The 72,089-nt window shown below is 32.7% G+C and overlaps 3 protein-coding genes and 1 long non-coding RNA gene across 10 annotated transcripts; 1 reads left to right on the top strand and 3 right to left on the bottom strand.

Annotated features, from left to right (window-relative positions):
- The first annotated feature begins 2,946 nt into the window (after window positions 1–2,946).
- LOC115982872 lies at window positions 2,947–9,153 on the top strand. 7 transcript variants are annotated; one of them, XR_004089762.1, is made up of 5 exons: window positions 2,947–3,048; window positions 3,910–4,572; window positions 4,717–4,827; window positions 5,003–5,149; window positions 8,688–9,153. It is a non-coding gene; the product is annotated as an uncharacterized LOC115982872 (long non-coding RNA). The 7 variants fall into 7 exon arrangements; XR_004089769.1 differs by having other exon boundaries at window positions 2,954–3,048; window positions 3,960–4,572; XR_004089772.1 differs by having other exon boundaries at window positions 2,957–4,153; window positions 4,413–4,572.
- An 8,637-nt stretch (window positions 9,154–17,790) lies between these two features.
- LOC115982890 (P-loop NTPase domain-containing protein LPA1 homolog 1-like) lies at window positions 17,791–25,716 on the bottom strand. Its single transcript, XM_031105639.1, has 7 exons — window positions 24,975–25,716; window positions 23,326–23,657; window positions 20,418–20,499; window positions 19,815–20,240; window positions 19,004–19,705; window positions 18,667–18,777; window positions 17,791–18,352 (listed from the first exon to the last, which is right to left on the bottom strand). The coding sequence occupies exons 1-7, from the start codon at window positions 25,116–25,118 to the stop codon at window positions 18,014–18,016; spliced, it is 2,136 nt and encodes a 711-aa protein (XP_030961499.1). The 5' UTR covers window positions 25,119–25,716; the 3' UTR covers window positions 17,791–18,013.
- Window positions 25,717–44,571: 18,855 nt separating this feature from the next.
- Window positions 44,572–48,941, bottom strand: LOC115982897 (ruBisCO large subunit-binding protein subunit alpha). Its single transcript, XM_031105651.1, has 8 exons — window positions 48,684–48,941; window positions 48,328–48,511; window positions 47,587–47,708; window positions 47,264–47,471; window positions 46,995–47,140; window positions 46,585–46,891; window positions 45,724–46,175; window positions 44,572–45,117 (listed from the first exon to the last, which is right to left on the bottom strand). Exons 1-8 carry the CDS (start codon window positions 48,735–48,737, stop codon window positions 44,830–44,832), a joined length of 1,761 nt encoding a protein of 586 aa, XP_030961511.1. The 5' UTR covers window positions 48,738–48,941; the 3' UTR covers window positions 44,572–44,829.
- An 11,492-nt stretch (window positions 48,942–60,433) lies between these two features.
- Window positions 60,434–63,392, bottom strand: LOC115982905 (L10-interacting MYB domain-containing protein-like). The gene is made up of 3 exons (XM_031105662.1): window positions 63,214–63,392; window positions 61,324–61,665; window positions 60,434–61,241 (listed from the first exon to the last, which is right to left on the bottom strand). Exons 2-3 carry the CDS (start codon window positions 61,663–61,665, stop codon window positions 60,684–60,686), a joined length of 900 nt encoding a protein of 299 aa, XP_030961522.1. The 5' UTR covers window positions 63,214–63,392; the 3' UTR covers window positions 60,434–60,683.
- Window positions 63,393–72,089: the final 8,697 nt, after the last annotated feature.

Here is a 72,089-nt window from a genome sequence, read left to right on the forward strand (position 1 = left end):
CATCCATGATTTTGATTTCTATTGTGGATTTCATAGCTACCAGACGCAACTATGGAGATTGGTTCTTAAATTTTATTGGACAACCCTTATTCAATGCTCTAGAAACAATGCTTCATTCTCTTACTTGAATAGTAGCTGCTATCAAGAATTTAATAAGTGGAATTAACTCACTATTATGTGAGATGAGAGAGTATTGCTTTTGAAATATGAAATAACTGGTCAGTAACTTGTGCAATACATGAAAAAATTCAAAAGAAATTATTATTTCTCCTTTAAAAAAATATGTTTCTCTTTTTAAATTTTTGTCTAAATATGAGATTTTGGTACTTGTTGTAATTATTATTAGGTATTTATTATATTTGTGTTTATATATGAAATTACCTATTCTACCATTTAAAGAAAAATATGATGTGATGATCAATCATACTTGTTAAGGTTGATTGCTTAGGGTTTCATATTCAAGCAGCTCATTGCTCATGATCAATCAAGCTAAGCTAAGAGAGAAAAGTGACAATCCTTCCAATCAAGTAAACTACCAACTAATTAAACTTGAGTAGCTTACTTGACGAAGACCCAAAAACTCCTCCCAATTTTTTATGCTTTTGTGAAATAAGATGAAGACTGTATTTCCGCACTTTGTCAAACACTTTCTTCAAATTCACGACCTTCTTCAACCCAAGACAATCAATTGAAAAATATTAATTGGAATAATGATGTGTAAAATTGTGAACTTCAAATACTTGTATGGCACAATATTATAAGACCAACATTTGGATTTTTATTGTGAATTTTCTAGCTACTAGACATAACTTTGGAGATTGGTTCTTAAAGTTATTACACAATCCTTATTCAATACTCTCGGAACAATGCTTCATTCTTTCACATAAATAGTAGGTCCTATTAAGTCTTTAATTAGTGGAACTTCCTATTATGTGAGATGACGAGGCTTTGCTTTTGGAATATAGAACAACAAATTACTAACCCGTTCAATGCATGGAAAATTTCAACAAACTATGATTTTTTTTTTCTTTTTAATTTTTTGTCTAAATATGAAATTTGGTAATTATTGTAATTATCAATAGGCATTTATTATATATATATATATATATATATATATTTTTTTTTTAATAAATGAAACTACCTATTCAACCATTTAAAGAAAAATATGATGTAGTAACATTCTAATGGAATGTATAAATATAGAATAAAATTTAAAATCAATAAAAAAAACATTGATTAGAATAATGATGTGTAAAATTGTGAACTTCAAAAAGTTGTATGACGCAGTATTATGAGATCAATTAAAAGTCAAATCTTTTTTGTTTTATGTAGATTAATAGTTGGTAACCTATGCAATTAATGCATAGGAAAGTTTTTATTTTATTTTTATTTTATACAAGATAAAATTTCTATTATAACTTAATCTAAGTGTATATGTGTGTGAAATTTCCTCCTAGAGACTTGAATCCCAGCCCTTGCCCCCCACACCCCACAAGTATTTATGGCACGTTTGGTAGACTGTAATAAACATTGTAATGTAATAGATATTTCTATGATATAATTATTCGGTTGTTTGGTTATGTTTTTATTACAATGAATAGTTATTCCTTATGAATAGCTATTTTTCAAAATAAGGAATAACTACTCCTTATCAAAAGTACTGAATATCTATTCATTTATCTTATGTAATAATTAAAAAAAAAATTCCTAAAAAGTCATTAGTTGCCACATCTTTAAAAAGAAAGAAAATAAATTTTCCTTGTTGTTAATTATTAGCTCTATTTTGAACACCATAAAATAAGTGTATTTTAGGAAATTTGACTTAAAAATGATTTAATTACACATTATTTTTATATTCTACTAAATTATGGATGTATATTCAGGATTCTATTCCTAAATGGTCACCAAACTAATGAATAGTAATACTTATTACATTCCTACTTAATGTATTCCTTGTAATACTTATTTCTATTCCCATGTAATAATCATTACAGTGTACCAAATGTGTTCTTATACTTGTAGAGTGACCACCACATCAAGGATGTGAGGTGGTATTGCATAGGAAAGTTTAACATAATATAATTTTTTTTCTTACTTTTATTTTATTTTTTCTAAATATGAAATTTGATAATTATGATAGTATTGATAAACATTTATTATAAATGTATTTGTACATGGAATTATATATTCTCACATTAGGCCTTTATTTTGATTGTGATTATATATGAAACTATGAATTATAACATTTAAAGAAAATATATATGATATGTCAAGATTCTAAAAAGGGTTTAAATATAGAATAAAATATAATATAATAAATATATATATTTATTAAAATAATGATGTGTAAAATCATAAAGCTGAAAAAGTTTATGTGACATAATATTATGAAGTCAACAAAAAATAAAATGTCTTAATCGCCGTCTTATTTTACTCCACTTCACCGTCTTAATCACTACAATCATACATAGTTCATATTATCAATATGCGCACTTAGGAAAATGATTCTACTCTAATAGGTTTGGAGAATCATTGATTTGTCCAAGGGATGAGGTGGATGATGAAGTGGAGCAACAAAATAAAATGCAAAAAACATGATAAGCATAGGAACATGAGGACAAAGCTCTCTCCATCACACCAAAAATTTTTTTTTTTTTCCAAATAAATAGAATCCGTTTCAGGTAAAAATATTAATTTAAAAGAAATAAATTTTTTTTAAAAAAACTTAAATATAATGCGAGATATCAAAATAAAATCTTGAATGTGAATTGACCCATGTCTGTTTTGAAAGCAAGTTAAGCAAATTGAGAGATGCATTTGGCTGATTAGCCCCACCAACCAACCAGTGCCCAAGGTAAAAAAACTAGGGTTTTTGAGAAGATGGTGACGTGTAACTGCGCACATATTGGGGCAGTACTGCACAGCTAAGCATCAACCAATCATATTATAAAGATGGCAAATACTTAAGACAGCCAATCAAAACCTCGCTTCTGCCATGTTTATATATCTCTCTCTCCAATGGTTCCTGCCTTCACTGCTTACAACCTTGTGAGTTCTCTTTCTAAGCTCTTGACTCTCTTTTCTTGTCCCCAAGAGATAGATCTCAAACGTGTGCACAGCCCCTTTGTTTTAGCTCTCAGTTTCCTGCTCAGTTTTGTTGTTTATTGCTTATTTGTTTTCTCTATATTGCTGTACTCAGTGTTTTCCTTTTGGTTACTTCATCTGGGTGTTTTTTTTTTCTCTGTTAATTTTGTATTTTTTTTTTGTTTTGTTGATGCTCGATCGAGTCTTCTTTTCTGTGACAAAATCCGACTTGGATTCTCTTTTACGCTGTTTTCTGATGCCGGAATCTAATCGGAGAAATTTGGCCCACATATCAAAAACTATGAATTTTGAAAGTATTGTGTCTATTAGCTACATAGATGGCTCAGTTTGATTTTTCCATGACTTGCAAATAGTACTGCAAGAAAAAGAAAAAGAAAAGCTTTGATGGGTTCAAAAAAAAAAAAAAAATTAAGAATAGGGTTTTGTTTTGTTCCAACAAGTCCTTATTATTCGAAAATAAGTTTTGTTCCTATGGTCGTGTACTCGTGTTGGACTCGGTAGATTCTTCTCGGGTGCCCCTTTAATGTAATCAAAAATCTTAAAATCACTTTATGTTCCAACCACTGGTAACTGGCCACGTCAGATAATGCCCGTGACCTTTGGGCCAAAGTTATACATGAAATGATCTGATGAGACTTGAGAGTCATAAATTTTTCCGAGTCCTTTTTTTGTGTGTGTTTTTTCTTTTGTTGACGAAGGTCGTCCTATGGAAATGTTTGGTTGTAGTACTTTCTTCTTTGCTTTCCTTTTATATGTATAGAAACATACATAGGTACATATATACTGTTATTGATTAATTAGTAGGCTTTGTACAAGGATGATCATAGATTGACAGTCGTTGTTTGCGGGTGTAGCATCATCAAGATTCACATGCAAATGCACGGTGGGTGATGCAATTAAAATTTTTTAATTAAAATCTCTCTGCCAAAATTCTTTGAAAGTGAGAATCTTGATGATGCTGCATCGGCAATAAACGACTCTACAAAAGAGGATTCTCTCGCAATACTCAACACTGCCACTTCTGCACCTGAACAGTTGAACCCACCAGGTGATCCTTTCTTTCTTTTAACTACTTTTTTTTTTTGGCTAAGTGTGTTTCTATTAAGTACTTTCTGTTGTTTTCTGTTGCTGTCAGGTGGGCTTTCTTTCTAGTTTCTGGGAGTTTTTTCCCCCCTTTTAAATTAAAGCAATCAATCAATGGATTTACTGTATTTTTAAATGTTTATTCTCTTTTGCACACTGCATATATAGAAGAAAGAATAGAACCTTGCTGTTCAAGGACCTTTTGTTTTGCTGACCTTTTGCAGATCTGTGATTATTCTTCTGAGCAAAATTTCCTAGCTAGGATGAAAATGGTATCTTTTCAGGGAGTGTTTCCTGTTGAAGATGGGACTTTGCCTCTAAATGGAAAGAGAAAGAGAATCTGACTTGATGATTCTGCATGAACCTTCAGAATATTTTCAAAAGGTGAATTTTCGCTATCTATTTTGTTTTTTTTTTTTTTGATTTTGTGTGGTTTTTTTGTTGGTTTTAGACCCAAACATGGACTGGTTCCACAGATCCTTGAATTTCTATATTTCATTAAAATGAACATTTATGGCTCATGTACAGAAAGGCAAAGAAAAGTTAAGTGGAGCCGTGGAGGGAACTGTACCAATCTCATGAGTTTGCTAAGAATGGATTGGAAAATTATTTTTGTGCAGAAGCTGAGAAGAACTTAAGGTTGGTAAAAAAGAACCTTCCACGCTTGCTTCTTTCATGGGATTTTTGATGATCTCAAGTTTTGGTTTTTCCTTCCCACTGGCTTTTGTCTTCACTACATGATTTAGACTACATATTGATTATTTTATTATATATGGACATTCTTCTAAGTGGTTTTGTCTGTGGAATTAAGTAGATGATTGATGACTGGAACTAGTTTTTGGATATGCAATGAAAAATCACGGCCACGGGAAGTTATTGTTTGTCACTGCCATTGTTGGCTTTCTCCTCTCATCACTCTTGTTGGTGGACCAGGCATCCTGCAACTTGGACCCTTTGTCATGTACAACCTCTCTCTCTCTTTCCTGTCGCTTACACTTTCTGATTCAGTCCACCTATTTACCACCTTTACAATAATGATACCAAAAAAATGTTTCTCAAAAAAGTATCTTTATTTTCTGTTTCTTCATTGTAATTTCTAGAGTGTGGAGATCTGTGTGCCTCTATCACTGTCCAAGCCCTGAGTAACTTGTTATATGGGGCTTCAGTAGGGTACATTTCCATGCTAACTTTATTGACTCTAAGCAAGGCAGTGAAGTATTAGGCCCAATGATCAAACAGTTTATAATGATATTTTTAGCTTAAAAGAAATTTAGAAACAGAATCGAGTGGTGGTTAACTTGCTATGGTTTCTTCTGCTTCTACCTTTGTTCAAAAATAAAACAAAAAAATTATAGTGGTTGGTTTTTGGTATGTGTTTAATGACTCACACCAGGATTAGACCATGAAAAATTCTTAGCAGGGCACAGTAATGGATGGCAGCACTATGTCTCTCTAGCATGCAAAACTTTTAGGGTTTTGGATTTCACAATGCTGACAAGTTACTTTTTGATGTATTTTTTGACTAGTTACTTGTTGTCATGTAGAGGATTATTAGTATTTCTTCTTATTATTCAGTCGATGTTTAGACTATATGTTATGTCATGTTAACACTCAGTAGCTAATCTAACTATAAGAATATTCAATGTTTTCCGGAGACTTACTGCATGCTATTCTAGCATTGCAAGTATTATTCACTTCTTATAAACTCATGAGAGTTGAGTTTATTTTGTGAGAAACTAGCTAGTGTTTTAATCGAAGAGAACCTCAAACCACTATCTACTCAAAGATCTATGAACACATTATGGTTTTAGGAGAAGAATATGAAACGCATTACAAATGCAAAATTACTAATCAGATGTACCAGAAAGCCAAACTAACAACAATTTCTTCAACATTTCTTTTATAAATGTTAGGATATTTGTAGGATAAAGTTACTACTCTGATAAACCTGTCATTAACAGGCGGTCCCCAAATAGCACATTTCTTTCCTGATAAATTGCATATAAAAAAAAAAAAAAAATCATCTCAAGAAGATTTTTTTTTTGGACAAAAACCATCTCATTCTAATCTTATTAGTTAGGGGTGGCAAAATTGGACACGATTTGCGAAACCGACACGATACAACATGAAATTAGCAGGTTATGGGTTGAGACTTAACGAGTTCGTGTTATATTCGGGTTGATATTGCTGACCCGTTTAATAAACGGGTTGAGTTAGTGTTGAACACATAAAACCCATTTGACCCATCTAACCCGTTTAATTAAATGACATTTTATCAATATACTTTTCAAACTCTAGGTATATAATCTTATTAGTTGTTATGGTTTTTTTCTTTGACATATTGTGATTGATTATTTGTGACATTGGGATGTACTTTAGTTTTGAATGATTAGTTGTAATGTAGTTACTCATTAGTTCTAAATTTTATATTAAAAATATTTATTTGTTTGTTTTTTTCATAATTTTTTTTTTCATTTTTATAAAATTTGATAAACAGGTCGACACGACTGATCCGTTTAATAAATGGGTCGTGTTAGGGTTCAGGAATCTTGACCTGTTTAATAAACATGTCGAGTTAGTGTTGACCTATATAGTCGAATACTCATGAGTTGACATGACACGAATCTGACACGCGAACACGAATTGCCACCCCTACTCATTAGCCACGAGTTTAAAAATCAAATAATAAAAATAAACATTCTGTTGAACTTGACTCCTTGGTAGGATTAAATATTCATGATTTTAAAGGATCAGAAAAAACCTCTATTAGGGAGTGTAACATATAATTTATTTATATTCATTAATTCTTTTTATTTTTTTTGGCAAATAGGGTATTTATATTTAACTTCCTAATGTTTAAAAATTGTATCTAGTTTGTATGGCAACCATACGTTTAGTTGTGTATAAAAGAAATTGGTAACCAAAGTTTTAAAAACAAAAAGAAAATCTCTCTCTCTCTCTCTCTCTCTCTCTCTCTCTCTCTCTCTCTCTCTCTCTCTATTACTTGTACAAATCATGATTCATTGTTAATTTGAACGAATAGGCAACTATAACTTCTATATTCCTTCTTTGTTTTTGAGCCACAACTTAGAAAGCTAGAAGATTGTTACTTTTTCCAACTCTGCAATCAATTACTTCCAAATCAATGTCTTAAATTTAATGGGCCTTCATCTACCATCTTGTTGCTATCACTCCTTACATTTCATAGAGCCCACTTTTCTTGTTGTTATTTTGTGGGTATACAACAATTTAAGATATTATTCTTAAATCTAGAAGCTTGAAGAAAGTTTTAGAATAAATTATTGTTCTAACTTGTTTAAATTTTGTAGTCTTAGAGGTCAATGAACTATAACTCAATTGGCACTTTCTTCTCTCATAATAATAGGTTGGAGGATAAGGTTCGAGGGTTCAAGATTCACTATGTAATCGTGTGTAGACCAATCAAAAAAAATTTGTAGTCTAGGATTAAATTTCATCAAACACCTCCAATTGTAGGGGTGAGAAAATGAATCAGGATTGTTTAAAAATCAAGGAAAATGACTGAATGCAATCCTAGAGATAAGTTACTCGAAAAGCAAGTACTTATGGAAGAGCAAGCTAATTGCCTCTGTATGCGGTAAATCACTATCTTTTCTCATTTTGCCTCCCCACCTAAACATATGTAGATATTAGGGCTAGGGAACTTTTTTTTTTTTTTAATACTAGATTATAATTGTCGTGGGCCATTATATATATGTGCGTGTGTGTCTATATATATATATATATATATTGCCTCCCCATGATATACTTCATTGTGTTTGTTGAGATTCTAATCTATACCAATGCTGAAAATGAAGGAGTTCGTACATTCGCCTGGCAGTACTAATTATTACTTGAAATGTACACTTATTCTCCCAATGATATAAGACTCACTCAACTGGTACCATAAGATGCTTTGTACTGAAAGTGAAATTCAGTGATTTTTCCTATCAAGGGCCATGTAGATGTCAGTTTGATAAGTAGCAAAATGAGCCACATATCTGAGCTGCTCATGCTAAGAACCAATTTATTCACTTAGGCTTAATATCAAGTTTTCTACTTTTCTTTGTAATAGTAAAATGAATACGTATATCAGAGTTTCCATATTTACAAAATGTCCACCTTTTTTTTTTTTTTGGTGAAAAATTATGATTTTCTCAGCTAATATACTTGGGTAGATCTTCTCAGCTAATTATGATTTTCTCAGCTAATTTACAAAATGTCCACCTTTATTCACTGAATCTCTTTCTGTTCTTGTATTACTGTAAACTTGGGTAGATCTTCTCAGCTAATATACATATATTTAGGCACATTCCTGTTTCTTCCTTTTACTTTACATGTTAGAAGACTTAGAAGTACTGATTAGTAGATGATTCTTTTCTTGTTTTGTTCTTGGATTAGTAGAAGATTCTGAGGAACTGAATTATACATGCAAATTAATTTTTTTGTTTCACAAACTAAAACTGTTTATTTTCAAATAGTTTCAGAGAGGACGAGTCCAAAAGCACTATCGGTCCCCATGCGTACTTTGTGGTCCCATTGGTGTCACCCCAGTGGGGTGTACATGTGGCAGACATGCAAGTGAAGGACAATCTTGGGTCGCTTGCACAAAGATTTCATTGGACAACAAAATCGCACCAACTTTTCAGGATGCAGTAATTGTTTGATTCTGAAATTAAACCTAAAATTATGGGGTAAAAATGTGCTATACAAGTTCGACCATGGTGATCAGTAACACAGACGGACAAACCAGCTCGGCTCTCCTGCCATGGAAATTAAACCAAGGCTCATTTTTTGTGAGGTGGTGGATTCCAGCTAATGGAATTGTCATACTGTCCATTCTAGGCTTTTCAAGTCATGATTGTCATCAGTCAACAACAACCACGTAACATGTTTCTTTTTGCTAAAAACAATAACATGTTTATAAAAGTTAAAAGATTTTACACATACATTTGTAAATTATTTTAGCAAATTTTTTATAAAAAATTTTTAAAAAATAATTTACCCATATGACCGTTTTTTCAATTTTTCATATATTTTTTTTAAAATAAATGATTAATGCATGGCCTAAATTAACCTGACCCAAAGTTAAAAGCATTGTTCAATGTTTGTCTCATATATTCTCTCTCTCCCTCTCTCTCTCATAATTGTTAGACTGATGATCAAAGCACTGACAAATGTAATTGTCAAACCAATGCAAAGGTGTTAAAAGGAATTCATAAAATGAACTAATGGAAAGCTGACTCAAGAGTGACGATCAGCTTTTGGACATCTGAATCAAATTGCCATCGAATAGTCAATCAGCTAGACAAGCTTTTTTCATAAATATCAATATAGCTTCAATTGAAAAACTTTTTAAGCATCGTGAGTGCTACTGGTGCCAGTGGTGTAGAAGGTCTGTGAATCCATAAATGCTTAAATTCTTCTCTATCAGACATAAGAGTTGTTTGGACCGAACAAGGATGGAAATATTTCAAGAGGGTGGTGATCACATGTAGAGGGATTGAGTAGCATTACTGACCACACATCCTCTTTTATATTTATTAACTAGTTCCCAACTCATGCAATGCATGGGTTTATGATTTATCTGAGTAGTTTTTGCTATGGAACATGTGAGTTCAAGTTTATAGAACATGTTTTAGAGCCTATTAAGGTTTTTTTTTTTTTTTTTTTTTTAAATAAATTATGTGTGTGTGTGTAGAATAGCTCTATATAGTTGCTAGTTGAAACACTTAGACATGTTATATGGTTCAAGATAATACAAAGTTAGAACATTTGTATTTGTAGCTTACTCATAAACAAATAATTAGAAAGCCGGTATTACATTTTGAACATAAGTTGATAATACATGTTCATCTTGTAAAATAACACAAAACAAATAATTAGAAAACAAATAATCCTTTGCTAAGTAGATAAATTGAAACTTTCTCATGTCTTAATCCTCGTGTGTAGTATATTGCAACCTGTTGAGGTAATTTCCCTTTGAATTCTCCCTTGAGGTTTAGGTGCTTCTATTTGAACCATTCACTTTCCTCTTTGATTGCTCATCATCCAAATAAAAAACTTCAAATGATCCTCCACCCAAGATGGAAATTCCTACATACACGTTCTTTGGGTCTAGCACTAAGACTCACACAAACATACACATAAATACGAACATAAATATTCATACTAAATGATATACTTTTAAGATCTTAGTGATATCAAGTTAGGATCTAAGACACAAAAATCCATCTCCAAAATATGCATGCAAATTTGGATATAAGACACACACACACACGCACCCATACATGTATATATTTTCAAACTATATAATATGCTTCTAAGATTTTACCAATATCAAATTGGATCTAAGACTTAGAAATCCATCTGCAAAATATGCTTGCAAATGCTACAAGCATGTAATGAAGCCTCAATATTTACTTTTCCTTTATTACCTATGTGATGTTCAAAACAACAAATTATATGGCATTCAACCCAAGTATTAGAAATCATAAAGTAAAACTAACCATGCCCAAAATTTTGGAATTGAATTAAAAATAGAACTTTCACCACTAAAAACAAAATACATAACCATCAACAGTATAAATAAAAATACAATTACATCTTCAAAGAAGAACTTGGCTTTTGTGGCCAACTGTGCCATAAGAACAACAGCTGCATTGGCAGCATTATTCTCATTATTAAAAAGATCAAGATACCAAAAATAGTAATGATAAACTAAAATTTTATTCTGCACAGATAAGGTATACTCAAAATTTTCCCCAAACAATTTGATTGAAGAATTGAATTCAACTAATTAGGAAATTTCAAAATGTCCTTTCAACTTCATCAAAGTAATGACTAATGCAAAAACAAATTAAGCACTGCAAGATTCACCATTAGTTACACTTAAAAAAAAAATGAAAATCTTCAAGAAAAAGTAAGCCTAGATTCATATTTATTTCATTATTTTAGGTCACTTGGTTTGATGGTCATAGTGCTAACCTTACTATAAAAGATAGCAAAAAAGAACAAAAAAACTGAAGTCATATGGACTTACCCCTCCATGTGCAAGAGCAATGGCCACGATAGTTGTAGCTTCCATGACCCATGATAAAGGAATCCACATAAAACCCAAAATTTTTAGTATTTTGTTTTTTGAAGCAAGATAGAAGAGTAGAAGAACCAATCAACGAGGGAGATTGAGCAAGCAATAATGAAAAAATAAAAAGAAGGGATGAATATGAAAATTTAACATTGTTTTCCAAACCTTTTCCTCCTCAAGTTTGTTGCATCCAAACAAATCCAATCTTTCTTGAACTGCATCAAATCAAAGGTCAAATCCTTTATTATACAAATAAGATGCTCATGGGGTAAATTTTCCAACATTAAGCAACTTATAATTTAGCACCAACAAATAAGATTAAGTAATAGAAATTCCTTTGTATTTCCATCTTTTTCATTCTTCTTGATTCTAGTTAAATCAAAGTATCCACATGACGCTGCTTGAATTAAACATGAAAGATCTAATTTCTTCTAATCGAATATACTTCCACAAAAAGAAAATGAAAAAAAAAAAAAAAATTTGGTTGTTTGTGGCATAACAAAATATATTCTACTAAAGTATCAATTTGAGTCACTAAACTTCTTCATCTAACTATGAAGCTAATAACATTTGGCTTTATTTTCTTTATATTTGCAACTATGAATTTTCACAAAAAAATAGAGAATATTGAATGGCTTTCATAATTGGGACATTCATTAAGGTAAAGTTGGCATGCCATAAGATGATAAAAGAGTATAGTGATTTAAAGAACATCAGGAGGAAGAGCCTTTTCAACCATCTTGGATTTCCTTTAGATTCAACCCTACACCAAATTGTTAGAAGAGAATTTGCATTGTCAGATAGTTCATTACATCTCACTCACCGTTTTCTCTTAAGTTCACTAATCCACAAACAAATTAAGAAGTGCTACTTATCTCATGTGCAAATAGCTAAGTCATTCTCATTGTATTTAAGTGTTCCTATCATCAATCCTTTTCTGTTGGTGTCTACTCCGGTACCTTCCCAATATGCTAAGCCCCCCACCTCATCCATTTTATATAGTTCCTGGTGGGACTCTAGATGCAATCTATAGATTATTATTGCTGAAGCAAAAGGTATAGCTGGGCCAGGAAATGTTTAATGGCCCATTATTGGACCAGTTATTTTGATAATATACTTTGTGTGTGATATAGTATTAGTGTCACTTTTGGGTCATTTAATTAAGTTTTTGTGTTTTTCACATTTTTAGATGACCAAAGTATAGCACTTCTTGAGGAATTTGCAAAGGACCCCGAGCCTATTGTCTCACAAAGTTGTGAAGTTTCTTTAAGCATGCTTGAGTTTGAAAGATCAGGAAAATCATTTGAGGTGTACTCTCTAAATTTGAAATATATTTAAAACATTGGTTTGTTTTCAAAAGTGATTGACAATTATTATCTGTGCAGTACCTTTTCATGCAAGCTCTCCTTGTGCATTAAATTATTCCAAATTTTGACAAAGTTGTCGTTGCATCTATGCACATATTTGAAGAATGAGTTTGCAATATGAAAAAGAAAGAGCTAATGATGAGCAAGCCTGAAGTTGGGAAGTAAATAAGTAAGGAAAGAAGTAGGAAAGTCAGAGAATTACACAATCTTGGCTTCTGTTGCATTATTCTACTAATTTATGACCATGCTCAGTGAATTGATCTGAGTTCATAAGTGTATCACTACTCTACCTGGGATTCTTTGTAAGAGTATGCACTACTTCATAGATGTTCAACATCCACTCATCAAAGGCCACCTAATTTTTAGCTAGAGTCACAACTTTTTTTGAAGAGTTGTATCTTTTCGTTAGGGTTGCAACATATATATCACCAAACAACACTAATGTATTGTAAAGCAAACCATCATTTCAATGGTGGAATAAATTACATGAAGGTGCATCAAGTTATAATGTGATGACCCTCATATACTCATATCTTCCACTAGTGTACAACATAACACAAGTAATTTGTTTTAGTTGGATGATACCAGCATGATTCCAATATTTACCATATGTTAGCTCTCATATGTTATAACACACAGATCGGTGTTAATAAAAACTTGACTATATGTGTGCACGCTTTGTCACTTAAAATTTATTGCATTCCTATCATGCACTAATAGTTACAAGTAGTACAGTCTAAATGACTTCCGATTTACTCTCAAATAAGCAAACAACATCAGTGACTATTGGTTCTAGAATGGAGTTGTGGTCGGAAACATAGTCCACAGTCCACACCTTATGCCATCATTGACTGCTTCAATACTACATACTTATATGTGTTGACATGCATCAAATGTTATGTCCAGCTAGTACTTATTTCCAAGCCATTTACACTGAAGATTTTCCTCAAATGACTTTTAACAGTGCCATCTTCTCACACTTACTAACCTAGATATCACTCAATTTCAACAAGATATGTATTCAATGGAATTTTCATTCATGGGAGTCATGAGTATTTGTCTCCTCGTAAATGTCTTTCACTTCAAACTCCCATTCTTGCTATATGCACTTTGAATTCATCTAGAGTGTTAGTCCATTGGTCAAAGGATCAACCACTATCTTGGTCAATGGGAAAAAACCAACTTTGATTTCACTCATGTTCACTATATACAGTGATACATCAATGTGCATGCCTTAGAATTATTAGTTCTAGCATTTTATTAACAAGACAATATTTGGACTTCTTTTTGCAAAGCACATATAGATTGTTCTGCTAAGTATATCTTAGTTTAAATTATTTATAAAACCCTATTATCTTGACCAAATATCATATTGCATCAATGTAAGTTATATAGTTTATATACATACCATTGTTGTAGGCTATATATTCAGCTTTCATAGAATATTTCATAACACAACTTTGTTTAATTGTTACTAATTAACCAAGAAACTATCATTCCACTGAAAAAGAAAACCTACCATTTCTTGCAAAAATCTACGTCAGTGTAACCTGTTCTCTCTAGATTTACTTAATCTAAAGCATAATTTCATGCTTTAGGTGCTTTGCAGGCATCTAAAATCCGCTTCACTGCTGCAAATATACCTTTCCATGATGAGATTGAAATTTACTGACTTATCCAACTGCATGACAAATATCATATATGATATGGTCATTATATACATGTGACTACCAACAGTTAGGGGACCTTAAAAAAAAAAAAACTCATTTTCTGGACATATCTTTTTTATTATAATTCATCATGTTAAATCTCTTGAGCAGCTTGTCCAGGTATTTCTTTTAATCCAAGTATAAAATTTTTTAATTTCTATCCTTAGAAACTCACCAAGGATGCCCATAAGTACGTTTCTCACTAAGGTTAGCTTCACTTGTTTCAAGCTTGTCCGTAACCAACTCCTTCATCGCTCTCATCTTCCTTCCTTAGACAAGGATCTCAATAAACTTGTTTGAGATGCATAGACTTGTTTATAGAATATGTGGTCTCAAAACAGCAGCACTATGTTATTAATTTGTTCCATCATCTAGCTCTTTCACTTCTTCATTAGAGCACTCCAAGAAATTAGGTTCTCGTCTTGCTCCCTCTAAGAATCTCGTGATAACAATTAATGTTCTTACTACTAGCGTCCGGGCTACACCACTAAAAATCTCCATTGATGCTTCCTCTCTAATGTGAAAAAAATCTATTATGTATCCAATGTATGCATCCAACATCTCACATGGGGTGAGTCTTGTAAATATGAGGTCCACCCCCATGTGAAAGAGTTGATGCATGTAATACCCTCTCCTCTAATGCACCCATTAAAAATCTATTATGTATCCAATGTATGCATCCACCACCTCACATGGGTGAGTCTTGTAAATATCATGGTTTTGGAACCCAGACCGTTCAATGAACCGTAAAAATGAGAGGTTCAAGGTTTTTAAGGTTAGACCGGAGTTAAACCGAAATCGAATTGTGATGACGTCATAATCAATTTACTAATTATTTAAATTATAAATAAATATATTAAATTAATAAAACTAGCAAAATTGACTAATATATCTATATATGTGAGGGAAATTTAATAATTTTCAAGCATATATTTAATAATTAAATAAGAAAGTTTTTTTTTTTGAGAAACAATTAAATAAGAAAGTTAATAAAATAAAATAATAACCATGAAAACATTAAAATTTATGATTAATTTTTGAAGTAAAGTTTAATATCTTTGAAGGATTTTAATTATAATTTTTTTAATATTCCTTGTAAGAGATCGATAATTTAATTAAGTAGAATAGAATTGTGTTAAGTTATTTTTATTATTAAAAAAAAAAAATTGCGTTAAGTTTACTTCAAAATTTTTTTATTTTATTTATTTTTTTATTGTTGAGCATCAACTTGCAAGCTTAGCTGAGTGTTAGGCTCTAGCTTCAACTTTGACAATGCCTAGGTTCTAAACCTAGTGAGCACATTTTCTGATTTTTTTTCTTATTTAAGAGGCATGCTTGAACCGGGGTTGGACCGCATGGTTCAAGGGGTTCACGGAATTAAGGTAAATGTCCGGTTCTTTATGCATAAAAAACCGATTCTCGATCATCCCAGTCCGGTCCAAGTCTGAAAACAGTGGTAAATATGAGGTCCACCCCCATGTGAAAGAGTCGATACATGTAATACCCTCTCCTCTGATGCACCCATTCTTGTTGTAACCAATACTGAGAATTCATTATCTATAACTTCCACTTCTATGGAATCCCTAGAGTCCACTTTTACACTATCTACAGAATTACACTATTTAGTGTGTTAGATACATACAACATCATACTTAAAATATGTGAATCTAGTGTTTTGGATGTATGTAGAATCACACTAGTGTTTTGGATGTATGTAAAATCACACTCACAACATGTGGATCTCAAAGATAGATAAGAATAATATATTTTAAGTATAATGCTATATATACATTTAAAGTAATGCTAGAACCGCATAAAGTTGCATAATTTTTGCCATAACTCACCACGTGACGAGTTGTTACTGGTAGAGATGTGTTCTCGCATGGACCAACCACCACATCTCTACCATTCATACCTCACCACGTGGCGAGTTATGACAAAAATTGTGCAACTTTTCATAGGCCTAGCATTATTCATATATTTGAAACATTAGATTTTTTTTGGGTTTTACTAACGTATGCTCTTAGGGCATATATTAATATACCATTTTAGAAAATTTTTTATAGAGAAACGAAAATAGATTAACTTTTTTTGATAACTTTTTCAATTTTTCATAATTTTTTTTAAAAAATAAATAATTAATATATGCCCTAATTGTATATATTAACGGCACCATTTTTTTTTCTAGCGAAACAGTAGTGAGAGACGCTAGATGTGATTCATGACTCTTGTATGCTTAGTTGATACGTCAGGAGAGAGAGAGAGAGAGAGAGAGAGAGAACATTGACAGTTAATGGTGATGATGACAATCAAGTCGGTTGGTGCCACAGAGTAATATTTGGTGTAAATTGAGAAATGCTCACGGAGAAAAAACATGGATAGGTGCTGCCGGGCTGATAAAGAATTGCTATTATAATAAATAAGTGTTATTCCGTACCTGCAAGTAAAGCAAGCAACATACTTTGCTCGTGCATAAAACAAAGAGAGAGAATTAGCACAAATAACACACAGAGAAAGAGGTCAGAATATCTTCTCAGCTTCAAGCAACCTTTCCTTTTTTTTTTTTCCGCTTTTGGCAGCGAGGCTTCAACCTTGGAAGGAGTGTTCAAATTTTGCTTCCCCAAGGGTTCCTCTCTGGTCACCATCCTCATCATCATTATTTTTCTAGCAGTAAGTTTCACACGCAAGTTTCACTCTAACTTTTTAACTCAACTTCAGTTTTCATCCTCTATTGGGTTAATATTACAAGAATGAATGTTTCAATTAACTCAATTAGTAAAACTTCTGATAATTGAGTAAAAACTCTGAAGTTCAATTCTTGCTTACACCAAAATTTGATTAGTATTTTAGTCTGATGATAAAAAATTATCATTAAGAACAAACGTCATAAGTTGAAATTATATATATATATATATATATAGATGAGAAGGAAGTGTTACTTTGAGGTAAAACTCAATGCCTTATTATTCAATTTCTTTCTCAATTTTTCTTATTACTGTGGTTCAAAATGGCACATTGCTAGTTAAATATTTGCCCTTAAGTTTTTTTTGAACACGATATTTGCCCTTGAGTATGATTCCCCCATATATTACCAGTTATAGTACCAATCAGTTGAGTTGAGAGCTAAACAACTCATGAATATCACCCCATCCTATTGACAGTTCTTGCCGCTGGCCTGTTCCTACAAAAGTCGTGTATGTGCTGGAGACATGAGATACCTTTTTCCTTGTTCCTTCTTAACTTTATATAAACAAATCAAACCATTTCTTGCAATTATATATTTATGGATTTTACTGAAGTATGCCCTCAGGGCATACATTAAAAAACTATTTTTTTTTTAAAAAAAAATTATGAGTAAATGAAAAAGTGACTAATTTTTTTGACAATTTTTTCAATTTCACATAAAAAGCTTCCTAAATGATTGGATTAATGGGTCGCTTCTACATTCATATAGATTGAACACTTGCATTTACAAAAAACCAAAAAAACACTTAAAGAGAGCTCAAAATCATTCAACCGTAACAAGCTATACTATTTACATGGCTACATACTCTTAGTAAGGACAAAAAGAAGAAGAAGAAGCTAGAAAGGGAAAACGGTTAATGCAAAGGAAATACACTAAAAACTGAGACAAAAATTTTCCACTACCCCTTAGGAGTAGCAGAAAGAATAGGACCATCCATAAACGCCCCATGCTTTCTAAATGCTGGAATGCTGAGGGAGCGTCTTCTCATTTTGCCATTGCTAGGCTTTCTCCTCTCATTCTTCTCCAAGAGAATAGAGGAGTAGGAGCATGGCTCTGATAAAGTTTCACTTTTAGTTCTATGGAAATTGTCCAGGTTTCGGTCCCTAGAACCAGGCATGACCTTATCTTTGGCCTCCTCATCATCATCTGACCAGTAGCCGTTCTCCTGCATGTCCTGCATTGCCAGATCATCATACTCTTCGTCCGACTTTGTAGACTCCTCATCAACAGAGCCAATCTGCACATCAGAGAAAATTTTTTCAGTGTATGTTCTGATGGATCAAACAAAGTTTCAGACTTTTAATTCAGCCAGGATTCCTAGGCTAGGTGTATATCTAAAAGCTTTTTTCAAATCATTCACTTGTGACCAAAATGCTAAAGGTAAATTTTCCTAAAATGGTCCGTTAACGAATGCCTTAACATGACCCATTTTTAAATATCAAACACCCTATATATAAAATAACTATAACTCTATTTGATAGATAAAAACAATGCCAGTGAAATCATTCACCTATCAGCATAAGCTGGTGAAAAAAAGATGTAAATCCATACCTCTTCATCGACCAATTTGTCAACATCATCACTGAGATCATCGTCACTACCCACCTCAGGTGGGTCATCAACCTCTTCATCACTTCCATGCACTGAAAGTTCCTCCTTGAGCTGAATGAAAAGAAAACAATTAAATATTCAAGCAGATAGTGGCGTGTCTAACTAAAAGTAAAAATGTCATCTTATCACCAATACAGTAGACCTAGAACAAGGGCTCAACCACAAGCTTGGTATCAATTCACATATTCATTTCGTATAACACTGATCACAATTCCAAAACAACTTGAATCATAGGAAAGTTTTCTGGAAATAACTAAATATAACTGTCTGTGAATACCTCCTTGGAAGGCGTATCAGACATTCTTGGTGAACTGCAGCAAGAAGAGAAATATTTACTACCAGTATCAGTCCCATCAGCCCTTGACTCATCAACACTTCCAGCACGGCTAGTGGCACCACCACAGGGCCAGGCACTGATCCCATAGAGACCAAACTGAAGATTAACTGGTTCCGCCTTACCAATCTGAGTCCCATGGCCCAAAATAGGCTTCCCATTACTATCAACTGAATCAACAGGCCAAGCCTTTGCAACAGATCCATCAGTATTGACAAGAGCCATGAGATGCCTGGAGGAACCTTTCCTCTGAAGCAGTTGAAACATTCCCTTGGAACTCAATGAATTGGCAGCACACTGGATCCGGTACTCCTCATCTATAACAGTTACAGTGTTTGTGGTAGGATCATAAAGCTGTTCCCCTGCCTCACGCCTACGAAGGCAGCTGAAGACTGTAGCATGGATGGCTGCTACACTCCTATCAACATTGGTATTGTTTATTTTGGGGACAAGATGCTTGTCAGCCCGCTTGCATAGATATTCTTGGATTGTTCTGATGTTTCGAATGTATTTCACATACTTGTTTTTTGCTGGGTCCAGTGTCATATACTTAGCACGGACTGCAAATCTTTCCAAGTGTTTGTCCTCATTTGTGATGTATATCATGAATGGTATGATAGAAGGATGTTTTTTCATAAGCCCCATCTACAGGTAAGGATCAAAACATTTAGTTAGGAAAAATAAGCATAGAAAAGAATTTTATTCATTTTTTTTTAAAAGGAAGACTGCTAATGAAAGAATATTAGAGGAATACCACAAAATTAAGGCTCAGGTGAACACCCTCAACAACAACTGATTCTTTTCGCTCTTCCCATGCAGTGATCAGACGATCAAGACTATCAATTACCATCTCACTTTGTGCCTTAAATCCTTCAACAGCCATCTGCTTTGGACTGATCAATTCAGTTGTACTAGAACCCACCTCAGATGATTGAGTATCAGATTTCCCAGTTGTCATACCGTCAGGTAGATCATCCTTTGGAAGTGAGTGTGAAATGCCTGCCAACTTTTTTGCTTTCTTTTTGGCCTTTGCTTCTGCAACGGCCACAGGATCCAAAAACTCCCCTGCATGGTAGGTTGAAGCCCAGAGTAGAGGGTTTTGCTTCTCATCTACAAAACTTCTCATCATATGGCGGATAGAGTCAGTTGATACCACTGTAGTGATTCCCAACCTGCTACCCTGCAAGACATTTATGCATGAACTTCAAATTTCCTCATGCTTTCTTACAAACAAAATATATATATATATATATATATATATGCCATGCTAGGAAATAAGATGAATAAAAAGTGACAACAGTGGAAAAAACTACAAATAATTGTGAAAATGAAAATTAGTTTAGTCAGCATAGTATACCAGCAATGCAGACAAAGTAGACTTGCCACAGCCACTAGTTCCACACAACAGTACAGTTATAGATTCCTTCCTTTCTCGAATTCTGCAATGAGAAAATATTATTATAGAATGACATATATCAGGCAGAACACATTGCAAGGTATAAGTCAGGCAGTGGATACTCCTTAAATGAAAAAAGGAAATTCTGTAAAGCCTGTTTTAAGGACATAATCCTGAGGTAAAGCTCCAATCTAATCCCAAGATTACCAGTGTAGTCTCATTCCTATCCTACCAAAGCCCAAAGTTTCAGCTAAGGAGAAAGCAAAGAATTTATTTTCCAAAAAATAGCACAAATAGTCAACAATTTCGTTTCAGGGCATAGTTACCAGAATGAGAAGGAAGCAGTAAATCTCATCCAAAAAGAATCCAACAGAAAAACGAAGCGGGAAAATTTGGTTTTAAAGGGGGAAAAAAGACAATAAAATTCAAAAGGCCCTCGACATTTTCTCAAAGTTTTGTTTGAACATTGCAAACAGTTCCCAGAACCTGGTTTCCAGCCTAAACTAAATTTCCCAGCATTTATGCTTCAGAGTAACTTCTGTAACTTTTTTTTGGGGCATCAAAATAAGATCCATAACTCCAAACCAGAATTCTCATCAGCAGCTGTTAACTCCTAATTAAACAAAAGTACTTCCCATGAATGGCCAGAATCAGCATTATAAGCAAGAAAATTCATCATCCATTGAACATAACAATTAAGCCCATAACAGAAAACCCAGCTATTTCAGAAGAAGCATGTCTAAGCATAAGCAGTCCATGGGACTAGACCAGCAAGGAAAAATGCATGCAGAACTTATCCAGAGGAAGTATGAACAAAGATGATAAAGATGACAGTAGCAATATTATACTAAATGGTGGGATTGGAAAGGAATAACTGGTATTTAGAGGCATTATAACTAAGATACATAAGTAACTTGTAGATGTGGTGATGACATTATGCTACAGAATGTGCCTTGGGCATTCACTATTCCAGTAGATTTTTGCAGGAGGCTAAGATCATATTGACTCCTTTGTTGAGAAGGATAGACCTTTCGAAATTGAAGGTTGTTATTGTCAAATCTACCCAGACATCAAAGAAAAATAAATGGGGGATGCTGATGGTGGCAACCCAAAAGACACAAACTCAAGTCAGTATTCTCTTGATCAGCCACAAAGCAGTAATTGTGGGCATGAAATGAGAATACATTAGAGAAAAGAGAAACTTGAAAACCAGAAGTACCTTCAGAAATCTCCTGAGAAAAACAACTCACTTTTCAAGCACGGTCAAAAAAGGTCAACAGAAATTACTCATTTTGTGTGCATGTCAAATGAAAATGTATCTGGATCACTAGTTCATCTATGGTCATGTGGCAAGATCAGTGCAGTATTGAGTATCTAGTTTCAAATCAACAGGATTCTAAACTTCTCATTTTACCATAGGCTAGAAGAAGACATCTTATGGTCTACAGGCTCAATCCTAAACAGCTATTGTAGTTTTCTGTTAAGACACACTGATGGCCATAAAAAAGAACAATAATTCAAAAATTCTTCTTCTTTTTTTTGGGGAGGGGGGGTGGGGGGGTGTAAGTATAGTAATTCAAAAAAATTTATGAGTGTTAACTCTGAAACAATGATTGTGATCAGTCAGATTATTCCCTGAATCATTCCTGAGCCTATAAAATTAGAAAAACTACTATGAAGACAGTGCGATCCACAACTTAATTAAAAACCATATGTAAACTAAAAAAAATATTTCAATAATATAATTAAGGTTGAATAATAAAATTGATAGTAAAAATAAAAGAACAAAAATTACTTTTAAGTTACTTGATGAATGCATATCGTGTCGTGTGACTCCAAGATTTTATAAGAATTATTATATATTATAAAATAATTTAATCAGAGTAGTATTTTAATTTTTTAAACTTTCATAATTGAGTTTCACTTAAGTATATTATGGCAATAGTTTTAGTGTAATTATAATGAATCACATGGTGAAAATATGTCATCCACCCCAACCTACAAGGAAGTTATGTGATACACACATCTTTAATTAAGGGTAGCCACTTGGTGCAACCAAAACTTTCAAGATCCAACTTTTATCATATAGTGTTATACGCTATGATATGATTTGAAACCATCCCAAACTATAAGGGAATTATGTGATTTACATATGTCTTTAATTAAGGGTAGCCACTTGTCGCAACCACGACTTTCAAGATTCAACTTTCATTATATAGTATATATGTTATGATATGATTTGGACATGAACTGTATAATATTACTTTTATTGTGAATGTTTTTATGACAATAATTAAATGACTAATTATCATACAGTTTCGCAATTCTCATATAGTGCACCACACAGTCACATGAAGATTTTGCATGTTGATTATTAGAATTCACAATTCACAAACATAAAAACTCATGAAGAATAAAAGCAGTCTATTCAGGAAACATTCAGCTGAGGTTAAGAAAATATTAGGCCATAAGTTGAATCATTCTACTAAAAACAAAATTGTGTGGTCTATCCAGGCCAATAACAAGAGGGTACAAAAACAACTCAAAAGCCACAGTCCACCATAACATGCAATGGTAAGCAATCATACAACCAATGTCAATAACCAAATAATAAATAAATATGTATGTGCACACACACATTGCAGTGGCACAATGCTCATATTGCATGCAGCATATATATGAAAGATGTGAAAATATATACAAAGTGGAAAATATGAAGATCACTGATTACACCAAACAATCTACAGTCACCACTAATAAAGAAAAGAATTCTGGCAGAGGGAACATAAGCAGATTCCATGAGAATCAATTTTCTTCAGGTGAAAATAGATTGACATATATTCTCAAGAGATATAAGATGTTGATATACCTGCATGCCAAAATCAAATCAGCCCTCTGGTTGGGGCCCACATACTTATACTCAGCCAGAGCATCACAAACAACATCGAGGAAACTTTCTCTTCTGACAACTATTGTCGTCCGCCTTTTGTACAATTGAAATGGTATGCTATTACTTCTACCATCTTTCCCTGCATCCAAATGGTTGCCTACCTCAGTTTTATCCAAGCAACCAGTGGTAGGACAACCATCTACCTTCTCAGAACCTACTAAAGCATCCAATCTTGACATACTTGTTTCCTCTGGAAGCAAAGCATCAATTGGGATTTCACTTTTAATCATTTCAAACACTCTTTGGCTTATCTGATCAGAGGGAAAATACATTCAGCAGAAGTGTTAATTTCTTTAGTAAGGTGTGTAAATAAATCATCAGCTCACCAATAGCCAAAGAATGTAGAAGTTTAAAAAGGGAAGTAAATCACTCATCCAACACCAAACAAAGGTAAATAAAATATAAACCAATAAACAGAAAGACCAGGGAACATGAATCTAGAATAGAGCAACAGTAACTTTGAGCTTGGAGTTGTTACAATGATATAAAACCTTTCCAAGGAACATGATTTTCCTAAAAGGTTCAAAATAGGCATCTGATTGAACTCTAGGAACACGATCACAACTCCATTGATTTACGTAAAGCTCATTGTTAGAACTTTGAGCCTTACAGTCACCAAATAATACAATACAGGCCTAGCACAGATGGAATGGAACTCATAAACAATGCTTTGAATGCCGAATTACATTACATAAAAACATCAGCCCCATCTTCCTATCCAATTCTTACAAAATTTTAAAGTGTAGAATACAGAGATTCAATTGGCCAAAGATAATTGATAAAATAATACTTTAAATATATTAGTAAATTTTTTTTCTTTGGTATAGATGATAACAGAAAGTCTAGACAGAACAGTAAATGTACTTCCAATAGTTTATAGCACAGTAAAACACCCATAATCAAACAAGGTCTGCAAATTGACTTCAAATTGACAAAGGGAAATTACATTATTTTTCCAGCCAAAGAGATAAATGACAACACACCTAAGCTTTGAATGGAAAATTATTAGGTCTCTCAGATTACATGGTACCTAGAAAGCACGGACACGGTACAGGGCGATACAAACTAATTGGGACCCATTTTTACGCAAGAGAAGAGATTACCACGTTGCCAAGCGAGCAGTGATTATAAATTATTTTAAGATTAACAAAATATGTATTGGTAAAAATATGAATAGGCCATTGGATGAAAAGATGAGACAGTCAGATAAGTCAGCTATATAAACTAATAAATAAAGACCAAATCATCATGAACAAGCATTATGCACCGAGGAATTGAATACGAAATTACAAACGAATTACAAGTTATAACGTGGAAAAGTTTGAAGAAAAAAAAAATCCAGAAAATTCACAGAACACGTAACGGGCAACGCAGATCTACCACCTAATCTCACTCGTTTTCATCAAAATTCCTTAGAAATCAACAATATATACAAATGGAAATACAAATCCCTAACATACACAAATCGAAATTTTCTTCAATAAAGCAATAACATACACGAATGAATAAAAAGCAGAAAGAAGAAAAAAAATTAAGAGAGAGAGAGAGAGAGAAAATGTGGAAGTTACCTTGAAAGCGTGTCGAGCTTTACATCCCATGAGCTGCAGAGTACTCTGCAGAACCGGACGCGTGTATCTAAACGACTCTTTCCCTTTGTCTTCTTCATCTTGATCCACCACCACTATGTACAGCACCTTCACCACCTCTCCCATTTCCTCTCTCTCTCTCTCTCTCTCTCTACCGCTTTTTTAATAACTAAAATCTGTTTTCCTATTTATACAAGTATATTGAAAATATCACACATTAAATCAAAGCAAAACGCAAAACACACAAAAAAAAAAAAAATTAAAAAATTAAAAAACAGAAAGTTTTTGGTTGGTTATGGTATTGAAAATTATAACACACGTTTTAAACATGAATCAAGGAATATGAGAAAGGAAAATTTGCGAGCAATGCTGATGAACTCGGAGAGAAGATCAAAAGCTGAGAGAAGAAAGAAAGACAGAGAGAGAGAGAGAGAGAGAGAGAGAGGGGGAGGTAAATAAGGAAACGGTGGGGAAGGGGGGGTTTAGAATTTAAAAGGCGCAAAGAATTAAAAAAATTAAAGAAGTGGAGAATAAGGGGAGGGATTGGTGTCGCGAGAAAAAGAACACAATCTGAAGTTTCTGGGGAATGCCATTTTATGATTTGTTTTTGTTTTTGTTTTTTGTTTTTTGTTTTTGTTTTTGTTTTTTGGTCACACTTCCTGTGACCTGCGTTCCACGCATCGCTAGGACCGACTCTCCACGACTACTACTACTGCTTGCGACTACGCTTCCTCTCTTTTTTTCTCTCTCGATTTGGCACTTTCTATCTAATCGTGGGGGGGGACTCTCGAAATGACGGATTTGCCCTTCTTTTGCAAGTCTATTTATCAACGAGTCTCGGGTCAGGTAGTGTAGGGCCGGGCTCTACGCGCTAGGATTAAGGATTAAGGAATAGGAGTGGGGTCCTTTTCTTTTTTTTATTATTATTTTTTTACAACAAATATCTTACAGGTTTGAACAACGGTCGAGGTTTAAAGTAAAAAAAAAAGAGTTTTACATACATATAAATCTTACTGATTTTAATTTAAAAACATCACTAAATTTAATTTTTTATCCACTTTTCAGATTTTTAATATGGCTCATTAATTATTATAAAGTATTTCTCAAGTGATTTTTTAATCAAAGTTTCAAAATTTTAAAATACTACTCTAATAAAAAATTCACTATAAAAGATGAATAAATTAAAAAATATATATATTGTGTTTTTGCCTTGTGGCTCATTAATTATCAAGATGATTTTGTTAAATTTTTATAATATAGTTTATTTAATTTACAAATGCTTTTTTAATTAATTCTTGTATCATAGAGGCATACTAGTACTAGTATTAATATGCAATTTATAATATATGATAATACATATAACATTCTTCTACATCATTAAAATTGAGTTTAAATTCCATAAAATTTTCTAGAAATTTCATATATTTTCACCAATGTCAAAGCCTACATAGTTTAGAGGGTTGAGATTAAAGGACAAGATTGGAAGTAAAATTAGTCATATAAATACTAATCGGTAGAAATAAACAATTACATAATAATGTAATTATTATACAAACGATAATATAAAGTGAAGAAACAAAAATAATCAATTCATAGCATATCAATCAATTAAAGAAATTAATCTATATCCTCAAAGTTTAAACAAAAAATTTAATTACTCAAAATAAATTGAGGAAATAAATCAGTATAAATGTGTTAAGAGTATAGAACTATAGTTGGAGAGTTATATACACACCTTGATGCCTTGATTGCCTTAAATAAATTATGTAAAATTCAATCTTTCCTTCTCTATTCTTCAAAATATTTAAATTTTAGATTATAGCAAAAATTTAGAATTTAAAACTGTGGAATGGACAAGAGATGGAAGAGAAAAAGGTTAATGTAAGGTTGGAGGCAATAAGGATTTAGTATGGTTAGAAACTAAGACACGACTTTAGAAGACCAATTTGCTTTGGACTAAAAAACAAAAGGAAAATGCAACGATATGGAATATGGGGCATTGAGTTTCAATTTTTTTGAGAAGAAGAGTTTCAATTAATGTGAAATACTACTTTAAATTGTTGTGATTTTTAATTTCTAAGCTAATATTATATATTTTTTGGGAAGGATATATCCTATAATTATTACTAGATTTTTTTTTTTTATACCTTTATTTCTTGACCAAAAGTCCTGTTATCACCTTCTTTTTTGAGAGATAAGTCCTATTATTACTTAAGAAGGAGTTTTGGGGAGGGATTATTATAAGTTATAACTATTGATTAGAATACATTCATAAATATTTGCTAATGTAAATACAATTATAATATATACCTATTAATAACTATCATGATTATCAAAATTTTATATTTAAAAAAATAAAATAAAATAAAGAAATTTTTATTTCATTAAAATTTCTCATACATTGCATGGAATATTGACTAATTATAATCGTATTTTATTGGATATTCCTTTGAATGTTTCTAAATAGTATATATATTCTTATTTTTCGAATCCAATAATCTATATCTTATTGTTTACTTCTTTTTCATGTTACCACATAAGATTTTAAAATCCTATATTTCGTAACATGATTATTTTTATTTTTAATTGATTTTAAATTTTATAACAATACCATATTATAAATTCTCCTATATTTTTATATCTTTCATTAGATTCTGGTCACATAATATTTTATTTAAATGGTAAAATAGATATATAGTTCCCTATAAAAATAATTATAATTAATTCCTATTAATAATTATCAAAAAAATTATTTAAAAAAATATTTTATTGAATTTTTGCATGTATTGCACATGTACGTACTGTCACTGACCTGTAATTGGAGATTAAAGGCATTTACATAGTTGGCAGATATTGTATAATAATGTCTTATTTTTTTGATAATGTATAATAATGCCTTATTAGTTAATCGTTGTCAACTATATTTTATATTTACAGCCAATTAGTTATAAGTACTATACTACTTTAAAAACACATTATAAAAAAAGGATTTGGGGAAGGGATTATTTCAACGGCCTTTTCAGCTATAGCCAATCTCCTTAATATAGAAAAAATAAATGAGAAAGTTTTATCCTTTATTTATCCCAATCAATGCTATCTTAAAGAATCTCTCAAAACAGAAATAAAAAATGCTAGCTTAAAGAAACATATATTGACTTCTTGATTAGCCAAACATGAAGTCACCCCCCAATTAAACATATATTGCAGAATCTGTACGCTCTTGATTAGCCAAAAGAACATCTGTACACTCTTTCTCACACTCCAATCTACAATTAGAAGGTAAAAAAAAAATAAATAGTACATCTTTATCGCTATATTCCATCATCACTTCCTTTTCTCTTTAGATAAGTAGATAGTAGAGGAGGATGATGTTATTATCACTAAACTACCACTTAAAACTCATATTATATCATCCTTTTATCCCTAAAGGTTAGATAAGTTTACACACACGGCCATTTTATATACAAAGTTGCCACCTCACATACTCCTTATATTCAAATAGAATTAGTTTTTGGATAATTTCTATTACACATATGTCATTTTTGCACGAAATCGTAATTTTAAGTCACAATTTTCAAGTAAGAATCTAACTTTAAGCCACGATTTTAGTTCAAAAAAATGTGTATGTGTGTGTATAATAAGCGTGTATGTAAAAGACATTTCCCTTGATTTTTTAATTTTTTTTGCGTGAATAGATCTTGTGCACGTGGTGCACCCAATGGTGTAGCCTTGTTAAGGCATTATACAAGTAAGCAACTTTTTCTTAGTTAAATATGTAACTATCATATTGTTACAATTTCATGTTCAGCATAAAAGCAAGTATGGATAGATATTTTTGCATTGTATTGTAGCGTAGTTAATTATTGTTTTCTAATACATAGTAGCATAGTTGAACAATAATTTCCATTGATTTTGTTTTTATTTTGCATTATTATTATAATTAATTAACATAGTTACTTATCTTCAATATGAAAGAACGACCATTCTCGATAAAAGGAAAGTAGATCAAAATTTGTACCATGAGAAATAAAAAATTTTAATAATTTAATCATCATATTGTTCTAGCACTTTTCCTACATGTGGATCTAAATTCTTAATTATTAAAGCACTAGAGCCGAAGACATGATATTCATTTAACTTAAATGAAAAGGTCCTATCTGCTAAATTGTAATAATATCAAACTACAATAACTCAATAAGTTTTTTTTTTTTTTAATAAAAAAATTGTGATTTTCCTTATTTTCTATAAGTCAATGTTTTGAACACTCATTCATAGTTGAACATATATACGATCTGGTCCTTTATCCGCTATATATTTATGAAGTATTTAAAATGTTAAACAGTACCACTTGCAAATTGTGATTGTGCCAAAGGGAAACAATATGAACAATGGGTTGGGGATTAATGTAGTAATAATTTGTGCCTCAACACCCAACAGCACCACAGTTTAAAGCAAATTTATTTGTTTTCCAAGGAAACTCAATAGTGCAATTCTTTTTTGCTTTTGATTCTATTATCAAGTGCATGGGTATGGCCAAAGGTTTTTGAAAACAAAATACAACCATACCCTTTTGTGTCATAATTTTGCCACAACTTTTATGTGACAGACTATGAGTTGTAAAGAAATATATGTGAATTTTTCAAAAATGACCCAAAAACAGTCACAGTTTAAATGATGTATTCCTAAAATTACTCAGGTTTATCTCTGTTTTTTGTGTTAAGTAGGTAAATGAAAATTTTGAGTGGATGATGTTGTTAATCCTAACCTAAAACCGAGGATGTTGAATTTTGAGGTTTGACGATGATCAGGGGCAGAAGTTGGCACCTGGTTTTTGTGCTTTATTTTGTCATTTCCTTTTTCTTCTCGGTTATTAGAACTTGGAAAAGAGAATATTGAATGAGTCAAAACTAAAAGGGGCAAGCAAAGTTGTATTATCTTTTGGTCTTAGGGAGGATTGGATTGCCGACTCCACGGCTTTAATTACGTTAACGAGCAACTACTTTAACTAACCCTTCTTTAAACAACTAATTATCGACAAATCCATCCATGTGGCCACACCTCCCATAAAAAGGTGAGGGAATGGACTATTCAACTACTCTATCATCAAGTTTTTTGAACCACTTTTTTAATAATAGAAAACAAAAAAAAAGGGAAAAAAACTTAATTTTATTGTAAATAATTAGAGCACATGAGACTTAATCTATCAAATCATAAACTATAATGATGATGGTGCCACGTATTACTAAATTGGTGACTAAGATGTGATTTAATGGTAAGAAATTCTTTTGACTTATGACATACATAAGTTTGGGAGTTAAAAATTCGAGCACTAACATATGCCTGACCCCATTATTGTTCAAGTAATTCCACGTCATGCATAAGTTCAAGTGGGTTAAGGGTTGTGAATGCATGCCGACAACTCTCTTAAATCGGTGTTGAGATATCATTTATTAGAAGTTGCGATTATCTTTTTTCTTTTAACTGTTTTATTTTATCCTTTTTAATTTAATTCCCCTGGAAAAAAGCAAAAGCAAAAACAAAAACTAGAATAATGGGAGATTTTTTTTTGGTTCAAAGTGCGGGACGTAGACTTTATTTTTATTTTTATTTGGGATGCAAGGAACGTGGACCATGAGATGGCACATTTGTAATTAAATTCTGAAAAATGGACATTGTTGACTCTAGACTCTTTTGACACATTCTAATTTCTTTAATTAATCATTAAGTACATTTTCCTGTACTGACCACGGGTCAGTCCGAAATTCCGAATTGTTCAAAAAACACCACGTGAGCAGTAACCAGTAAGCACCAAAATAAAAGTCGTTTTCAAAAACATTATACTATATATAATTCAGTTAAAGAGAAAAATAAAAGAAATAATAATGAAACAAATAAAATAAATTACATTTTAAGGATGATTTCCAATTACACCGTATACTTTTATATTAAAATTTTTAATTTAAGAATATTGTCACAAATTAAATTTTATAATTTCTTTAGTTTCAAATCCTAATTTCCTCACTAAGAAAACTAATGAATCCAAGCTTGCATGTTGGTTTATATCTTGTCCTAAAATATTAAAAAGAGTCGGAGACTTTGTTTTGGGATCCAAAGCTACCACAGTACTATTCATTGTATTCAATTTCAAGGACTTGACTGACTCAACTTTTCTAGTTAAACACTTGCTTCAAGGACTTTGACTCACTCACAACTTTGCTAGTTACATTCTTGCACGTCGGTAGTTTATAGCTACCGGTGTTCTGTTTTTTTCTTTTCTATATTACTTTCCTAAAGTACGTTTGAAACGGAAAAAAGGATAGAAAAACTGGTTGGATTTTTTTATATTTATTTTTAGATAAAGATAGAAGAAACCGGTTGGAAATTGGAATACATTTATCGGAATATAGAAAAGATTAAAGGCTTGCCCTTTGTATGGGACAAATTGTGAACAAAGACGTGTTGAAGGTGAAAAAAAGAGTCTAAAGAAGTGGCTTGATTCTTATATACCTTACCAAGACCAACAAGTAAAGTCAAAAGTTTTGTAATAGGATTAATGGTTCAGCTTAAAAATAAAAATAATAATAAAGGGTGAAATAGAATTTAAAACTTGTATTGAGCCTAGATCACTTATTTGGATTTTGATCTTTCTATTGTTCTAGAGGGAGACTAAAAGATTATTATCAACTCCTTGAAGAGTCAAGATGTGTCTCTTTCTGCTTATGGTCATCTAATTGAATAAGCGAAAGACATTGTAGGTTATTTTTTTGTTTGTAGTTTTTCACATATTAAAAGATATGGTAATTCTACCGCTCATCATATTACATATTAGTATAATAAGCGGATGGAGGATGTACCTCGGTTTGCTGTAATTTTAGTTGATTTGACTAATTTTTAGTAATAAAGATACAAGTATACAACCCTCTCCTTTATATATATATATATATATATTTTTTTTTTTAATTTGGATTTTGGTAAGAAGATATATTGAGCTAACTATAACTACAGTTAAAGGCCTAAAATTGGTAACTATTAATAAAAACACCAATCATATTTCAATGGATGCTTCTTTTATGGCCCAAAAGCTTGCTTGATTTAGAGCTGTAATCCAGTAGTAGAGATACCAATAATATTTCAATGGATGAATAATTAATAATGTGTTTATTTTGTTCCCACTAAAAAAAATGTGTTTATTTTGTTGGTAGTTGTGAATATATATTATTCTATCAGTTGTCGAAATGAACAATAAAGTTTCGATAGAAAGAACGGTGAAAGATCCTCAAAAAATAATAAAAATAAAAACGAACGGTGGAAAATTTATTAAAATTTGTAAAATAAATAAAAATATTCATAAAATATTCGTAAAATTTATTCTAGGGTCAAGCAGCAGAGGGGGCCAAGGAAATCTCAAATATCCCTTTAAGATTCTATTTAAAGAATAAGGCATCCATAATGACGAATCATTGCATTAACGGCTTCTATTTATTTCTTTGATTGTAATGATGTTTTTGAGTACGAGGACAGGAAGCCAGTCGGCGCATGTTCTTCAACAAAGTGAGTATGCTTGTATTAGTATTATATTATCATATCATATAATATTAAATTCAGTTTCCACCACTTTCCACATAGGTATCTTCAAATTTTGGAATGATGCTTAATTTGCCGATCTAAGTGTGATAGCTCGCATTTAGTGGAAAACAATAAGGAAAAACAGTGTGAAAGCACATACTTAGCAACAACAACCAAAGAAAAAAGTGTGAAAGCACATTACTTAGACATGTCTAATTTGAATGAGATAAGCAATATTAATTTGACATTTGTACGATTTAATATTGGTACCACAATCCAAGAGAATATAATCAAATTCAAATGAGCTCACTTTTGCTCTTGAAAATAAATATATAATTTTTTTAAGGAGTAATTATTAGTACTGCCAAAACAATGTTCTCTCCTTTCATATTATTAAAAATATCAAGTATAATTTTAGTCCAAGTTTAACCCAATTTTTGGTGTGTAAGGCAAAAAATACTACTTGTACTACAAGTTCAAACATGGTTTAATGTATGGTTAATTCAAGATTTAGACCCTTATAAATTAATACCCATATTAGATTCATTGCAATATATAATTCATATATAGATTCCTACAAAATACTCTCTGCGAACGTAGATTGTCAACCCAAACCACTTAATCTATCTTCGTGGTCATTTTCAATACATCTTAAAGGAATCTTCAAAGCATTTTCATGAGTTTACCCTCCATACTCAAGGTAAGACTCAAGTTGTCTTCAAACCCTCACCCTAAGTTTGAAGAGGAATATTAAAGATATCAAGCCCAAGCCCAAGCCCATTTATAGTAATGACTCAAGTCTAATCCTTCATGTAGAAGTAAAGAATACTTTTTGTACTACTAGATTTATGGTTAGTATAAGGTATAGTCTCTTATAAATACCCCATATTGAATTTATTGTAATATGTAATTCAGTATAGTGAAGATATAGCCATCCAAAATTTCCAAACCACATAATCCAGGTGTGCTATTTTCTCACTATACTTTTTGTATATTTATTTCATATATTCTAACACACATAATAATAAATCTCATTAATTAAATTCATGATTAAACCCACCATTTATACAAGATGAAAGAGCATTGTTTTTAAATATTAAAGATTCTTTCGGTTTGGCAACATCCAGGGATGGAGCTATTGGCATGATGGTGGGCCATGGTGTTTTTTTTTTTTTTTTTCAAATAAAAATTATACTATATATATTTATTAAACTTTTACAGTTTTTTTGGCCTCCAACACTAAGCTGGCCCTCCTAAATAAAAGTTTACCCAATGGTACTTTAAAAAAAAAAAAAGAAAAGAAGAATAAGAAGAATTGGTTGGTTTCCCCAATAATTATAGAGATATGACATTTTCTTTTTTGCCTAAATTTCATTTTTTATGATAAAATTGTTTTTATATTTGTCTTTAAATAAGCATAACTTTGATACGAGATATTAAATTCTTTTTTAGATTTTTTTTGTTTATATATATATATCAAATTAAATAACTTTTATATGCTCATTAAAGTTTGGGTTTGGGATGATAAGTTCTCTTTGAAACTTATTTATTGTATATACATTATATATATCACAATTGAAAATTTTATTATTTTATATACAATATGTTTGTGAGTTTTAACTTATTTTTATTAGAAAATTATGATTTTATATAGTAGCATCTACGCGTTGAGGAACCCATGCTTAAGGATGGGAAATGAAGATTAAGCCATAACTTAATCTCAACCTGCTCACTGGGTCCCAATAGCATTAGTCGATTGATGGTGAGCGTTCAAAGAAACTTTGGACCTTAATTTGAGGATTAAAACTTGTTAATTAGAATGTTGACTCCAATTTAACTATACATGCATGGTAATAAACCTTTGTCAATGGACTGTGTGTTGGAAATATCTCTATAGTCTATACATCTGATCAGACTTTTGGTTCAATAGTTGAACCAGGAAGTATAGGTCGTAGTCGTCATTGTGTTTTTAAGCTTTGGTGAATTGGTTTGTACGTACGTATTATTTCCCAAACGACCAGCCATGAGACTTGTGGCGTGTTTGGTACTTCGGAAAATAATAATGCATCTTGGAACGTATGAAAGGGGTCGTAGGAGATGCTTCTCATTTTCGGTGTAAAGAAAAAATGTCACTTATTTTTTGGTTTCGGAAAGTATTTGTATGATCAGAAGCATTGTTTTCAATAACCTTTTTTTTTTTTTTTTTTTTTTTTTTTTTTTTTTTTTTTTTTTTGCATTTATAAGAGCATTAGCATCCAGAGTAATAAAACTCCAGAAAAATATTATTTTTTGCTCTCAAAACAACATAAAACAAGCAACGTGTAGGTGTTTATTCTTAAAAAATAAAAAGTAAAAATAGACACTTGCTGCGGTAACTTTTTACTTTTAATCTATTGTGGAATACTAATAATCCATTGTCCAAAAAGGCATGGCACCCTAAAAAGTATAGGAATTAATAGGAAAGCAACCAACCATAGCTAGCCTAATGTATGATGATTAGTAATTTTCTTGTTGCTGGTCTTGCTCGAAGAGGCTAGGTCACTATCATTCTGGTTATGGTCTTCAGTGGGGAAACCGACTCTTATTTAATTCCCAACAAACGTGTTGCCGTGATGGAACATGCACATAGAACTAGTGGAAAAAATCATTGAAAATGAAATATCTAAGGCCCGGAATTGAAACTGGGGTCCATGAAATTAAGCTTGGAGAGTGACAAAGAACACTAAGGCCAACGAAATAAGTATCACAGACCTAATCGAAGTATTGAACAACCTCCATGTTAATCCAAATGGCTTTGAAGATTCGATATCGGATCGTAATTTACACGATAAACCCTACCCCACATCAATTTGGAATGGACTTGCCCTAGTTGACTAGCAGGGGTAGAATATTAATGTTAGATAAAACAAACTGAAGATTATTGTTGGAATGTATATATATGTGATGGAAAAACTTGTTTGCGTAGAAAGACTTGTGTTTCTATCTCTCATAAGTCAACAGAGAAACTTGATAAGTTGTGTATTATATCTTGTGGTAGTAATCATTTTCGACTGGATCTTCACAATTCTTTGTTTGTTAGAATTGCCAATTATTGAGTCTAAATTTCCAAAATGTCAAGCTCTCGTTTTTAAATTGTTTGCTACGTACCCTCGCTACTTTTAGAAAATAAGAATATTTTCAAAAAAAATATTTTTTTTAATTTAACCTAATTTGTAGCTCATGTTCTACTATGAGAGGTGTCATCTCATGTTTGATTTTATCTTCTTTAATTCGGATATTTGATCATTCTATAACAAAATCTGTCTTCTCATTCTCATCGCTATAATTTTTTTAAAAAACCCATATAGGTATAAATTTATATATATATATATATATATATATATATATATTATCAAGTACACAAGCTAAAACCAAACTGTGTCATCCTAAATCCCTAATCCTAGACTGTGTGTGTATGTGTGATTCTGTGTTCAAGACCTTTTTTTTAGGTATGCTCAAATTTTGGAACATAGCATTAAACAGCAACTGAGTTACAAATATCCCTCCCTTTAACATATCTAATGCCAATTGGGGTAAGGATAGAAGATATAATTTTCAAGAACTTAAATATATAATAATATATATTACTAATCTTATTTCAGACATATAGTTCAGAATATATTGAGTATAATATAAAAACTATACGGATTATATAAATAAATTAATAAATAATCTATGATTATATATTGACATGCAACCTTGTTTTTTTTTTTTTTTGGCTTGGAAGCATGCAGCTTGAGGTGCTGCGTGGAAAGTGGATACATAAATAAAGAACATATAACCTAATCGTCTAACAGAGGGAAAAATAGATGTTTAATTTATGGAATGTGAAACACATGTATTTAGAAATTTAAATACACAAACCAAAATTTGAGTAAAACTATAAAATCATACAAATATTTTCATAATAAAGCTGAAACAAAGTGTACGTATGTACTAACCTTAATTCACCAGCACGTCTTGTAATCTGATAATAAGGCCAGGAGCTCGCTTTATTGCAGTGGATCAAAGAAGAGATTTGTGAAAGCTCAAGAAGAATGAGATTGCAGTGTCTGAGAGAAGTGGTTTGTTGTGTATATTTTAGAGGCAGAAGAAGAGAGATGAAGGTTCGATTGAGAAGAAATATGAAAAGAGTGTAGGGAAGACTGACTTATAAGAAAAGTTGTCCGAAGAGACTTAGAAATATGGAAGAAACATTAATTGTGAAGAACATTATTAAATAATGTTAGTATTTGTAAGTCAATTGGCGTAAGAATCGGGGTTTTAGTGCTTGTTCTTTGTAGAGTAATACTCGAGACATAGAAAAGTGCACAATTTTGCGCCACAACTTGCTACGTGGCGAGTTGTGATTGGTGTAAGTGTGATGGTGGGCTATGTGGGAACACACCTGCATCAATTACAACTTGCCACGTGACGAGTTGTGACACAATGTTGTACACTTTTCTATGTCCTGAGCATTACTCTTCCTTGAAACCAAGAGTTAGCATCAAAATTGGACACATGGCAACAACACAAAATTTCATTTTGCTATCATCATATGTAAAAAGTCATTTAGATCATCAACACTTCTAAGTCAAGTCTTGTACGCGTAAAAAGAAACTTGCGTCCTACCGTCATTTCATGGTTTTTCCAATTGAAATGTTTATTGTTCAAATCTCAGTCCCCTCTCCAACTATTTAATTATAAGTGAAAAAAAAAAATTAAACATTCGTCATTTGAAGAGTAACCGAGAAAATCAAAAAATATGCCATCATTAATTACCTGCATTTAAAGAAGAATAATAACAAAAAATCTACAATTAAGATGAAACTACACTATTAATCTACAATTAAGATGAAACTACACAATTGGTCCCTCAAGTTTCAAATGAGCGTCATTGGTCATTCGAGTTTTTAAAATGAGCTGTATTAGTCATTTTATTAACTACTGTTAATAATATTGCTTACATGACTAATGGAATAATGATTTGACAATTTTTTAAATGTTGTGACATATTTTAAAAAAACTTGAGTCCAACCTCATTTCATGGTTTTTCCATCTGAAACGTTTACTATTTAAATCTTAGTCCCTTCTCCATCTATTTAATTATCAGTAAAAAAAAAAAAAAAAAAAAACATAAACATTCTTCATTCTTCATTTGAAGAGTAATAACCGATAAAATCAAAAAATATGCCATCATTAATTACCTGCATTTAAAGAATAACAACAAAAAATCTACTACAAACAACAGATGAATAGTTGTTGTTTGTAGTCGTTACCACATTTAGTGGTTCAGATGTTACATCAACCAAATAAATGTGCGACATTAAATGACAAAAGATCAATAGCCGGAATAAACAACTATAAAATGCAACGCAACACCATAGAGAGGTACTTGATACATAACACACAAAAGTACTTTCTAATCTATATCTTAATCTTACTAGTGCCAAAAAAATCATTAGAGGATCTTTTGCCGACGCCCCGCCACTATTTGTCCAAATCATAACATCTTGATAGTTTCTTGTTGTAGGTAGGGCTTGTCCATCCCAAGCCTAGATAGATGAAAGGCTAACTGACTAGATTTTGCTCTAACAGTAACATTATTAATTCCAATTCAATTATTTTTATTTCATAGAAGTTCTGATTCATGTACTTATATTTCTTTATGAAGAAGCTACTACATAAATGACAAAAAATATTAGTTTGATTATAGGTGTAAGCGCAATTTGTCTTTGTAAACCTATATATTTTGCTGAGTGATTCAACAACTACACCTTTTTCTTCTCTTTTGCCCCTCTGAATGAAGTATTATTAGACCCAAAAATAAACCCTACTTTAAAAAAATAAAATAAAAATCTTCTAGTTCCAGCTAGGAATAGCGCTTGACAGCTAAAAATCATTTTCACAAGGTCTTCTCAATCAGATTCTTGTTTTTATAATAGTTTCTCAAAAAAAAAAAAAAAAAAAAATTCTTGTTTTTATAATATGGTTCATTGATGATATACTTAAAATCGATATATACTTGGACTTGACTCTTCCACTCTCTCTGGTTCCCATGCTTTATTATATTTTACGTGTCAGAACTGAGAAGAGGGGATCCGAAAAAAGAGAAAGGAAAGGTTTTATGGTAGACCCATCATTCCACCAATTAAGCTTTTAAATGCTCTTATTGGCTGTTTGTGTTTGCTTCATTTTGGATGGAATGCTCATTATTCTTTCTAACTAATTAATTAAAAGAAGTACATTCTCTCTTTGAAAAGAATAAAAAATAAATAAAGAAGATGTAATTACAATAAAATAATTGAGAATGTTATATCTACAATATTTTTTAAGTAAATGATTGTTATTGACTGTTATTGATAGACGAAAAAGTAATTTCAATAATAAATACAAATTTGAACCTGTAACAACTTGCCACCTATAATAATATAATTTATTCTCTAACTTCTCTAGCTTGTTGGGTTAATTTTTTGAGAAGATGTTGGGTTAATTGGTAAGCCAATTTTATTGAGAATTTGTCTGAAGGGTTGGGAACCTAGCTAGAGTAATTAGTCTTCTAGGCTGGTATGGGGTGATTGAATTGGTTTTTTATTTTTTTTATTATTTATTTTTTTTAACTCTCTTTCAAACTTCTCCATAATTTTTTGAGTAGTGCTATAATCACAAACTATTTTATAACATTTTTACAAACGGTTAATGTGTTCAATTCTTACTGGTTCTTATCTAAGTTCACCATTAACATATTTTTTTTACTTACCAATAACTACTCACTACGTTAGCAATTTGTAAAATAGTTTGTATCTCTAACATTTTCTTAATTTTATAATGATTCTAGGGGTATAAGCGGTATAATTTTGGGTCATTTTTAGCACCACACTTTGCGGTATGGTTTAATTAAAACTATAACTGTACCGCACCGAAGAAGATGTAATTACAATAAAATTATGAGAATGTTATATCTACAACAAATTTTAAGTGACGGGTTGTTATTGACTGTTACTGATAGACGAAAAAGTAATTTCAATAATAAATACAAATTTGAACCTGCAACAACTTGCTACCTATAATAATATAATTTACTGTGGACACAATATTTCTCTAAAATTATTTACTTCATTTCGCTTTCTTTCTTATTTTATAAACTACTACAGAATTAAATCTCGCAGCCACTGGTTTTTCTACTGCTAAATAAGCTCATTAACTTTTAGCTACAAGAGGATCTTGGTCTTCAGTAATCTCTGTCCATACAAAGATTACTCCTCATTTGTGATTCCTTCCCACCATTTCTATTCAAGCTTTTTCCTTATTGATAGTTGCATCGAAGTTACTTTAACCGAATGAGGGATGGGGGTTACATACATTGCTCCTCGTGATCAGTGTACCTACAAATTCCCGATAAGTTAAAACTAACCGCAATTTATTTCATCAATGGATCTTGTCAAAGCGTGTTTTTAAGACTATTATTAATAAAAGGTTATGTTAATGAGTGTCTTTAGAATATTGATTAACAATTTATTTTAGGAAAATTTTCAATACCACTTTTATGGAAAATGAGCTGTCAAGACATTAATTGTTTTTTCTTTTCTTTTTCTATAAAAATTTTCTTTAAATAGATTATTAATCAATGCTCTAAGAACATTCATTAGCATTTCCCATTAATAAATCATTTAAAGAAAATTTTGACATCACTTTCATGAGAAATATAAAAAACTATAAAAAATAATTTCTTTTTCTTTTCCCGTAAAAAAGTTTCTAAAAATATTTTTTAAACCAATACCCTTAGAGTATTTGTTAATTTTCTCCTTTATCAGTTTCTTTAATTTAAAGTAAAGGACCAACTAATTCCCTTTTAGCTACTAAGGTCTATATATATATATATATATATATCACGACAAATAGCTATAAATAATAAGAATTTGCTTGCCCCTTCTTATGGGAGTTTCAAATTTTCTTCTAATTGTAATATATATGTAATATCTATGTAACTTAGTCAGAAATGGAGTTGAATACTTGAACTGCATATCAAAAAATCTTATTGGCCAAGGGAAATTTGCCCAAATAATTTTTGATAATGGACAATCAATGAATATGTTTTAAAGTTTCTTCCTTAGCTTCACATAGTACACACTCCTTTTCGTCCATTTGGATCATTTTCCTAATTACTGACGTTGTAGGAAATATTTGCCACGCAAACTTCCGCAATGGTAGCTTAATAAGACTCTCGTGGATTTTCAGCTTCCATAGATAGTTTTCATTCCTTGTTATCCATAGGACTATTCCTAACTTCTCTAGGTTGTTGGGTTAATTGGTAAGCCGATTTTATTGAGAATTTGTCTGAAGGGTTGCGAACCTAGCTAGAGTAATTAGTCTTCTAGGTTGGTATGGGGTGATTGAATTGGTTTTTTATTTTATTTTTATTTTTTTACAAACTTCTCCATAATTTTTTGAGTAGTGCTATAATCACAAACTATTTTGCAACATTTTTACAAACTGTTAATGTAGTCAATTCTTACTAGTTCTTATCTGAACTCACCATTAACATATTTTTTTTTTCCTTACCAACAAACTACTCATTACGTCAGCAATTTGTATAATATATTGTAAAATAGTTTATATCTCTAACATTTTCGTAATTTTATAATGATTCTAGGGGTATGTGCGATGTAATTTTGGACCATTTTTAATACCACACTTTGCGATATGATTTAGCTAAAACTATAACTATATCGCACCTAATTTTTGCGATCATATGTGCGGTGCAGTGCGGTTTGATTTAGAGTTTAGTCAAAACCATAATCTCACCGCATTTCATTTTTGCGGTCACATGTGCGGTGCTATGTATACTGTGGTTTAAATGGTTTGAAGTTAGTATATTTTTCAAATTTTGGGTTTTTTCTACCCAACCCAAAACTAAATTTTCCCTTTGTTTTGGGCCAAATTTTAAACTATTGAGCTAGTTTTTCTTTATTTTGGATTGGCTTTCCTAGTCAACACTTGCTAAGGTTATCAAACTTTTTAAAAAAAAACTAGGGTTATTAAACTATTAATAATATATTTAATATTAAAAATAAATAAATATATTAATATATAAAGATGATGTAGTGCGGTGCGGTTTGTGCAGTTTTCTTATTAAAAAATTGCAAACTGCATCATACCACATAGTGTATGTGGTGTGGTGCGGTACATTGTTACTTGCAGTGCGGAATGGTTATACTATTTTACGAACAGTTTTGATACGATTTGTGCGGTTTGGTGAACACCCCTTTTCACCTAATTAGATTTTGTAAAATAAACTCAGAGACCCAAGTTGGGTTATTAGGAGAGGATATTCTAGGTTTGGCTTAAATCCTTCCAAACTTGGTACACATAGAGCATTCCATACGTTTAAAGCAATCTTATTTCCTATCTTCCAACAATCAGATTTTTCTAAGAGTTGTCTTGAATTGATAATATTATTCCAAACCCAAGATCCATTTATTTTCCTAGGAACATACTATAGTTGTCTCCTTTATAGATACTTGCTAGAAAATAATTTCATCCACAATTTATCTTTTTAATGAGTATGCCCCATCCCAATTTTGACTATAAGGGCAGCGTCCATATGTTGCATCCTTTTCAAGCCTTAGGACTTTTTTGTTTCCACCCACGCGTACAATTTGCTGCACTTTTTCTACAACTTGTACCAATGTATTACTTCTAGATCCATTTTTGTATAGAGGAATCCTTAAGGACTTTAAGTTCAAATTCCATTGACTTGAGTTTGAAACAGTTTGTGATTTGGCCTTTCACTCTTTCTGTATGTTTTTACTAAACATTTTTTAAGAGACATGTTTTTACTAAACATAATAGTGGGTTTTTAAAAATTAACACTTTGCTTGGACCACTCTTTATATTTAGTCATACAGTCCTAAACTTTATTTGCATATTCTTGAAAATTTTTTACAAATATGAATCCAAACTATCCAGTTAACAAGTGTCCTTAAAGTATTTGTTAATGAATTATTTTAAAAAAATTTTAATACCACTTTGATAGGAAAAAAAAAAAACTATAAAAAAATTATCAATAATTTTTTCATTTTCTTATAAAAAGTTCTAAAAAATAACTCTTAAACTAATGTTGTGGACATTGGTTAACTTTTTCCTATAAATATTATTAGATCATCCGAAAATTGCAAAAGGTTAACACTAGGACAACCATTGGCTAGCTTGAACCCCCTAACAATGCTTCCTTTCAACATCATCTTTTTGGAATAGCCTAGAAAGGACCTTGCCTATTCATTTTCTTGTATTATATCATTTTATTTTCTTTCTAAAATTAGGAAACAGAAGGGAACTGTGGACCAATAGGTGGCTGGAGTTAATTAAAAAATTACTGAGCCACAAAGCAAAAAATTGACATGATTGTGAAGTTTTTCAAAAGAAGATTCTACCTTCGAATCTCTTTTGTAGTTAAGCCATTTATCTACAAATACAGAAAACGAAAAAAAACGAATCCCACCTATCACTTGTCATTACTCATACGCATTTAATAGAGGTGGGCACGGCCATATATCTCAAGTAATTCTAAACTTTTTGAAGGACTATAGCATATATAGGACCACTGCAACATTTTCAAGCCTTTACCTCTTGATAGAGAATTGACTATATATAGATTGAATACACATGATTTTCTCTATTACCAAACATGGATTTCCTCTAACAATCAAGTAGGAGTATAGGACCACACCTACTTGGTTTATTTGTCTAATCAACAAACGGCCTCAGTTTTCCTAGACATGATTTTTTTTTTTTCTGGTTCTGGGGTTCATAGGCATGCATTATTAATATGTGATATAATGGCATTGGTTTGTTCTGCTCACCCAACAACATATCATAATTATGGTCTTGAAATTTTGAGTTGCATAGGTTATTGGTCGATGTGACTAGAAGAATAAGATATCCTAATCTTATCTCTTGGGGAAATGGAAAAAAAATGATCAGGTCTACAAGTTTGTGTGATTGTAAATTGGTTAGTCTGGCCCATAAATCAAACCCAGAGCCCACACTAGTGTTACGATCAAACAAAATTTGAAAAAAATTTAAAGAGAATTATATAATTGAATAATCTTTCATCGGCATGTTGAATGCATTTCCTTTATACCATTTTTTATAAAACCCTTTAAAGTAGATTTCATGTTTATCATGAATGGGCCAATTTCATATTATCATGGATAGCCAACTTTTATTTGGGCCAAACAAAAGTAATATATCATTTGTCCAACCCCCAACTCGTCCTATGACCCATATTCAACCATTTCTTAGGGACACATCTTAGGCCTTAGTCGGGACTGAAGGCACTTATTCCCTGGGCCATCACAAATGGCCTAACAATAGTTTGGGCTTCTTTGTTAATATGTTTCTGGAGTTGCTAGACCTCAGCAATTCCCTATCAATGGGCTTTTATACCCCTATCATAAACCAACGAAAACAAAAATGGAAATGAAACAAAACGATTGTAATTCGATGGGAGGGGAGGAAGAGGAGAGTATAAAGGTAATATAGAATATATAAAAAGAAATATAAAAGGAGAAATGTGGTCAGAATATACTAAACTCAAACACCAAAGATTTAAAACCAAAATCCAACAAGAAATTGGATACTAGCAGCCAGCAAACTAGAAGCCACAACAAAAAGAGATGCTACATCTACACTACAACATTTTAAAATCAAATCGATTGAAAGCCCGACACTTCTTCCCCTCCTCAAACAAGATTGAAAAACACACACACATTAGTGCCAGTTTGGAAATTATTTGTTTCTGGTAACCTATTTGCACGGTGTTTATTAAAAAATATAGTTTTTAGTAACTTTTATATTTAAATGTATTACAAAAGGCTAAAAATTAGTTATTAAAAAAAAAACCTAGATTATTTTTATAAAAAAATAAAAATAAAAATAAAAGACAAAAAACTAAAATAAAGTTTACTTTTTTCTTCAATTCCCAAACTCACACTAAAGGTACTCAACCTAGAGATAGCATCAAAAACATGGGCAAGAGACGTAGCAATTACATATTGTCACATGGAACTTGCAAGGCAAACTAACGAAAATATTCAAGTTCCCTGATGTATTACTCTCAGCTGAACTACATTTGAAAGCTAATAAATTAGTAATGAAAATTATTGTATGTCCTGTGTCCTGTCCTCTTAAATCACCGCAATAAAACCACTCTTCAAACCTAAATGCCTAAACAATAACAAAAGGCTTAAGATTACACAGTTAGTCCTTGTGGGGGAGCAGCCATAGGTGTCTTGGGCTTAGGCTTTTCCACAACAATGGCCTGAGTGGTCAGGACCATTCCTGCAACTGAAGCAGCATTTTGCAGCGCACATCGAGTCACCTTGGCTGGATCAATAACTCCAGCCTCCACCAGGTTCTCATACTTGTCTGTCATGGCATTATAGCCAATTTCCCATTCCCTAACCTTTATCTTCTCCACAACTACCTCACCTTCAATTCCGGCATTTTGAGCTATCAGTGATGCTGGAGAAATCAGTGCCTACAATGAAAAAACATCGTTCACCAAAAATTAGAACTTAGTAAGTGCTTATTTACCAAGAGCAAAGAACGATTTAGACTACAATCCAATCAACCTAAACCATCCATGCACCATGGACAGCTAAATTGAACGGACCCTGTAAAAATCCAACTCATAGTCATAGGTGCTTCTTGGAGCCTGGAAGATTTTATGGTGCAGGTCCAAGTTTAGGCAGCATCTACTGGGGCTTTTCATGACTTTTTCAGGGGTGCTTCAGTTTTAGAAAAGTAAAACCACCATCCACCCCATTAGTAAGGAGCTTTTTTGCCAATCTATTAAGCAGGATGGACTCTTTTAGGCACTTTTGAGAGGGCAACCTAAGGGTAGCTTCTAAAAGCTGCTGCAGCTTCTCATACTGTAGAAAGCTGCAGTCCTACACCAAATTGGTATTTAGCACAGATCAACTCCAATAAGCAGGTTTAGAAATAGGTGATTACATTTTTCAACTTTACAGTATTATTCTAAACTAATATCAACTCTTAAATTAGCAGATGCCCTGTACAGATGTTGTAAATCATATTTTATCATCACTTCATTACTCAAACATGGGATATAGTGAATTCTTACCCTCTGAACAATATCAGCACCTAGTCGCTCATCTGCATCTTCAATCTTGTCCTTAATTGAAGGTACTATAGTTGAGAGATGAACCAATGCAGCACCACCACCAGGCACAATCCCTTCCTCTATGGCTGCAAAAGTAGCATTCTTGGCATCTTCAATACGAAGTTTACGGTCCTCAAGTTCAGTCTCTGTTGCAGCACCCACCTTTATTACAGCTACCCCACCAGACAATTTGGCAATTCGCTCAGCTAGTTTTTCTGAGTCATAAACTGAATCTGTCTCTGCCAATTCCTTCTTCAACTGTGCAATCCTTGCTTGTAACTCATCCTTTGATGCAGCGTCTGCAATAATGGTGGTGGAATCCTTGGAGATGGTCACCTTTCTAGCCAGACCAAGTTGCTCAACAGAGGTGTTCTCAATAAGCAGACCCAGATCACTGGCTTGGAACTCAGCTCCTGAAATATAGAAAATAAAAGCAGAAATTACCACCACCAAGTAACGTTGTCTTGTAATGAAAGAAGTGTTCAGGCATCCACTATGCAAAAAAATGAAATTACTAAAATATGGCATCCACCTACCTTCTGCATTGCATTGTAGGAAAGACTAAAAGATAAAACCCAAATGATGCATAAGTTTTTTAAAGAAAAACAATTTCAAGGGAGGACTTGGCCTCTTTTTTTAGCCTTATCAGAATGTCATATTAGTGAATGTCATTACAATTAGAGAAAGAGAAAGAGAGCAGCACCAAACATATCTTACAGTGAAATAAATTAAGAACATTTCAGGCGCCAACAGATATCAATCAACCATAATGCAAGCAAATTAAGTAGAATCACAACATTTAATTCCAATGAATTTACATACCTGTCAAAATGGCAATATCTTGAAGGAGAGCTTTTCTCCTCTCACCAAAACCAGGAGCTTTAATTGCAGCAACATTGAGAATGCCCCGTAGTTTATTTACAACAAGAGTAGCCAAGGCCTCCCCAGTAACATCCTCTGCAATTATAAGTAAAGGGGCTCTCAATTGTGTGGTCTTCTCTAACAGTGGAATTATGTCCTTTATTGCTGAAATCTTCTGATCCGTAACCAAGACTCTAGCATTCTCAAACTCAGAAATCATCTTTTCAGGGTTTGTAACAAATTGAGGGGAGACATAACCTCTGTCAATCTGTGGGAGAAGAGGAAGCAAAACACAGATGAGCCCTAAACAATTTAAAGCATGATTATGACACCACCAAAACTCAGCTTCAACTCTAAAGAAAGACACTAACCTCCATTCCTTCTTCAACTTCAACGGTTGTCTCAAATGAAGATGAGGACTCAATGGACAAAACACCATCTGGCCCAACCTTGTCAATTGCATCCGCAATCATTGTCCCAATAAGATCATCATTCCCAGCAGATATGGTAGCAACAGCTGAAAAGCAAGTGCAAAAGGAACAATTAGAATTAAAACCAAAATCAAAGAAGTAAGAGATGCTCACTAGATACACAAATTTGATATTGGGATTAAACAAACAGGCATGAGGCTATTCAATACCTTTGATATCATCACGACCTTTAACAGGCCTAGCCTTCTTCTCCAACTCTTCTACCAACCCTAGAACAGTTTTATCAATCCCCTTCTTTATTGAGACTGGATTAGCACCAGAAGTGACGCTTAAAAGACCCAGTTTAATGATTTCCCTTGCCAGAATTGATGCAGTCGTTGTCCCATCACCAGCAGAGTCATTTGTTTTACTTGCAACCTATACATTACACCAAAACCAACAAATACAATTTAACATTTCAATGTCATGTATAATACATTAGTATTAAAAGGGATTTAACAAAATTCAAGTAGAAAGGTAAAGATGATCCAACCTCCCTAATGAGAGCTGCCCCAGCATTTTCCATAGCATCGGGGAGCTCAATAGCTCGCGCAATTGTGACTCCATCATTTACTACTTTAGGACTTCCAAATTCATCCAACACAACATTCCTCCCTTCAAAGTTCAAAAGAAAGCACCAATTATGTAAACCGATGTTCTTTAACCCGAACCGAATTGAGCATTTTCCATAAACAAGACAACTCTTTTTAAAATAGAACCATGGAAAACAACAGCATAACATGAATTACCTTTAAAAAAACATAACAAATCTGGAATTCTACCCTGTTCTCCATGTCAACAATAAACAGGCAAACGTTTTCCTTGGAAATTAGGAGCCTGAGACTTATATCCGTTTGGCATGAGCTTATAAGCTCAGCCTTTTGCTTTTAACTTTCATGTACAACTTTTTAAAAACTCGCCTTTTCTCACTTTTCAAGGTACAAATATATTATTTTAGCACACTTCCAACATAGAGTTTTCAGCAAAAAGCAAGATAAGTTGTTCCCAACGGATACACATATCAAATCCCATACCACAACTTGAGCTTATCTAGTATTACAAGTTTCAACCCAAATGCTAAAGATACTAATTTTATCAAACCCACCAAATTTCTTTCGATTTTAAATACCACAGCAGCTCACTTAGCATAATATAAACAGATTATAAACACTGAATTGCATATATCGACGATGCGCAACAGCATATAAGAAGAAGAATAAGAAGAAGAAGTTACCCCTAGGACCAAGAGTAAGGCCAACAGCATCGGCAAGCTTATCAATTCCGGCCTGTAATGCAGACCTTGAATGCTGGTCGAATGCGATTTCCTTTGCAGAAGCCCTCACAACAAACCGGCTACTCGATTGCCTGAAATTGAGCCTGTTGCTCTGTTTTTGCTGATTCCCATTCCTCCTCAAGCTCTGCCAAAGAAGATTAATATTATGAACCATTGACAAAAACCCATCAATAAACAAAAAAGACCCAGATGATAAACCATCGAAACAGACTTTGTTTTCCAATCATTTCCAAACAAAAGCACTCAAATTATGTTTCTTGATAAACCCCAGAAAGTGCTAAGAAGAGGTAGGGTACCTGTTTGGGAGAGCAGAGAATAGAGGCGGTGGAGATAGCGTTGGCTGATGCCATTGTTTTGTGAAGTGAGGTAGAGAGAGAGAGAGTGAGGGAGTGAGTGCTGAAGCACGGTTTGGATAAGGAGTTGAACAAGGAGGCAACTGAGGGTTGAAGGCTTTGTGTGTTTTAGGGTTTAATTTTATTGCAAATGAGAGGAGGTTCCAGAAGTTTCGTCCCACTCCAGAACCGTTGAGACTATATGGGTTTTTGTTTTTTTTTTTGTTGCCTTGTGTTGGTTTGGTTCGGCTCACTTTTTTCGTGTCTCCTATTTCTTGAGATATTTTTGAGGGTAATATTTTAGTAGAACAAATTCTAAGGTATCGTTTGGTAAGGAATTTCAAACACTTATTTTTATTTTTTAATCAATATTATACATATTTTTATATATTTTTTTTATTTATATGTATTTTAAAAAATTATAAATAATATTACTCAAACTTCTCTACCAAACGGACCATAAAATAACTTATTATTTATGATTTTATCCTAAAAAAAAAAACTTATTATTTATGATTGGTTGTGAAAGTATTATGAATGTAACAATTTTTATTTAGGTACACTTTCTTATGTCCGTCCTTAATTTTTAGGCAAAAATATAGCTTTAGATGCTGTATATAGCCAATGTCATCTACTTTTACCATCTCAATAACCAAAATACACACTAGTAACAGATTATTGTAACAAGTTACTACTATTTTTTTTATTAATTTCTTTCTGTCTTTCTCTCTTCACCACCTCTTCATTGTTGATCCCACTTATATCTCTAGTGGTTGTCTCTCGCTCTCTTCTCTTTCATCTTTTCTCTATCTTTTCATCTCTCCACCTCACCCTTCTCTCTCTCTATTCCTCCTCTCACCACCACTTTGCTACTGTGGACCATCTCTCTTCTCTCTTTGTTGTGATGATCGTGATTGAGATCAAAATTTGGTTATATGTTGGTTGTGATTGGGCTTTTGTTTTATGTGTGTTCATATGAGTTTGGTGGCTGCTGGTCTGGTGGTGGTGATTGATTTGGGGTGTGGGTTTTGTGGATTTTGGTTGTGGCAGTAATTGATTTTAATGATTTGCCTATATTATTCTAAATAAAATGCTAAAAAAAATAGAACATTTGATGTTGGGTGTATTGTAATGTAATGTGGTAAAATAAATAAAATAGTTTTTTGAGTTGCAAAAGACTAAATTTAGAAGCACTGCCACTATGAATACTCTAATTGAGTTCAATATAGCTATATATATATTTGAATTTAATCATTATTGAGACATGTAGCATTGTTGGTGTTTCTTTATCAATACAATCATGTATTTAAATATAATTATTCTTAGAGAGAGAGAGAAAAAAAAAAAAAAAAAAAAACCTTATTTTTTTATGCATGAGTATCCTTCAATACAATAAAATAAAATAAAAAAGGCGAAAAGCACATTTTAGTTCCTAAATTTTCAAGAGATTCTTATTTTAGTCCCTACATTTTATTTTTACCACTTTTAGTCCCTATCCTGAAAAACGCTTCCCGTTTTGGTCCTTGCCGTTACTCATTTAACAGAAATATCCTACGTGGCAAACGGTCCAACAGTAAATGCTGACGTGTCTATTAAAAAAATATTTGCATTTTTAAAAATGCCACGTTAGCAATTTAATTTTAAAAAAAAGCCACATCAGATAAAAATAATATAAAAATTTCTAACCTAATTATTTAAAAAAAAAAAATTAGTTAAACTTAGCCCAACAATTTCAAACCACCGAAGCCAGCAATCACAAACCCACTGCCACTGTAACCCACCAAAGCCAGCAAAGCCACCGAAGCCAACAATCACAAACCTAAAAATTTCAACAATATTTACATACTTGCCAAACCACAAACAAGCACCGAGAAACCACAAACCCAGAAATGACCAACAAACAACCACCAAGAAACCCAAAAATTTCAACAAAATTTACATACCCACTGAACCACAAACCCAGAAACGACCAAGAAACCACGACCCAAGTCCAAAAACGACCAAGAAACCACGACCTAAGTCCAACATTGACTAATCTTCGGTTGAAAGAGATGAGAACAGTAGCGGCAGCATCAATTCACCCACCCATAGCGATCTGAATCACAGCCACCCAAAACCTCCTCATCGATCTGCCAAGCCGATTTGAAGCCCAAAAGCCGATCTGCCACAATGATCTGCCACCACCAAACCCGGCCACCGATTCAACTCCACCACCGAAACGCCACCACTGAACCCAGAAATCACCGAAACGCCAAAATGATCTGAAGAAGACATAGTTTGAGTTCTTCATGTTCTTCCAAAAAAAAAGGAAAAAAAAATTAATTTAACTAATTTCTTTTCTTTTTTTTAAAAAATAATTAGGTTAGAAATTTTTATATTATTTTTATCTGATGTGGCTTTTTTTTTTTTAAATTAAATTGCTGACGTGGCATTTTTAAAAATGCAAATATTTTTTTTAATATTATTTTAATAGACACGTCTGCATTTACTGTTGGACCGTTTGCCACGTAGGATATTTCTATTAAATGAGTAACGGCAGGGACCAAAACGGGAAGCGTTTTTCAGGATAAGGACTAAAAGCGGTAAAAATAAAATGTAGAGATTAAAATGTGATTTTCGCCTAAAAAAAATCTAAAGTTATGTGGGGGGTCTTATTAATAGTAACTCCTACAATCATGGCCACATCCAAATAGAGATGCCACATTGGTGCTCCTTTCTAAAGGGTTAAATTTTTTGTTTCTTTTAAACCAATAAAAATCTCCTACAACCACACATTTTCTACTTAAAAAGAGATTCTCTATCATGCTCTCTCCATTACTTAAGAATGGAACTAACTTGAGCTTCGAAGTGCTTCCTACCACCCAATGAGGTATTGCTCTTTCTCTATACATGACTTGGGTGATACCAGACCTTTGGAGAACTTCATCACCCACCAAACTCGAGCTTACAAGTTTGGTACACGGCTCCATGCATGCAACTGCCAAACTCATTTACATTTTAGTGGAGAAACTCCAGTACATGACCTAGCTAGGGTTGACAACAATGGAGCTTCCTTCAATAAATAAAATCTATTGTAGAAGAGTTAATCAAGCTAGACTAAGGACCCACTACAACAGTATTTAAGGAACTATACCTAAGATGTACCATTTTTTTTTATTGGTCTTGTTATCAGAGACACATGTTAAAAAGAATATTAAATATGAATGACACATTGTTAAAGGATAGTGTAAGTACGAAAGCAAGATCTGGATCCTCTCATTTCCCTTTGAAATAGAGAATGTCCATTTCACAGATAGGATCTTTTTGAAAACTATCAAGGGTCAAAAACGTGCCACGTCAATTAAAATATAAAACTCTAGGATCCGGATTCAAACCACAGTTAACTCAACAATTTCTCTCTCACCAAACCCATCTGAATATTTCAAACTCTCTTTCTCTCTCTCTTCTCCAAGGTTTGATTTTCTCTTTCACCCCATCATCACGGTGCCACCACTACCACCTGCGCCAAGGCTACGATTTGATCAAGCTTTTATGCTCCAAGCTTTTACCCAAACACTATAAGCAAAAGATTTTCTCCAACTTCATCCGCTAGAAAAATATCAACTAATCTATCTATGTTTGTATGCCTTTTGTTGCTTTGTGATAGTGCTTTCTTGGGGTTTTTGATTTTCTTTTGAATTAAGATTAGTTTATTCGCTTATAATTTTTATTGGGGTCTCTCTTAATATATATATATATATATATATATATATTATCTGTGTATGTGTGTTTTATGTTGTGGTTATCAGAATGTTTGGTTCCATTTTTTTGGTTTGTGGGTATTTTTTTTTTAGTCTCACTGTTATGTAAATGTTTGTGCTTTTGGATGGATTTTGATTTTATTTTTAATTGCTCACTTTATTATGAAAGGTTTTAGGGAATGTATTGTGAATGCCTCTTTGTTTTCCCTGTCATGCCACTGATTGCAGAATTGGGTGTGTGTAAATTGTCCTTTTTAGGAATGGAATGCACATAATTGTATTTTGATGATGAACTGTAAAAGAAAACATTCAGCCTATGGCTAGATTTTTGTTTGCTGGTTGCTAGCTGCTGATATACACTAGCTTTTAGGGTGAGGTAGATGAATTTTCGATTTTCAAAAATTTGAACTACCCTTTTGTTTTTGGTTTGAACTTTAAAGCTCTTATAGGAAGAATAATTGAATTTTCTGACTGTTTTTTGTGCCTCTCTTTTTGTAGATTGGTTCTTGTATTGGCCTTTTGGTTATCCATTTGAAAAGTCTGCATAATTTTTTGGACAGGTTCTGTTATTAGTTTCTCTATAATTTTGAAGGATTGAGATTTGTTAATATTGCTTGTAGGTTTTATTGATCCTAATCATCAGTAATTTGGAAGGGCCTTTGGAGCTATGATACATCCCAAAGCTTTGATACCAAAAGAACTTACATAACAAAGAAGCATCATACATTCATACCAAGAGATGGGGCAAATTGTTTAACACGAGGCAAGTCGAAGTGATCAAGCTAAGATTGAAAATTGTAGACTTTTGATGGAATGTATAATCAAGAAGCAAGAGGTGGAATGTATAGTCAAGCAATAAGCACACCAATTGTGGAAGTTTCATGTTATTATAATCATATAATCAAAGTGTTTATTTCAATGGAATTCTTGTTATGTGATCAAAGTGTACATTTTAATAAAATTTATTCATTTTTTTTTTATTAAATTCTCTTATTGTCTACTCTGTTGGATTGAATTTTGATTGTAATGCCAAGTAACTCATAGGGGTGCAACCTAAGTACATAGATTAGCTGAGCAATGTAAAAGAAAGTGATTAACTGGCTCCCTTACCAATTTGCAATGCAAGTACACAGAGTTCACATGAATGTGCATTTAACCAAAACCAAGTGATTTACATTTTGTAAGGTTGAATTTTATCAACCATCTTGTTGGCTTTATTCCGTACCAAATTTGCTTGTATTTTAGCAATTAGTAACCCTGTATTTAGGTGGGAATTATGTAAGGGTAGTGAGTGAGAGAGTGTGAAGAAATGCTCAAGATTGTGCAAGGATGCAAAGACTCGCGGGTGACTCGCGATTGGCAAGCCGCCAAAGTTGGCACACGTGTGGAGCATGCAGGGAAGCTGAAGAGTCATGCCAGCTGTTGCACTATAAGACAAAAGTCCCAGGCTGGCCAGGCCGTTAGCTCGCAGCTTGAACTCGCGACTCAGCCCAGTTGCGAGGTCAAGTCGCCAGACCACCCTATTTGGGAAAAACTGACTTTTCACATTCCTTCTCACCCTACTATATATATACCCTTATACCCACGATATTCTGAGAGTTTCCAAAGAGAATTTTGAGAGAGAAACCCTAAAGAAAAACAAGATTGATTCATCCACAATCTTCAAATAGAGACTCTTCAAATTCCTCTACTCTCTTCCTTTCCATTGTTAAATCCTTGAGAGGTACATTACCAAAACCTTTTCTTACCATACCTATATCTGTGAGAAGGTCATTTGGTGTTTGGGAAGCAGTTAAGAAGGGACCAATTTCATATTGGTAGATGCTATGGTCAAGTAGCGGAATCCGGTAAGCTAAAGAAGAAATAGGTTCGGCGTAACCTCATTGGAGTAGAAGTTTGGAGGGCTTAGGTACATTGGGTAGATTAGGTTTGGAGGGTCTTCTACTGTTCATGTATCCCAACTACATTCTTTAGTGGATTGTTTACCGCTTGGAGGGCGGCAGAGAGGTTTTACGCCGTGGGTTTCGGTTTCCTCTTCGATAACACATCGAGTGTTGTCCTTGTATTTGCATCTCTCTTCCCTTAATCATTTCCATTTAATTTCTGTTGTGGATGTGATTTTATTTGGTTTAGATTATTTATCAATTCTGTTTTAAGCTTATGTTTATATTCCACACATTAATTGTTTGACATCAAGCTTGAATTGGTAATTTGTAAATTGGAGGTCTAAACGTTCATAGTGTTTTATACACTAATTGAACTTTCACATTTAACCAAAAACAAAGTGATTTGCATTTTGGCCTTAAACTTCTTTGCACATGTTAAATCCATAGAAGCAACATCGTTTGGATTTCAAATTTGATTCACAAATTCAAAATTTAAATAGTGCAATGACAACTAGATTGCTTTATTGCAAAATATATTATATTCACTGATGACATTGGTTACTTGCCTTAGAAACATACACTAAATTTTAAACTCAAAATTTCTTAGTGAAAGTGGAAACAAAAGAAAAATTGACACACCAAATAACATGCATATAGTTCCAAGCTTGGCTTCTTTATATAATTTTTTTCCCCAAACAGCAACACTTATATATAAAAACAACAACTCCTGCCTAGAAAAAAACTGAACACTATTTACAGCAAAGAGGGAAACTGATCCACTCCTAATAGCATAACAATTATACAGAAAACAACAAATTTTGTAGAAACACAAACAATACATCCAAAACCTTTAAAACAAAACAGGACAATTTGCTTCAGAATGTGCAATACCGGACCTATTCTGCAGAAACAGTAATTATGCAAAAAAACATAACAATTTCTATAGCAACAAATAATTATACAGAAATTAACACCATGCAGAGATACATCAGACATGTAGGTTAAGTATTCTTTCCAAATAATAAAAATCTGAACATTTGAATGTGACCAAATGTGACTAAGTTTTGGACCATCAAAACTCCAGTCCTAAATAAGAAAATTACAAAACAAGAGCACTTAATCTCAACATATGTCATAGATTATAAAACATGATTCTAAATTAGAAAAATGGCTTGACTTTATGAACCATCTCATTCCATCAACTTGTAACACTTTTTTGAGTCAATGGACCTCCACTTGCAATTCTTCCTTGAGTCAAGAGACCTCCTGCACCATCAATTTTGTCGTTGGAGCCTACCACACTTGATATACTCTCTAAATGTGATGCTAATGCAACACTTACTGATGAGCCTCCTTGATGTGATGCAGAACTTGTAGAAGCCGACTACAAAAAAACCAATTACACATTACACATATCACAAGCTTAGCATTAAAATTATCAAATTATGCATCTAAACTATTATTAATATCAAAGTAAAATATATAATTGTAAATATTTTTACCATTAACAGTTGTGTAAAATTAGTAATATTTCCAGAAGAGATATCCTCAATTTTCTTTTGTGCCATGATGTCATGTGCATATATTTCCTGTAAAAATTGTACTTGTTTAGCAATAATAATAGTATACTATATTACTATGTAAAAATAAAATAGAATGGTGAAAATAAGGATAATTTAGAAGATTATCTCCTGCACTTTTCTTTTCTTTGTTTGCTTCTTTGATGTGCCTTCCTTTGGTTTCGGCATCTTTTCTATCCATGATTTCGTCCTACGCTTTTTATTACGATAAATCTCCCTTTTCTTTATCCCTTTGGTACAATCGTAATCAAAGCACATAATTGATCTTCTTCGTCTGCAAAATCGGTGGAAGGCCTAATGATGTCTTCTTCTACATTAGCTTTGCAATTCCTAAGTCACATTTTTTTTTTTTTTTTTTTTTTTTTTTTTTTTTTTTTTTTTTTTCAAATTTGCAATTGCTAAGCTTAGAATATTATGTCCTTCTTTAGTTTAACATGCCTTATTCACCAATTGAATATATTTTGGACATAAATCTCGATACCGATTTACATATTCCAATCGAGTATCCGGCTTAATGTTATGTGTTCTGCAATTTTTTCCGCTTCCATCTTTTTCATCTCTTCTCCACCTCTTCATGATATATCTATTAGGAATCAACTTGATATCCAATACATCAAGAACTTTCAAACCATGCCTACATAAAATACCAAATGACTCAAACTTCCTGGAACTACAAGATAGAGTCTCATCTAATGGATTCCACATGACTTCATATTTTTCATGTTGATTGAAAACTCCAACCATATAACTATGTGTTTGACTCACATTGCATTCTAGGATGGAAAGTGTCATTACCTCTTCAACTTCTGTCTGAAATAAATCAAACAGCGTAGGTGTGTACATTGTTGCTACTTGGTTAAGCATAGGAGAACTTTTGAGCTTCAATCTTGGAAATTTATGTCTAGAGTTGTATTATGTTTCTAACTCCTTATCCCGTTTTTGATTGAGAACTCTTTCAAAATGAGTGAAAAACTCTACTATATTGAGATTAGTACGCAAGCAATCTTTCAAGTTAGCATTGAAACTCTCACTAAGCTGGGTTATCTTTATTCTTCCAATGAAAGTTCTCTTAACATATGCTTGGGCTCATTTTTCCTTCAATTTAAATAGATCAATTAGCCATTTATTTTCACAAACATCATATTTATCCAGCATTTTATTCCAAGCTGTAAGAAACTCACCTTCACCATCATACTCATAGATACATGCTAAGAAATAATTGTTAAATTGAGACACATTTTTGAGTAAATGACCCAAGTGTTTCTTAGCATTCTGCCACATATGCCGACTACACAATGCATGATATGTCTTAGGCATGACTATTTTTATTGCAGTTGACATTGTTGCATCTTGATCTGTGAAAATAGTGATTGGCTTCTTTTCAGACATTGCTTCTAAGAAGGTCTCAAATAACCATACAAAAGATTCAATCGTTTCATCATATAAAAGTGCACCTCCAAATACAACAGTTTCTTTATGGTGATTGAGACCCAAAAATACTCCAAGTGGCCTTGCATCTCTATTTGTACTATACGTTGTATCAAACGTTATTACATCACCGAAGTGGCTATAGTTAATGATCATTCTTGCATCGGCCCAAAAGATATTAGTAATCAACTCTTCATAGTCCAATTGAGTAGCTAAATAATATGAAGGATTTTCCTTAAGTTAACGACTAAAATATCTTCCCAAGCTAGCAGCTTCCCCATGCTCCATGTCTCTCTGTCACTTAGTGTGTAAATAGTTTTTATGATCTTGCTTGGTAAAACCAAGATTATCATATCCACCAACTTGCTTACTAAGAATCTCATAAGATTGCTTTAATCTTAATCCCGATTCATGTGCCAAATCAATTGCAATAGCATGAGTTGCAGTCATTTTCCGTCGTGATGGCATCATGTGTATAGTTGATGGGAGGTGGAGATGGTGGTTATGCTCAGCAATAAATTCATTCACCACATATTTTTTACTATCTTGATTAAGTACAATAACCAAATGTGCTTCACAACCACATCTTGTTTTATGCTCCTGGATTCTTTATATTTTGATCTCTCTTGTCTTTGCCTCGAACTCCCTCCTTCGTGCACATAAATCTCCTTGAAGTAACCACTCTAGTATTTTTACATTTATTTACATACTCTTTTCTAATAATAAAACCAGCCTTTCTGCCATATTCATTATAAAAATCATATGCAATCTCATCTGCTTCAAACTCCATCCCTTTAAATGGGATAGATTCCATAGGCACATTAGAAGGAACATGTATTCCCATCATTATCCCTAGAAAAAATTGACCATAAATTTATTATAACTTTCACCTATCATTTGTTTTCAAAACAGAGATGATGTAAAAAAATGAGACAGAGTAAAAATGAAAGAGTCATTGGAAGCAAGGGAAAATTTGGCTGTTGAATGAGCAGTAGAGTTACGGCATCTACTAATCCAACTAAAATTGCAAGAAACAAAAGACATAGCCAAGTCTTGAATGTCAGCAATCAAATGGGAAATAGTCCAGGCAGAATAGGGACCATTGGTGTGGATAGACTAGGCAATCATATATGCCATATACTAATAAAGATTCAATCTTTATTTCAAAAAAAAAAAAAAAAGATTCAATCTTTGTCTCAAAAAAAAAAAAAAAAATACTCCAAGAATCATCCAGCCATTATAAAGATTCAATCTTTATCTCAAAAAATTAAAAATAAAAGTTTAGATAGACTCTAACTTGCATCTAGCCATCAAAACAACAATATAAACTCACCAAGACAATAATATAAATGTAGAAAAATGAGATGGACTCCAAGAATCATCTAGCCATTGTAAAGATTCAATCTTTATCCCAAAAAATTAAAAATAAAAGTCCAGATAGACTCTAACTTGTATCCAGCCATCAAAACAACAATATAAACTCACCAAGACAACAATATAAATGCAGAAAAATGAGATGGACTCCAAGAATCATCCAGCCATTATAAAGATTCAATCTTTATCTCAAAAAATTAAAAATAAAAATTCAGATAGACTCTAACTTGCATCCAGCCACCAAAACAACAATATAAACTCACCAAGACGACAATATAAATGCAGAAAAATGATCAAACATCAAATAAGATAATTGTAACCAAGTTTTACGGATATACCGCTGTTTTGGCAAGATAGAAACAGAGATGTGCTCTGAACTTGTTCTCTAAACCTTTGAACGTGTTCTTTGAAGCTTTGAACATGCACGTTTGGTTTTCACTTTTCCCTCCTAAAAGAGCTGTAACTCTCTCTCTCTTTTTGTTTTTTTTTTTTTTTTTTTTTTTTTTTTTTTTTTTTTTTTTCCAGTAGAATTTTTCCAATTGAGTTAAAGAGCCCTCTAGTTTAAGTGTTTAACCACAGTTAAGTGTATGTTTACATTTTAATTGACGTGTCACGTTTTTGACCCTTGATAGTTTTCAAAAAGATCTTGTCCGTGAAATGGACACTTTCCATTTCAAAGGGAAATGGAAAGGATCTGGATCCGGTATCAACCACTTGCCTAATTGCGAAAAGCAAGGTGTCATCATTTTGACCATTGCAAAAACAAATGCTTAGTAAAAAAATAAAATCATAAGTCTTAACCATCGAAATGACACCCCCAGTGCCTAAATTAGATAATTGGATTGTAAGATGAAGTCTCATCAAAATTTAATGGATAATAAAAAATTTTGTGATTAGGGCCAACTACTTGTGATTATGAGATTAATTATGATTGGTTTTCCAAATGATTAATTATAAGTAATTACATGTAATAATATAATTGGTTAAAAACTACTGTAAGAAATTCACATCATGTACAATAATTTTAATAGATAATTCAAATTTTTAAATAATTAATTAATAATCTTTTTTTTTTTTTGAAACAAATTAATTAATAATCTTGAAAACAAGGTAGTTGATTGAAATTAAAAAATCTTAATTATTTCTTAGCATTAACTGTCCCACAAGTGGCTAATTATGTCAAAATTTGGAATGCTTAATTAAATTATTATAAAAAGGGATAAAAATTAAATAGAGGGGAACTTCCCGGTTAACTAATATATATTGCAAATGCGGGGTTTTTTTTTTTTCATACAGCAAGGTTCACCAATTTGACTGTTCACTACCACCGGTTCAATACGTTTTTGATAACCATACATCACAGTTCACACTACCACAAATGATGCTGACTGTGTTGGTTGCCCACAATGGCTTCTTTGGATCTTGAGAATGTAGGGAAAGAGCTTGAGTTGTCTCTGAAAACTGAGGGGGTATGCCAACATGTCCTTTACATTGTTGTTGATGCAAGCATGATGTTTTCTTGAATGGTTTAACATGGACTTCGGGTTAGGGAGTCGGCCTTTCAAAAAAACAAAACAAAACAAAAAAACTTTAGGAATAAGTTTGCCTAACAATCATCTCTTTCAAATATTCCAAAATTGGGAGTTTTGTACGATATGACTTTATATATATTTCTTTGATGCAACCTTACTTGGAGTATGCTACAATTTGCAATTAAGATTAGCGATTAAGTTTTAAACAAAATAGTTAAAACAGGGAGTTCAGTATGAAAATTATATACATGTAATTTAATGTATCAAACATGTCCTATCAAAAGAACCATCGTTGTCTAGGAATCCCAGCAGAAATCAAGCAGGTCCCTAAACAACACAATTATGTTTCCTTCTAGCACCTTCTTCTGATAACAAAATGAAAGTGGCACAAAGATGTCTCAAACATCAGATCAATCAAACAAAATCACTCCAAGCTTGCCAGCCAAATCAGTCTTCTCTCAGAAGACATTGCCATAAACATTTCCCTCCAGTCCACATCCTTGAACATCTTGATTGCCTTTAAGTAGGTAGCCCCATCCAAACCTTCAATAGATTCTAGACACTTGACACAATTAGTAATTGAGAAGGCACTAGAAAGGGCCGACGTGTCAGTTTTGTTCAAGGTAGAGGTTGTAGGGGTCATTGCCCTTGTAACTTCAGTCCATTCCTTTAAAGCTTCACCCATCTCCACCATCCTTGCCTCCCTCTTCCCTCCAACATGGCTTGTAGGAGTGGGAGATCGTTGCCGTCTTCGTGTATTTTGTGAAGGATAACCTTTACCCTCACTACTGTTACAGGGGAAAGCAGATGGAGTGGCATTTGTTGATGAATCTTCTAAATCCAAGTTGTCTTCATTAACCATGGGATACTGGGCTAATGGAAAAACATCTTTGTACTTCAATGTTGAGTCATTAAATATGGCCACTAACTCATTAAACATAGGGCATCCTTTTTTCCTAAATCTCTTGGCCTTTCTGTTCACCTACAATGAAAAAAAACATAGTTTATCTAGTATATGCCAGGAAACAAAAATGCATTCAATTTCAAATGAAATTATAGATCACCTTAATATATGATTCCCATACGCCCTCAGCAGCAGTGACAGTATTGAGCACAGGGTCCCAACTAAACCCAGGTTCTTGCAACAACTTACTGAAATCATGATAACGAGTCCTCAGTTGATTAAACTTATTTCTAAATTGAGTTTTGTTGTACCTCTTACTAGTTCTCTCATGGAACTCTTGCTCTATATTTTTCCAACCTTTCCTCAAAAATGTTGTTGTGGATCTATTCCCTTTCTGAACCTCTTTAACCATTAGTTGAATGAAAATTTTCTCTTCTGTGGCTGTCCAAGTAGCAGGATCAGGCTCAAAATCAACTTTAATGCCATTCCTTTTGGAATCCATCTAATTCAAAGCACAATTATCACATGGAAATCAGTTATTGTTATGCAAAATATTATAAACAGAACATTAGCATTGCTCCAAGACATCAAAATTACCAAAGTCAACTCAAACTCAACAAAGCCTCATCCCACAACACAACTTCTACAATACTACCACAGAAAATTCTTTTTAAAATCTATCAAGAGGGGGAAAAAATTCATTTGCACAAATCAGGTCATCAGAGTTTGTCTCCAGAAGTCAATTTTCTATCAATTTAATCCAAAGATTCAGCATCCATGATACTATTTGGGCATGAATGACAATCATAACATTTACACAACCAAACCTTCCTAGCAGGTTTGTATACCCCTTTGTGGGATGTTTCAGGCATATAAGAAAATGAAAAAGAGATGTGTTTGATCTACAACCATAAAGAAATTTAACGTTTGATCTAGCAATGCAGTTTCTATACAAATTATTTTTGTTAATTATGTAAGTAGACAAACCTTTGGTGAAGAGAGGTCACCATTTTTTTATTTTTTATTTTTAATAATTGGGAGAGGGGGGATTTGAACCGTAGATATCTCCTTTGGAAACAACAAAAGATGCCAACCAATTGAGCTACAACGCTCTTGGCAAAGGATGCATCTACTGTTAGGAATCTTTAATCTTACAAATGACTGTCCTGGTTCTTGAAATGAAAATCAAAAAATTCTGCATGGGTAGAGCATAATATCTCTGATACCCACACAAGCAAATTTTTTTCCTTTTGGGTTTCCATATAAATGTTTAAAAACAGAGAGGGGTCAGTTTTACGGGGTAGAAGATCAATGAGTACTACACAATCTGAGCTTTGAATCCAATAATGCAACATAACTTGGGTCCATGACAAGTCTAAGATTCAATTATAAGCCACAGAATATTAATCAGGAGGTTACAATGGCAATGACCGATGAAAACGCCAAGCTTAACTAGTTCAGAAGGATAAAGAAACATCATTAAAAAGAAGATCGATACTAGAAAATGATTTGGGGTTTTTTCGTTACGAAAAGCCTCCCACAAGAGCAACCCCAAGCCGAATCACAACCGGCTACTAAGCACCCCTAATGAAGCAAAGGTCACTAGTACGAATCTCCCTTTCCCTCTGCCCTTGGACCAAAACATACTTATCTAAAAAGTCAAACTTTTTGCATAGCTCATTCAGTTCTTGGTAGTGTAGTAGTGATGTTCAGCAAACACTTACACAACGAGTAAAATTCAGTCAACCAAAGCAGCAGTACATAAAATTCAGACCAACAACTTGAGATGTACTAGGTTTTTATCATTCTACACACTATAACAGAACAGTCATAATTTAAAGTAAACAAACAGTAAACTTTTACAACAGAAAAAAAAATTAAAAAAAAAAAAAAACAGAAGACATTTAAAGCAGACCACTTCACAAATTACATTCTTAAAACAAACAAAAAAATACAACAGAAAATAAAATCTGGGTATGGGTTTAACAATAGAGTGAAGATTAGAACTATGCAGAAATGGGTTTTTGGAGAGAGGGAGAGAGAGACTTACCTGGTTCTGGAATTGAAAACCCTAGATTATCATTTTGTTCAGAGTTTACTTGGGGGAAGAGAGAAGAAGCATCTTTTTCTTTGCCTTTGGGAATTGGTGAATTTGCTTTGCTAGTGTTTTGTTTTTTGTGCTTTCACTTTTCTTTTCTGTTTTCCGAAGCGACTGTTTTTTCTTTTTTTCTTTTATTTTTTGGTTTTTGTTTTTTACTTTCTGTTTTTTCTGGTATCACTGGGGCGCGACGTCGTTTCGCTTCTAGCATTATCGATATCGAGAACCGAAAGAGAGAATCTTGTGAAGAAAATGAAGATGCGAATGTGACCGTTCCGTGAGCATGCATTTTTCATTTTCTTAACAGTGTGTGTACGAGTATTTGGCTCTCTGTTACCTTAATTAGTAAAGTTGTTTTTCCTTGAATAAAATATCTAATTTGAAATACCACCCGTCTTAGCTCAATTGATAATGATACATACTTGTATTTGCAATTATGGATCCATTAGAGTAATTATAGAAGCGTTGTTTTATATGAAGGTGATGTGTGTTTGTGTAGTTGGTGTCCATACGGGTAATACTGGAAGAGTTGGGATGTTGAGAAATAGTAGGAGCCAACAACTAAGTGATGTGAGAAATAACAGGTTCCATTAGAAATTTATTTTATTTATTATTGTTTTATTAACATTAGAATTTGCTATTTGCTATTGTTGTTATTATCTTTTATTTCTTGTAATGTTAGAATTTGGTATCTACGCTGTGGACAGTTCTTTGTTTTTGGATTGTAAACGTAGTGGAGTCCTTATTTTTTGATTGTTAAGTTGTAGCAATAAAACTAGCCAAGTATTATTGAATAAAGATATCAAGTAAATTTAATCAAATTGGATTCTAATTGGTTTCCATAGGTCAATATTTCCTCAATCAAATCCAAAAGGTTCATAGAGGTCAGGATTTCCTTAGTCAAATCCAAACTTTATCCCTTTGTTGTCTTTTGTTCTTATTTCGTATCAAATGTTTCATTAGAAACAACCAAAATTCTATTTCCTTGCCTTAATATTTGATGAACCTGTTAGGTTCTAAGAATTTAGGAACTAAATATATTAGAACTTCATTATATATTATGTTGGCAAACCATGATCAAAACATAGAGTCTAGGTTTAGACTTGCTCAAAGTGTGTTTATTTGTAAAAGTTGGAATCGAGTGATTGCAAGATTTATTAGTCTAAATTTGCAAGGCTTGATCGATCAAACCTCATGCAGATTCATTTTTTTTTAGAATTTTCCAACTCAGCCCAAGCCTGGTTTGATGTGTAGGGTTTTATGTTTTACTCTAAGTATAAAAAGAAAAACCCTAGCTACATTTTAGAAGTCTTTGATGTGCTATGTGTTGAATCTCTTGTGAGATCTAGAGGTATTTACTTTCATACACATTTAGGATTATCAAGATCAAGATTCATGTCAAGAACTTGATGATCGCTTCAATTGCTACATAACGAATTTAAAGTAGATCTAAAACCTTTGAGTGAAGTCTCAAAGTCACAAGTGGGAGTACTTGTGGTTACAGTGGATCAAGGAAAGAAGTAGTCTGTGGACTTGGAGCTGTCACGTGGTCGTGGTAGTAAGTTTTCTACTCGAGGTAGTAATAGGATATTAGGCTGCGTTTGGTTCGATGCAAATCGAATTCCGAGTGTAAAATGAATGCAAGGGAAAATGAATTCCCATAAGGAAAATGAAATCCGGGTGTTTGGTTCTGCAATGGAAAATAGTCCCGAAAACTATTTTCGGTGTTTGGTAACATTTTGAAAATATTATTTTCCTACAAATGCTTCACATTTTCTCAGCCATTTTCTCAGCTTCCAAACAAATTTTATAACAGAAAATTTTAAAATATACACTTCACACAACCAAAAATCAAAATAAAATCAATTATTCACAATATATCCATAATATACTCGGTGAGAGGAGGAAGAAAGAGTGAAAGAGGTATCAGTACCAACGGTGGACAACGGCAGCTAGATCGGGTGGGTATGGATCGAGCAAGGTGGGTATGGTTTGTCAAAATGGGGATTGGGTTATGTGGGTAGATGGGTAGCTTGGATGTGGATGGGAGCTTATGGAGGAGGGTAGCTTGGATGATGGCAGTGGTGGATCGGAGACATGCAGCGGTGGAGCATGGCAGTGAGGCTGAGTGGGTGCGATCTTGGTGCGAACGAGCTGGTGCGATCTTGGTGGTGTGGCGTGATCTGGGCAGAGGGGGCGGTGGTGGGGGCGGCATGATCTGGACTAGCCTTGGCTTGGCTGGGCGGCCGAAGCTTAGCGTCGGACTGTGTGTAGAGTTGAGGTTGATGCGTGGGCTAGAGCTGAAATGAGGTTGGTGTGTGTGTGAGAGGAGTGTAATTCATTTGAAAGTAAAATAAAACTTGAAATGGTTTTACACCCGAAATGCCTTATTTTACAGTCAACGCGGAATACCAATTCCGTTTGACCCAATTTTCAGTACCTACCAAACACACACGCGGGTGTAAAAGTATTTCCGAAAATCCTTTGAAGCCAAAACAAACGCAGCTTTAGTGGTCTAAGTTCTATTGTAAAAACTTTAATTCTTTCATAGTAGATTTGTTTTACCTTGAGGATAGTTAGGCTAAATCCTCCCCAAGTTTTTTACCGGTTTGGTTTTCCTGAGTTATTATATCATGTGTTTTTTATATTTTCGCATTACTTACATGATATGATTTGAATGTGTTAACCTTGATCTGAATAATTTATCTAAGTAATCACTTGGCTAAATAACTAGGTTAAACAACTTGTATTTTAAGGGGTCTAAAAACATACAAGTGGTATCAGAGTAGGTTAGCTCTTGTATTTAAATCATTTGATCTAAGAGTTGATCCTTGACTCCTGTTGTCATGGAACACGGTCACTCTCTTGTGATCCCACCTCACTTTAATGGGAACAACTATGCCTACTGAAAAGTAAGGATGAAAGCATTCCTGAAATCTATTAATGAGAGAGTTTGGAATTCCGTTGAATACAGATGGGAGAAATCGACTACTCCAATAAGTGAGTGATCAACTTCTCAGAAAGAAACAACTGCTTTTAATAGTAAAATCATAAATGCTATTTTTAATGCTGTTTCTATAGAAGAATTCAAAAGGATCTCAAATGTTGAGGTTGCTCATACTGCTTGGAATATTCTCCAAACTGTGCATGAAGACACAAAGGCAGTTAAGATTAATAAACTACAGTAGTTAACTACTAGATTTGAAAGTATTAGAATGTCTGATGATGAATGTTTTGATGAATTCTATGCTAAACTGAATGATATTGTTAACTCTGCTTATAATTTGTGTGAAATTTATGATCAACGTAAGATTGTTAGGAAGATACTTAGATCATTGATTTAGGACTTTAGACCCAAAGTGACTGCCATTATTGAAAGTAAGGATGTGGACTCTATCCATGTTGATGAGCATGTAAGATCTCTCCAGTCCTATGAGCTAGACCTACCTAAGTCAAACAAATCTAAATTAATGGCTCTTAAATCAGTTGATGATGTTGATGGTAATGGATTTGATGATGAACCCTCTTCTACGGAGATTGCATATCTTACTAAGAACTTTAGAAACTTTCTTAGGAACAACAACAGAAGGGTAAGAGGTAAAAATAATGTTGAACCTAGAAATTTTAAGAGGAATGAACCTACTAAAGTGAACAATACTGATAAATCTAAAGAGAAAGTAGATTAAACCTCTAATAATTTTTTGGGTCAACAATATTTTGGTTGTCAAGGGTATGGTTATGTGAAATCAGAATGTCCTACATTCTTGACATCAAAGGGTAAACCTATGGCTGTAACCCTTAGTGATGATGAAGTTTCTAATCATGAGTCTGGTAGTGATGAGGATGAAAACTTCATTACTTTCACAGCTACTGCTATTGTTGATGAAAATGTTGTGGTTGATGAGAACCCTTCTAATGGGAAACTCTTTGAAAATGCTAATTTGCAAGAAGCTTATAATAAACTTTACAAGGTTGCTGCAAAGGATGTTATGAATGTTGTTTTAGGTTTAAAAAAATTGCTTCTCTTGAACTTGATAAGAAAAACTTGTTGAAATTGTTTAATGCTAATGAATTGATTAATAAGGTGAAGACTGAAAACATGTTATTGCTTGATAAGGTTAAGAACTTAAAACTAGAATTATTTGTTGCTAGAGAACAAACAAATAGGTCTGCGAGTTCTAAACTTGATCATATGTTAAGTATTTAGAAGTCTCCCTTAAACAAAACTGGTCGAGATTTTGAAGATAGCATCTCTGTGTTTGAAACTCATTCCACAAACTTTGTTACTTCTTTTGAGCCCCTCAAGAGTGAGATTGTCAAATCAGTAGAAGTTACACCACCTCCTAGGAAAATTAGGGTTGATCTTAAAGAGCCTAAGCCTAAGCCTAAGAATCCTACCCTCCCTAAGGATAAGTTGCATGATAGACCTTTATGAGTTTGTCATTTTTGTGGAAAGATTGGGCATATTTATCCAAACTGTTTTAAATTACAAGCTGCTAAGCGAGCAAATAAGTCAAAAGTATCTGTGTCTCAAATACAAGATCCTATAGTACTTATTAGTGAGTTAGTAAAGGCTTTAAACCTTATACCAATCCTAGAGTTGCTTATCATTCTAATATGAATAATAACTTCAATGCAAGAGTTGTATCTAAAAAGTTTTAGATGCAAAAGGCTTAATCTAATTGAGTCTTTCTGACATGACCCTTGTGCTTCATCTCAATATTCTTTGTGGCCATTCTTTTTTTGCTGTTTTGTTTTCTTTTATTTTTTAGGATTTGCATTGCATAACACTCATGCATTTTATAATAGGTTTTTTTTTGTTATTTTTTATTAAAAAAAGAAGAAGAAGATGGAAAAAGAGGAAGAAGATGGAAAAATGTGTTTTGTATCATATCTCTTGGATTTGTAATCAATGTTGACCATTTTATCTTTGCATAACATGCCATGTATACCTTGTTTAGCTTGGATGAGTTTATTTTTACTGCACTTTACTAGTTTTAGCTACGTAGTGCATGTTGTGTAGGAGTTGTTTATAGTTTTTTATCACTTAATCTTAATTTTCAAGTCACATACTTTTGATTGTTTGGACTTGAACTTAATGAGAAAGACATAAATAACTATTTCACCACTGTTTATTAGCCAATGATGAACACTTTAGTGCATATCATAAGATTTTGTGCTCGAGAAAGTGTAGCACATGCACAAAAAGAACATAAGGTGTAGCCTCAAATTAATGCTAAAATTGGTGTGTACATTATTGGGCTGTAATAAATTCACATTGAAATAAAATTGATATGTATATTATTTGGCTAATCTAATAATTTTACAATAAAATAAAATTGGTGTGTACATTATGAGGTAAAACAAGAAACTTACATGAATGCAAGCTTGTTTTCTAGGAGATGTGAGAGTTATATGATGTAACTCTTTAAGTGATAGTCCATTTCAAACTTATGTGATAAATAATGTAGAAAATGTAATTGATTACTATCTACATATCACCTCACATGTATCTCATGCTATTGCTAGTTGCACACACTACAGAAGTTATTCTTTGCTAAACCTAGTACATGATATAGAGTGTGAATTTGTTTTGGCCATCCAAGATTACTTGTTCCTTGTTTTCGATACAAAATATGTTTAATGCTTGAGTTTTTGTGGACAAATTGGTTGAATTTTTTTTTTTGGAAGATCTGGATTGAATTTAAGTGTTTTTGAAAAACTTTTAAGCTCATACTCATGCAATTCATTCATGAAAATATTGAGGTTTGAGAAATTTCTACATAAAACTGCCTTTTCAAAAATTTGAAATTTCAAGATTTTCGACTGATCGAAACTGTTGCTCGACCGATCAAAAATGCTATAAAAATTTAGGTTTGAATCTGCCTGGCTCGATCGGTGCTCGATTGATGTGTTAACACCCCATTTTGCAACCCGCATTTAACCTCACATAGAGGGTAAAATGGTAATTTCACCTTGAAAATATGCATCTTGATTCTGGTTACTAGATTCTTAATCTCATTTCACCAAAATGATCTTGATGTTGTAACGATCAAATTGACTGGTCATAAGCCTTAATCGAATCATCAAATTGAAAGTTATCATCAAATTAAGTTTTAATGGCTGAGATGCACTGTCATAAATTGAGTCCAATTATATGTGATTATGAACAATTGATTTCAATTGGTTATAATTATAATCAATTTAGGATTAATGATGTGTCATAATTTGATTGGTTAGGACTACATTTTACGGTAAGGTTGCATACACTTAATTAATTAGATAGATAAACATTAATTATTTAATGAGTAATTTGTGCAATTATTTTTTAATTAGAATAAATTTGGAACTAATTAAGTTTGAAATGGGAGTGATTGGAGCCTATTAGTGTTAATTGGGAGTTAATTTGGGACCTATTAATGTTAATTGTGATGAAATTGTTTTCTAACAAATGACCTCTGCTCACCATTTCATTAATATCTCTCAGAATATTTTGAATCTGTGAATAAGGTTAATTTTCCTAGAAACTAGACATTCGGTGCTTTAATTTGAGTACAAGAATGAGACAATTCCGATCAGAATTGAGTAAGATATAATTTTTTGAAGTTGGCTCTACAGGCTATTATAGTAGTTATGAGAAAACCGAATTTTTCTTGCTCCTCACTGTCACCAATCTTCACATTTAATGCATCATATTTTCCCAAATGCTAAAATGAGGTCTAGGTTTATGATTTTTTGTCAACCCTCATTAAATGGCATTTCATTCATATTTCCTCCACTACTACTATATAAAACTCCTCATCTCCTCTATTTCAAAGCACACAAAAACCCCTCTCTTCCCCTCTCTTGAGTTCTAGTGAAGTTGAGTAGTCTTATCATATCTTGGTCTTCTTGAGACTCAAGGTATTGAGTGAGACTCACTCTTCCTCTCTTAACTCTTCTTTTCCTCCACTTTTAGGATCTCTACCAAGAGTCTCCTCCTCTACCATATGGATCTTGCATGAAGGTATAATCTCTTTCCCTAACTTATTTTTTGTGTTGCCATGATGAGAATTTAGGATTAAAACATGATAGTAACTATTTAAATTCTCTTAAGTATGTTTGAATGTTCTTATATGTTTTTATGTGTTCTTCACATGTTCTTGGTTGTTCAGCACATGTTCATGCATAACACTAGTTTTAATTTTAAATCCACATCAAAAATATAAAAAACATGTTTGTTTAATAGTTCTTTCAAATTCTTGAATTTAGGATATCACAATCCATACACATTCACTAGAATTTATTTTTCAATCCAAATGAAATGCTTAATAAATTGAATTAGGGTTTATCACATGCACACACTTTAAATTCAACATGCAAATTGATTGATAACATATTGGATGATGTAATATGAATGTTGGCCACCATAATCTAGAAGACCAGTTTCATCAGGTAAGGTGGATGTCGAACACCTTCCCCACCTTGTAACATAGCCTCCGAACTTAGATCAATGGTTGATAGACCAATGTTTATCTTTGTAATTTTCAATTTCTAGATTGTAACTAGGAAACAAAGTTATGTACTTTATCTTAAATTGTATCTAGGACTAAAACCATGTAATTTTCCTATGATCAATGTAAATTCAATTGAAAATTAATAAAATGAGGAATTTTTCAATTTTGGTTTTCTTATTTATTCCAATAATTAAATAAGTGACGACTTCATTGTAAAACCCTTAATTTAAAAGGGAAAATATAACTAGTCGAACCTCCATTTTGAGAGGCAATAACACGACTCCACCCATTCACGTGGGTTTGGCCCAACATCCTAAAAAAAGGGGTCGGGGGCGTGGTCTCTCACATGATGCTAGACCGATCGAATTTGTTTTTCGATCGATCAAAGCTAAATTTCGACCGATTGAATTTCGGTCAGTGAATATTTTAAAAAAGAACCTTTCTCACGTGTTCTTCATTTTATTCAAACTTTTCAAACACTTTTTTCACCATTTCTCCTCAACCGATCCAATCTAAGAGTTTTTGTCATATTCTTCCTCAAATGTTCAAGGGTTTTTGTCCTCAAGTGTAGGTAAGACCTAAATACCCTTCTTTTTTCATTAAAATCACATTTTTCATGCATTTTACTTAGGATTTTCGAACATAGGATTTTTGGGGTTTTTGATGTTTGGGTTGTTTTTATTCAATTTCAATCACTGGGTTTTTGTTCCTAGATAATATATATGTGATTCCCATGCATTAATTTGATTAATTTTGTGTTTTGGGAAAAATTGAAATTTCTAGGGCTTGAAACTTTGTGAATTGGGGATTTTGTTCAATTGGGCTAAAATTAATGAAATTGACTTGTGTTATTGGTTGATTATGTCATTATATGATGTTCTTTAACTAGTGCAATGATTTGGTTGGATTTTTGGAATTGGGTATTTCAAAAATTGGGATTTTTGAACTAAAATTCTATGTTTAAGTCAATTGATTGTTTATGAAGTAAAATCGAACAAATTTCAATGCATTAGAGCATGTATCATATGTGCATTCATTACATGCATCATATAGATTGTTATTTATTGATATTTTTGTGCTCTAACCCTCTCTAAAGCAGTCTGCCCTTGGTTATTTTTGTTTTTATTTTAACCCTTTGGCATCATGGTTAAGAAAACTAGAGCCAACAAGAAAACCTCCTCTTCCTCTACCCCTGTGTTTCAAAGTGATAAGTTTAGGAGTCCAAAACACCAAGAGAACTATGAGAAACTCTATATGTATAGATCGGTGTGGGCTGAGCATAAAGTGATCCTAGATGAGTTAGACCCTGAGATATGTAGGAATTTTGAGAGT

Source organism: Quercus lobata, chromosome 1 (genome assembly GCF_001633185.2).
Source record: "Quercus lobata isolate SW786 chromosome 1, ValleyOak3.0 Primary Assembly, whole genome shotgun sequence".
Classification (NCBI taxonomy): domain Eukaryota; kingdom Viridiplantae; phylum Streptophyta; class Magnoliopsida; order Fagales; family Fagaceae; genus Quercus; species Quercus lobata.

Excerpts from the sequence above, each read along its gene's own strand:
- LOC115982890 (XM_031105639.1), bottom strand. The coding sequence starts at position 25,118 with ATGGGAGAGGTGGTGAAGGTGCTGTACATAGTGGTGGTGGATCAAGAT. Across the intron at positions 23,658-24,974 it reads AAGCTCGACACGCTTTCAAG|ATAAGCCAAAGAGTGTTTGA; the intron begins GTAACTTCCACA and ends CCCTCTGATCAG. Across the intron at positions 20,500-23,325 it reads GATTTGATTTTGGCATGCAG|AATTCGAGAAAGGAAGGAAT; the intron begins GTATATCAACAT and ends TTCTCATTGCAG.
- LOC115982897 (XM_031105651.1), bottom strand. The coding sequence starts at position 48,737 with ATGGCATCAGCCAACGCTATCTCCACCGCCTCTATTCTCTGCTCTCCC. Across the intron at positions 48,512-48,683 it reads TTCTCTGCTCTCCCAAACAG|AGCTTGAGGAGGAATGGGAA; the intron begins GTACCCTACCTC and ends CTTCTTTGGCAG. Across the intron at positions 47,472-47,586 it reads GGGCAGCTCTCATTAGGGAG|GTTGCAAGTAAAACAAATGA; the intron begins GTTGGATCATCT and ends TGTAATGTATAG.
- LOC115982905 (XM_031105662.1), bottom strand. The coding sequence starts at position 61,665 with ATGGATTCCAAAAGGAATGGCATTAAAGTTGATTTTGAGCCTGATCCT. Across the intron at positions 61,242-61,323 it reads TATGGGAATCATATATTAAG|GTGAACAGAAAGGCCAAGAG; the intron begins GTGATCTATAAT and ends TTTTCATTGTAG.